Here is a 69,923-nt window from a genome sequence, read left to right on the forward strand (position 1 = left end):
TAAAGATAACCGAGAGAATAATTTGTACCTTCACCAATCCGATTCTCAACCCCTATCTTACCAGATCAAGGAACGGTGGGCGGTTTTGGGGGCGGGGGGGGGGGGACGCACACTAATTATGGCACGAGGTTGTGAACGAAATTTATGTAATCGTTCATTTATATTTTTTTAATTACAAATTTCATTACAATAAATAAGGTTTAAATTATAATTGATAATTCTACTTTGTTTCCCTTGTTTTTTTTTGGTAGGCTTTTATGACGTAGAAGAAGGATGAGTACCTCGCCAACATCTCTCTGCAGCAACTGGACGTGCCTATGGAGCAGCTGACACCTCCAGCGCCAACTTCTCTAGTTGCTGATGAACAAAGTTGGCCAAAAGAAGGGCAAGGAAGTTCACGACCTATGAGTGTGTCGGGTTCGGGAAGTCGGGTCTTCTTCTTCTTCACCCAGCTCTACTCCATCGACTGAGATTGATTCCAAACTTTACCAGGTAGAGATGGAGCTTGTGCGCGAAATGGAATTCGTGCACATGTATGTCAATGCCTTAGTTAGTCCTTGTTAGCTTCTGGCATTAGAATTCTCGAGCCCCTAGCCAAGCTTTTGCAGCCATTTCCCAAGCCATTCCAGGATCCCCCAAGAGCCATCCCATGAGCCGCTCGAGCAATCACAACACCCCCAACACAGTAGTTTATATTTTTTATTTAGTTTTTGGTAATATAATTGTACGAACAAATTTTTTTGGGTTGTAAATAATATTTTTCCAATTTTGTAATAATAATTGTTTTTCAAATTTTAGAATTAAAAAAAATTATTTATTATAACAAGAGTTTATAAAAAAAATTTAATTACAAAAAAGTTAGCATGAGGGACCCCTCGTTGCACAAAATGTTTGCCTGTACAGTTTACCTGATGACTGTGCCATTAGGTCAAGCATGTGAGTGCCTCGAAAGCAACAACTCAAGCCATTTGGATGAGATTCATACTCAAGTCTTTGGAGAATTGCAAGTGGATGCCACACCTCTTTTGTGTGACAACACATGAGCAATTTCCATGACCAAGAACCCAGTATTTCATCAGAAGGCTAAGCACATCAAGAAGAGATATCATTTTATCAGGAAAGCATTACAAGAGAATATCATCAAACTATACTGCTTCAAAACAGAAGAGTAAATTGTAGATATTTCACTAAGGCACTTCCAAAAAACAGAGTCGCTTATCAAAGGGGTTTGCTCAGGGTGACAACTAAAACCAAGTTAGAAGGAGTGTTGGAACCTAAATTGATTCTGGTTTTTGGAATTGAAGGCTCACGAAATGGTTTGAAGCAGAAGCAAGTGAAGTTGCAAGCTCGGGAAGAAGAAGTTCCTTTAAGGCATAACTAACTAATTTTCTGTTTGAAAGTTTTTAGCTTTGTAATCAAGTATCAAGTGTACAATCTAGATTAAATCACTTAAAACCTCAATGAAAGGGTAGAATTTGATCTAGAAAATGGTTAGGTGAAAAACATAATACTAGTTCGTCATCTAGCTCAATTAAAGATACGATTGTGAGTTGGTAATATACCAAAACCCTACAATCCATCTCATATATAAACGAATTATATGGTTGCTGCATTTTTGCACAGCCTTGTATCCGACGCACTCTGAATATACCTTCATTATTTTTGTTCATTCCTCACACACACCAAAATCAAATCAAACACTGAAAGCCCAATAGAAAACAACAGACATTACGATATTTGGCTGTACTTGTTATACATATATTCAAATAAATCCACATGCAACTAGACACAAATTAATGGGAAAATGCTTAAAATCCCAGAGCAAAAATTCCCGATCCATACGCTCAACCTCCAATATTTTCAACTACAATTTTGACCTAGCATGTTAGCGGCTAGCCATACATATATATACGCACCTTAATTATGAATAGACAAGCCCTTTAAGGGAAGGGATCTCTATTTTATTTGAGTGGGGATTAGTTTTAGGACCCACTCCACATTGAACTTCAACAATCCAAACTTTCTATTTTGTAAGTCTCGGTTTATAGATCATCCTTACAAAAATTCAATTCAATCTAAAATTATTTGCCTATTTAATTATCACTATAAAATTTCAATGTTTTTCTGAGAACATGTTTGTCAATTTCTTTAAACTCAATCAGATGCCTCCAATAATTCCAATTTGGCTAATATTTTGTAAAAATGATCTATGAGGTGCAACTTAAAAAAAATAGACGGTTCGGATCGTTAAAATTTGATGTGGTGTGGACCCCACAAGTAATTCCCATTTTTATATAAAAAAAAATAGAAATTCCTTCCGCCTCATATGAGTACATATATAGACTTTTATCTACCTAGTAATCAATTTTTGTAAGATGTAAAATCATATATTCTATTTTACAAGATTGTCCAAGCATGGACATGGAATTTGATCGTTGCACTTGCACATGTGGTTATTAATCTTGAAAAGGTCTAGACGTGAATCTCCCAATCGTGTAGTGTACGCAGCTTTCTTGTACTCACCCCATGTGAAGGGCTTGTAGAGGCTGGGCTTCTCCGGCGACACCATCTCCGGCAGAGGAGACATCCATGCATTGAGTGGTGGTGCCCCAAAGTACACCATCGACATCCTTGGCTTCACCACTGAGTTTGCCAGTGCCCTATGTCTCACGCTCACTAACCTCCCATTCGTTAAAGCCTGCAAATAAATAAAAAATGAAATTATATTTAATGCGTTCCAAAAAAAATGTCATATGAACTACATATTAACAAAACTCTCTTTGTCAACCATAAGAGATTGAAAAGACAAGTAATCTTCTATCACAAAATAAAATCAAGGATAGTAAAGTAATTTTGCACAACCTCAATTTACACTTTTTTTAAGCCTCACCCACAAATAATGCCAACATATCTTTTTTCTTTTTTTTTAACAATCGATATTATTTATCTACACTAAGGGGAATGAGTGGGCTTAACCTCACAATGGGCTAGTAATAATGTGGTTCAAATTTGTCTTTGGGAGAACCGAACTTAAGACCTTTCACTTACTAGTGAAGAGGAATATCACTAGACTATAGTAAGTGGCATATCTGATTTAAAAAATAAAAAATAAAAGTCTGTCTCCCTACCCTACTTTTGAGGCCTCTCTTTCCTTCCCCCTTTAAAACAAAATAAAAATGTTCACACACAAAGTGTGTAGGCATATGTTGGTTAAAATTAGAAGAAAACATGGTGGGAGTTTAACTACCTACTTTGTAGGTATGTTGAACTTTTTTTTTTAATATTTTTTTTTATTTGTGAAATTAGCATTTTACTATTTGGATCATTTTAATTCAATTAGTCTGTTCTAAGAAATGAATTTACTGTTGGCAACACCAAAATAAAGAACTTGGATCATAGAAGAGATTATGTTGTAACCGAAAGATACTATTGTCACTCAGCTTGCCACATGCAGGGAGATCACTTCCACATATTTTTCCCAAAATGTAACTTTGAAATTACTTGCCGGACAAGGAAACAGGTCGTTGAGATTTACAATTGATTGGCTTTTTCCTCTTGTTATGTAGAGTACCCCCAACTTGATTGGTTCTAGAGTGAGAAAAGAGGGAGAGAGACAGAGGGGTTTTACTTTTATTTTAATTTTGATAAACAAATATAACTTATCAAATCATATAACTAGTTCAAACTTTTCTAGTGATAAAAAATTTATAATACTTCGTAAATTTACGGTTGATCCAAAATGAATGATGATGTTACTGACCTGTAAGGCATCACCAACCATTACAAAGAATTGATTGGGGTCGGGAGCGACGGGAACCCACAAGCCATCACGTAGAAAAATCTGAAGGCCCCCCACGTTGTTGGATCTAAAGATTGTCAAGATTTGAGGGTCAGAATGCTCTCCAAATCCAATCTTATTATAATTATTATTGTTGTTGTTGTTGTTGTTAGTGAAAGGATGCTGTTTAGTTGCTGTGTCCCAGTCCTTGACCGGAGGATAGTGATTAATCCTAAGAATTGAGTCGCTCTGGACGTCTCTGATGAACCTGCTGAACACAGACTTGTCTGAAACCCATAGTCCCTCGGCCACCAGATCAAGAATCTCACATGCCAATTCTTTAACTGCTTCTATGTAATCATTCACTGCACAGCTGGATTAATTGAAAGAATATTGATCATGTTAGTTAGATAGTCAATGAATAACCACCACTAAATAGTAAATAGTTATCGTGTGAGTGAGTGACTGTTAGATCATTATAGTATAAAAGCAATATTCACCGATTGATCACTTCAGGAAATATGACAATTATTTGGCGACTGTTACTCTTTGAGCTATGAGTGACTGTCCATGCATTGTAGAATTTACTTATTCACTCGCTCATGTATATATATACTACATATAACCCAAAATTAAAGTAAGCGTTTGGTAAGAAAAATCATCTCAATGCATGTCCAAATTTAGTATAGGAAAAAAGGATGCTTATGCAACTCAACTTTTCTTTGACTCTCTCCATTTACTAGTTATTGTTTGGTACTATATATCCATTTGTACCAACACAATTCATCCTCATAAAACTTGTTAACTAATCCTGGTGGTATTAAGTTAACAATTATCTTTTATCTATTTTTAATTTGTTGACCTACACTTCTAGCTATATATATTCATGATTACGGTTGTTAATTGGCTCACTTTTTCAAACAAATAACGATCTGGCCCTAGCTGCCGCCAAAAGTGGGAGTCCCACAATTGAAAATGTAGCCCAATGCCAAGCCTGCTTATGTGTGTGTATCTCTGTGTATATATATAGAAAATTGTTATTAGTACTCTAAAATTCTTATTCTATACTTTAAACTTTCTATATTTAGAAAGAAAAATACATTTATGAGGAGTGTAGAATGAGATTTTTAGAATGCTAATAACAATTCCCTATATTATTAACACTCTAAAATTCTTATTCTATACTTTAAACTTTCTATAATTAGAAAGAAAAATATATTTGTGAGGAGTGTAGAATAAGATTTTTGGAACGCTAATAACAGTTCTCTATATATAAGGGAAGGGATCTCCATTTTTTTTTTAAAATAGGGACATTCTCTTAACTGTTAGATTTGACTTTAATGAAATCATGTGGTTGACATTATGTGGCCTGTGATTTAATCTCAGTCATATAATTTAATTAAAGTCAAATCTAATGGTCAAGATGGTGTTCTTATTTTTTTTTTGAAAAATGAGATTCCTTTCTCTTAAAAAGCCTGTGTGTGTGTGTAAAGTGTCCTTCTCTTTGTACTCAATGGAACTCGATGCCTGGTTTAATGTGGTTTCATTTTACTCATATGATCAATACCAATAAATTAAAATCAGTTCATGCAAGAATGAATATATATATATATATATATATATATAAGGTCGATCCAAGCAGTCATGTCAAACTCCAAGCAGTCATGTCAAACTTACATCAGTACATCACATGCCCGATTCGTAGATCAGCAAGCATTCGGTACTATTTGGTGACCCCACTCCCAAAAATGTATGAATGGAGAAGAGAAGTACTACTGATAGAAAATGTTACAGAAATGACAATAAAATGATGATATATTTAAGATCATGTAATTGAGGTAAAACTTTCCAACTGCCCAAGTCCGCTCCGGAAGGATTAACATTAAATTATTGACAAAAAAGCATAATGCCAATGCCATACATATTGCAAACACTGGCTGACAGTTATAAAGCTAAGCTCCTTATCTGCCTCTTTGCTACTTTTAGATGGGTTTTATTTGAAACAAGAAAACCTGGAGACCACCGACCCAATTGCTTTCCATCCTAAAATCTCATCATGTAGTATTAGCCTCAATCAATTTTCTTACGGTAATTAACCCTGGATATTCATTGTTAAATCTTAAAGCTATTAGGAGAAGATACTCAATCATTGTATACTTTATGCAGGAACCACGGCAGTTGGAATCAATGATTATATAGTTAGTCAAAACTTAATCTATCATATTTTCAATAATCTAAATGGGAATTATTGATATCATTGATTCACAATTAATGTAGCAATATAAACATTATATTTTGGGGCTTGTTTATCATAAAAGAGTTCCCTCCAACCAATTCGAAAGTTTATTAATTTTTATGACTTAGGCATGTCCGTGATGAAACAAAAACTCTCGCACTAATTCACTAAGATTCTAATATAATAACAATAAATTATTATTCTAACAACTAACAAGGTAAGCATTGTATTAAAAATGTATTAGTTAATTACTTATAAAATACATCGTTTGCTATTTTAATCCTTTCTTTTTCCAACAAGGAAACATGTCGTTTTCTAGATACTAAGGATTAACACCAAACAATCTTTTCCACCTTACATCCGTAAAGCAATCCTCTTTCTATGACAAGTTTCATGAATTCAGAGTTATATACATTTGACAACATCTTACTACAATGACATAAAACAATTCAAACCAAAGAAATAAATTCAAACACGCCATAAACTTATTACCATGAACAACGAAGCTTCTATGAAGAAACAGAAGCCATATCCCTTCTTATTCCCTTAATTATATGATTACTTCTCGGACATATATAATGTCTACGAAATATGTAGCATGCATACTCTATAATTAGAAAATCATGAACGCAATATATTACCTGAATTTCGTAGGGTCGTTGGAAATATCATTGGATCTCTCAGAAATGGACTGACAATTGGTTTGAAGAAGAAGGTACTCAAGCTCTCCAGTGTCGCCTTTGCAGCCAATGTTTTTGCAGCCATAGCCAAAAGGACAAGCCGGGCCAGCTTGTTGCTTCTCCATTGTTGGCTTGGCAAAAAAATCAGACCCTTGTGTTTCCATTGTCTCAATGACCTCTTTTGGGATACCATGGTTGACCACCTTAAAGAAACCATATTCTTCACAGGCTTCAACAATTTGTTCTGATAGCTTTGACCTATTGTAATTTGATAGATCGATTGTGGGAATTCCTATTGCCATGGTTTTCTTGCTTCTTATTGTTGAAGGAGATGATACCACCATTCTTGTTTCTCTTTGTGGGATTGAAGGAATATTAATAATCTGAGAAAAAAGGAGTAAGATCCAGGATAAGAAGGGGAATTCGACTTTGAACGTTGTACTTTGGAGGTGCGATCAAGGTTGAGCTGGTGCTCCTATATATATATAAGAAGAAAAGAAGAGAGGAAGAGAGAGAGAGAGGGAGTCAATTATTAGTCTTTTATGTTAGGAGAGGAGAGGGGGGTTTAGCTGATGGTTAATAATCGAAACCGTGTGAATTTGTACATATGGCATGGCTGATAGGTTGATAGGTTGATAGATATGCTTAGTGTGTGAGATTGAATGACATGTCTTGTTATAATTGGTTGGGGTATAGAGTTAGTTAGAATTGTTGATAGTGGTATAAGCTATACATACCATATTGGAATGTAATTATATACATTTTGAGAAATAGAAAATACAAAGAGTGAAAATTTGTTTCTCTCTATAGTAAAAAACTTGGGTAAATTACAAAAAATTACCTCAACTATTGGTGTCACGACACTTTCATACCTCATCTTTTAAATTTGACAATGTCATACCTCATCGTACGAATTTGTGTCAATGTTATACCTTCCGTTAGTTAGACGTGAATTTCTCACTTAAATGTTGATGTAGCTTGATCCGAGACCCATTTTTTATTAAAAAAATTATTAAAAACTAAAAAAAAATCATTTATATTTTTAAATATTAAAATAATAAAGAAAAGTTAAAAAAATTAAATTAAATTAAATTAAAAAAAATAAAAACCAACATCAGTTCGTCCCCTTCCCCCCCCTTCTCTCTCTTCTCCCAATCTTCATCTTTTCCCCCCTTCCTGCAACTGCAACCCAGAAAAAAGAAGAGGAAAAAAAAAAAAAAAAAAAAAGAAAAGCCAATTTGTTTTCCCCGCTTCCCACCCCCTCTTCTCCCTCCACCCACTCTCTGCACCTAAACTCCCCACCTTCGCACCCACCCTCTGTACCCAACCTCGCACCCACTACCTGCAACCCAAATAAAATAAAATAAAAAAACCCAGAAAAAAACCTAGATCCCGTTGAGGTGGAATCGAGAAACCTTCGTCAGGCCGATTTCGAAGGTTGAGAACCTGGGTGCGGAGAAAATGGGGGGGGGGGGGGGAATGGGTGTGGAGGGAAGAGGGTGAGTGCGGGGGGAACGGACAAACTGGGTTTTTTTTTTTCTTCTCTCTTTTCTTGTTTTTCTTCTTCAGGTTGGGTGGGGGGGGGGGGGGGAGGGAGGACGAACTGGGTTTCCTTTTTTTTTTTTTTTTTCCTTCTTCTTCTTCTTCTTCCTCCTTCGGGTTGGGTTGGGGTTTTTTTTTCTTTTTTTTCTTTTTTTTTCTTCTTCTTCCTCCTCATTCTTTCTGGGTTGCAAGGGGTTGGGTTTGTGGCGGGGGGAGGGGGGACGAACTGGGTTTGGTTTGGGTATTTTTTTTTTTTCCTCTTCTTCTTCTTCTTCCTCTTCTTCTTCCTCCTTCTCTTCTTTCTGGGTTGCAGGAAAATGGGGAAAAGAGAGAAGGGGGAGGGATGAATGGACCTGAGGGTTTTTTTTTTTATTTTTTTTATTTTAATATTTTTATTTTAATATTTAAAAAATATTAAATGATTTTTTTTTAGTTTTAATAATATTTTTAATAAAAAAATGGGTCCCGAATCAAGCCACATCAGTATTTAACTGAGAAATAAACGGCCAAGTTAACGGAAGGTATAACATTGGCACAAATTCTAAAGATGAGGTATGACATTGTCAATTTTAAAAAATGAGGTATGAAAGTGTCGTGACACCAATAGTTGAGGTTGTTTTTTGTACTTTACCCAAAAAACTTTTTCTCTCTCTCTCTCTACATTTGCTTTCTGCAATACATCATTGTTGACCTCTGGTTCCTTTAACAACTTCCAAGGTAATAATTTCAGGTCTAAAGGAAAGGGTAAAAAGTTTTACTCTAGTCATCAGCCTTCCCAGCAATGTCAGTATGGTGCTAATATGCTTAAGAATGTTCCTTCTGTTCCATCACACCCTGGTTCAGCTTACAACCCATTACAAATTTGTCAAATTTGTGACAAGAAAGGTCATTCAGCTCTTAACTGTTTTCATAATGGTTGTCAGATTTGTCACAGAAAAGGACACACTGCAGCTACATGTTTTGACAGAAATGCTATTAGTTATCAACAATTTCCTATGGCTGGTTCTTCTTCACAGTATCTTTCTTCTTTTGGGAATTCACCTAGCTATTACTCTACTAGACATCCTCAATTTCAGCAAGCTCCACAATTTCAGCCTTCTCAACCAGTTGCTATACCAGCCAGGGCAAACTTAGCTGTTAATGCACATCAACAAAAGTTTTGGCTGCTTGATTCATGTGCCACCAACCATATGATTACTGACATCACTAATCTTCAAGCTGCAACTCCTTATCCATCCCGTGAGACAGTCATTAGTGCTAGTGGTAAAGGTTTGAGTATTGCTCATATTGACAACACTTCATTTCCTACCCAATCACATATTTTTCACCTTAATTTAGTATTACATGTCCCTCAATTGTCTCAAGATTTGTTATCTATGTATCAATTGTGTAAAGATAACACATGTCGATGTATTGTTGATGAGTATTCCATCAGTATACAGGACAAGGTCACATGGAAAGTGTTATACCAAAGACTGAGTAACAATGCTATCTACCCAATTCCAGTTCTCAAGTCTTCGCGATTAAGAAGTCCTACTCCAACTATTTTTTTGGGTCAAAAGGTGCCCTTTGAACTATGGCATTGTTGGCTAAGGCATCCTATAAATGCTATTACTACTGCAGCACTTAGGAATTCCTCCATTTCTGTTTCCTACAATAAAGACTCCACTACTTGTATCCCTTGCTTACAAGGAAAATTTTCCAAATTACCATTCCCTAGTAGTGCTTCAAAATCAATTTCTCCTTTTGAAGTCATCCACTCTGATGTATAGGGTCCTGCTCCAGTAACATCTTTAGAAGGGTTTAGGTATTATGTGTCATTTGTTGATGAATGTACAAAATATACACGGGTTTTCCCTATTATCAATAAAGCTGCAATTTTATATGTCTTTGCTCAGTTTGTTGCTTATGTTCAAACTCAATTTAGTACTCATGTCAAAATACTCCAAAGTGATGGTGGAGGTGAATATGTGGGTTTAGCTTTTAAAGCCTTTCTTAGAGATAAGGGTATTGTTCATCAAATGTCTTGTCCATACACCCCAGAACAAAATAGGTTAGCCAAGAGGAAAAACAGGCATCTGTTGGAAACTACTATTACCCTCCTTCAAAAAGCATCTCTACCTTCTCATTTTTGCTTCCATGCTTGTGCCACTGCTTCATATCTAATCAATAGGATGCTTACTTCTGTTCTTCACATGCAATCTCCATTTGACCTCCTGTTTAAATCCCCTCCTAAATTAGATCACTTGAGAGTTTTTAGGTGTGCTTGTTATCCTTCCATGAAACCATATAGGAGCAATAAATTAGATCCCAAAACTACATCATGTATTTTTTTGGGGTATGCTTTATAGTACAAGGGGTATATCTATTTTTCTCTCCAATCAAATAAACTCATTGTGTCTCAACATGTTATATTTGATGAATATAGTTTTCTTGGTTCACAATTATCCTCTTCTCTTTCCAAAAGTGCTGCTTTATTCACCTCACATGCATTTAAACCTATGGTGCATCCCAATACCTTTACACATTCCTTGGTTATTCCTCAACCACTGCCTCAAGTGTCAACATTATTGCCCTCTGGACAGTCAACTCCTATTGTTACTTAGTCCATTTCTGCATCAACAGATAACACTTGTGGCCTTGTTTCTCCCCAAACTCCATTCAGTTCCAATGCATCTACTCAGTTACAGTGTCTCAGTAATACAGATCCTAATGTTATTTCTTTTCAAGTTGATACTCTACAATTTGTGCCAGTCTCTACACTCAATACATATTCTATGCAAACTAGATCAAAATCAAGTATTGTAAAGAAGAAAGTTTTTTTAGTCACTATTGCTGATGATCATTCTTTTACAAAGCCTAAAACTTTTTCAGCCGCTTCTAAGTTTATGCACTGGCAAGATGCAATGAAAGAAGAAATGCAAGCTTTGGTTCAACAACATACTTGGTCACTTGTTCCTCTTCCCCCAAACAAAAATCTTGCAGGCTGTAAGTGGATTTACAAGATTAAAAAGAACTTTAATGGCTCTGTAGCTAGATACAAAGCTAGATTGGTTGCCAAAGGGTTTTCTCATGAGGCTGGGTTGGATTACTATGAGACTTTTAGTCCAGTTGTGAAACCTACTACTGTGAGGTTAGTCTTATCTCTAGCTGCTACAAATGGATGGAAACTTAAGCAATTGGATGTTAAAAATGCCTTTCTTCATGGTTTTATTGAAGAAGAGGTTTCTATGTCACAACCATAAGGTTTTCAGGATCCAATACATCCAGACTATGTGTGTAAGTTAGAAAGATCTCTATATGGTCTCAAACAAGCCCCTTGGGCATGGAATGAGAGGTTCACAAAGTTTTTATTTTCTTTGGGATTCAAGTCATCATATGCAGATTCTTTTCTCTTTGCCAAGTTTGTTGGTACTGAAGTGGTTGTCCTTCTTCTTTATGTTGATGACATCATACTCACAGGAAGTTGTGACAGTTTGGTTCAATATGTGATTGCTCAACTCACTCAGGAGTTTGATATGAAGGAATTAGGTCTATTACACTTCTTCCTTGGACTGCAAATTGAGTATCAGTCACAAGGGTTGTTTGTTCATCAAACCAAGTACATTAAGGAGATTATACAAAAAGCTAATGTGCTTGATTGTAAGCCATGTCATACTCCCTGTCATCATAATCAAAAGCTTTCAAATCATAGCAGCAATCCTATTGCCAATCCAAGATATTATCAAAGTCTAGTGGGTGCTCTGCAATACTTAACATTCACTCGACCTGATATAGCCTTTTCTGTTAATCAGGTTTGTCAATATACGCATTCTCCTCTTGAACAACATTTTGCTGCAGTTAAAAGGATCTTAAGATATCTCAAAGGCTCAATACACTTGGGGTTGTGTTTTACATATGGTCATAATCTTTAAGAGCCTAGACAGATGCAGATTAGGCTGGTGATCCCAATGACAGACGATCTACTACCAGCTTTGTGTTTTTCTGGGTTCAAATCCTGTTTCTTGGAGTTCCAAAAAGCAACATACTTTCAGTCGATCTTCTACAGAGGTAGGGTATCGGGCAATGGCTACTACCACAGCTGAAGTGGTATGGATTCAACAGTTACTCAAAGATTTACATGGTCCTTATGTTGATACATCGTTGCTGCATTGTGACAACATTTCAGCCATGGCTTTTGCTATGAATCATGTTATACATTCTAAAGCTAAGCATATTGAAATTGACTGTCATTTAGTTCGAGAAAGGGTTCAAAATCGCTCTATTCAGTTACAGTTTGTAGCTTCTACTGAGCAATATGCTGATATTTTGACAAAGGGCCTATGTTCTCCACAGTTCAGTTCTTTCTGTTCCAATCTCATGCTTGGATGCTCCCCACATGGGATTGAGGGGGGATGATAGGTTGATAAATATGCTTAGTGTGTAAGATTGAATGACATGTGTCTTTTTGTAATTGGTTGGGATATAAAGTTAGTTAGAATTGTTGATATTGGTATAAGCTATAAATACCATATTTGAATGTAATTATATACATTTTGAGAAATAGAAAATACAAAGAGTGAAAATTCGTTTCTCTCTCTCCCTCTATATTTGCTTTTTGCAATACATCATTGTTGACAATAGCACCCTTGAGTCCAAAATAAGTAGATGTTTTGTTTGAACATTGTTATTAGTAATTTAAACTGGTTAAGATTTGGAGTAGGGGGTTACCTATCAGAATTTGATTTTTAATAGCTCTGAGCGGAAAGAAAGTAGGTTACAACAGTAGTTCATGAGTCAACTTTGAGAATTCTTTCTACCTGCTTTGAACGAGAAGAGAGTAAGGTTATAATAGAAGTTCAACAACCAAACTTTTACGTACAATTTGGCCCGCCTTATCTTTCAACACCTCTAAGATTTTGTTGTTTCTAGTTTTCTCTATGTTGTGAATTACTTCATTTTAAATTCTATAATATTGTATTTTCTTAAATAAAAAGATGAATAATGCTAGAGCAGTGATTGCATGTGTATATATAGTGCAATCTAAATTACCTAGTTCATTAAGGTATGGAGTGAATTATTAGTTAAATCTCAACTGCTCAAATTGGTATCTAGTACCGAATAACATTTATGTAGTACTAGAAGGAATTAGAGGAAGGGTGACTTGCTATGTCACACTATTATGATCAATTAATTGATGATCAATCTATACAAGTTATATAATATGTCACTAAACTAGTCTAAAAATATAATCTTATATAATATTATTGTAATGAATTTGTTCGGGCAAAGATTTCTCTGGAGAATGCTCCTTGGACCTCAGCACAGCTCCCCAAGGGATTGGCACTTTGGATGTGTGGTTGGGCTCTTGCTTGTTGATATGCTACAAGAATAGAACAAAGTTAGTTCTGAAATGTGCCTTTGTGAGGCCTTAGATGTAGGCCTTGAGGCTCTTGCTTGTTGATATGCTACAAGGACTTTTAGTTCATGATCTTGTATGCTCGAATGGAGGGGGTCCAGATCCTTTTAAGTCATTTGTTTGGTCCAAATTGCTCTTAATGAAAACATGTCCATTAAGCTAACCAGATCCAGATGTAAATAAGACTCTTAAAATAGAAAAACAGGTGGTAATGAATTGAATACATATAGGAGAATTCGTTAAGCAATAGATCTACAAATTTAGAAAACAAGCAAAGAGCCTTGGGCAAGATTTCACCTTGTCTAGCAAGGTTGAACCTCTTGCAGTCACTTCTCTTTGAATTTACTGGGGTTATATGCTAAAAAGGGATGGATGGTAAAAATGTTTACATGAGGGAATCATACTACACCACTAAGGGAGATAGCAGAGCTTTTATACTAGACAAGAGTTGTCTTTCTAAGGAACTATCACTAAAAGAACTGAATCTGAATTGATTTCAGCTTTTGGATGCAAATCTAGCTTGAGAGCAGAGTTTGTATGTTTGTTTATTTGATTGGTTGAGTGTCCTTATCCCTATTGTCTCTTTTTCCTTTTATAGGCAGTTTGGCCTGGCTGCTGTAACTTTTGTTCTTGCTCGAAAGCACTTGGAGGGTAGTGAGTCATCAACTTTTTACTAACAATGCCATTGGAAAGTGTTCTTTGGCTGGTAGTAGGTTAGTCTCCATCATTTTTCATTTTAATTATAGATACGTGGCTTGTATCTTGGCCGAAAAGGCTTCAATTTGCTTATGGGCTTGATGCTGGGTTTCGGGCAAATCACCTCTTCTAGTTGGCATCCTTGGGTTTTCCTTCACTAAAGCCCAATATTCAAATATTAACCCAAACAGAATTAAAGAGACTGAATGCCTTTCTAATTTCTTTTTTTTATTATTTCTTTATAAATGAGAAAAAAAAATCTAGAGTCTGGCAACTAGACCACATATCCATGTGGACCCAGACAAAAAAAAAAAAAAACCATATATATATGCATTCCATCCCTTTTGTCATACTAAAACTACCTCACTTTGGTTTCACTCTCTCTAATACCAAACCCCAATTCGGTTTTCTTACCCAAGAACCTCTCGTGAATGGGAGAGTGAGAGAGGGTGAGTGAAGGTTGACACTTATGTGTGTGCGATAAGGAATGAGGGGTTGAGGCTAGGCTGGTAGCGGTTGTTTGTCTCTCTAAGAACATCTCCAATACATAGGATAAAACTTAAAATATAAGCTTTAAAATCCTCCCAAACCATCTTCCACCATTGGGCTAAAATAAACCTTAGGGAGAAAATATATCTATGGGTTAGAATCCTTCCATGATTGAAGCCTACCTTAAATTATTCTGGACCTACCAAACTATCATATTTCAAATTTTTTTTTATTTTTTACTTATAATGTAACTACTATGGTCAAATGAGATCAAATATAATGATAAAAAATAGATTTGACAGCCCCAAGTTAAATCTAACGTCTAAAATAATTTACGAAAATTATTTAAATCAAATTTAACTTAAAACTTTATGCATACCTATGTATTTGTATGGTTTTTAATACTTATCGGAATTTAAATATTTTTAGATTAAAATGTTCATAAAAATAAATTAGGATAATCTACATAAATTTTATTTTCAAAAAAGTTATGGAAAACAAAATTAGGCTAAAATCATTATATAATAATCTTGGGCTAAAATTTTAAGTCAAAAGAGTTGAAGAAGAAAAACAATTTCTGTGTTATGATTTAAAATTTTTTAACTAAAATTATTATTTAATAATTTCGGGCTAAAATTAGGTTTTTCAAGAAACGCTTTTCAAAAGGAGTTCGGAGCTTAAATTAAGCCATGGTTGCGCGTATATGTTTCTTTGACGATTGTTGACTTATTCAAGTTTCCACTCCCTATGAAATTTTAAAAAAAATAAAATAAGAGTGAATAGACAGAATATCTATCTTAATTTTTTTAGAGCTTTTCTTCCTCTTCTTTGTGTGAAACACGATGCCTAAGATACTAGCATGAATGGATAATATATACTTGTATTCCTCCTTTTGGGGTATGAGTTCATTTTCTTACTTGCAAATAACATTTTTCAACGTAAAAATTTTATAATATGGGAACTGTTTAATCTCTTAATCTTAATTTGAAGATCATTCCTAGAAAAAATCATGCGAATCGATGATCGTTAATCATCTAAATATATCAAATAAATCAACATAGTATGTACTAAGTAACATATTCATGATGAACTGTTCATTTGTTTGATAATTTGGATGACCAAACGAGCACCAATTCGAATGATTTTTTGTAGAGATGATTTTCAAACAAAAACTAAGAGATTGAAATATTCCAATTATCAAAATTTTACGTTGAAGATAATTGATGCATCTCGTTCTTGGTAATGATTCCCTTTTAGGTTAAATTTATCAAATCTTCATTTGTTTTAAGTTATTTCACGAGCTAACAAGTATGCCATTGGCATTAATCTTATTCTCGTTCGCCTTGTGACATAGTGTACTGAACATGTGCTTACTTTCAATTGTCTACTAGTTAGTAGTAGTTATTGCTCGACGACACATAAAAAATCTTAGATATAAAGAGTTCATGTAAAGCAATAGACTATCTCTTAACATGTGAGCTCTAATATAATATCCTTTGAACAAAAGGCATTATAGAATTAACCAATTGTAAATCGATGTGAATGTAATATACATTGTCAAGGGATCAAAGTCTTTGCACGTGCATACAGGCAAAAAGGGAAAATATTTATTTAAGTCTTCATCTATCCAAAGTGGTTTGGAACTCTCTCATGTTTATTAACTAAGTTCATCTCTAGTCATGCAGGACTATGTTTATTTAGCTCTCTAAAAATTAATATTTTAAAAAATTATTTTAAGATTAAAATTTTCCATCTCCAACTAGACAGGGTTATATTTTATTTTTCTTCATATTTTATTTACTTTCTGTGGCCAAACTTAAATTGACTTGGGGTTACATGTTACCTGCTTTGTGGCCAAACTTAGCCTCATTTGATCCTTAGCCATTTGGTTGGAGACTGATTTTGTCAAAGTGACCTATAACCCTTGGCTAGAGATGGCCTAAGTGATTGCTAAATATATGCATGTGGTTCCATCGCAAAAATAATGATGATAGAGAAAAAATTGAAAACAAGTCTAAGTTGTGGTCTGACCTTAATACTACGTATTATTGCTACGAGTGTCTTAACCACGAGATTTCATTTCCATATTTATTTACAACTACTATTTTCAATTTCAACCATTCATTTCCTGTATTATTTAATGCTATATAATACTGGAGAAAACTCCTTATGTTTTTTCGGTTTTATGTTTTTATTTTCATATAATCTCCTCATGTATCATACCGCCTTCCTTCATCCTTCTTCATTCTTCATTTCTTTTATATAATTTTTTTTTTGTCTCTATCATCCAAAAAAAAAAAAAACTAAAAATTAAAAACGAAATAGTTATTAAACAAACCTTACACTTACTAACAGGACATTTTTGAAGATGTATAAGACTTGCTAGCATTTCCTTTCTAATATTCGTTTTTTTATTTTTTTGTTCAAAGATAGAGAAAGTACAAGAATATTTAAGTGATGGAGAAAGCCAAAGGGTGGGAAGGAATTAAGAAAAGAGAATTATATGAAACAAAATTTTGAAAATCAAAACAACTCCAAATAGTTTCTAAGTTTTAGTTTTTATCTTAGGGCAATTAATATGACACACCCTGACCTGGAATGTCCATTAGGACTCCGAATCAAGCTATGTTGGGCGACACATGGAAGGTGACGAAGCCATAAAATGTAGTGATGTGGAAAATGTGAATAAATTTAAACCTAAAAGTGCCTAAATACAAGAGTGCACTGTGAGTGGGAATGAACCCAATTCACACGTGATGACAGAGTATAAGTATAGTACACTAAAATAGGGTGAGAATTATACCATCAATGGTAATCATCTACACCAAGATTTGCCATTAATCCCCGTTGGTACGAAAACTCTACTGCTAGAACCTGGAGGGGCGAAAAACAAAGGTGAGTGGGCCTGAAAATAAAGTTTTAATAAAAACCTTTTGAAAACGTTATAACCCCTCCCCGTAAAACCTGTATAGTTTCTAGAAAATACTACTACGTAGGTATGAAAACCAATGCACATGAGCAGCAAAAACTGAAGTATGTCATGCCATAATATCTCAGCAATAATAAATGTAAGTCAGGTGTGAAACCAATATAAAGTAGTATGCCAGTCGGAGTCACCTAACGTGACCTATACGACTGGACCTGTAGCCCATCAATCTAGGCTAGCACACGAGTCGGAGTCACCTAGTGTGACCTGTACGACAGGCTGGGTATAAATATGTACAGTCAAGTGCTACAATCATGTGAAGGTTGTGCGATAATTCGCGGGTCACCTACGAGTCAGAACCACCTATTGTGGTCTGTACGACAGGCTGGCACCAGACTTGGATCCAAAGTGAGCGTGCAATGCGGGAGATGAACAATCACTTGAAGGCTGGCCCTAGCCCCTGGCGAGAGCACTAATACTGGGTTGTAGCCATGATGAGCTCTAAATAAATGTGTGAATACCAATGCAATACAAACCATTCAATCACAAAGTAAACTCACCTAAACTTGCCTGGGCATCCCATAGGATTGTTTGGCATTTCACAATTTCATAACAATGCAACATTTTAAATATAACAATATTTAATTATGGCATGATATGCATAACTCAGTTCCAAGCATTTGTGGAAACTATAAAGTTTATACACACACACATATACTATAAAAAGGAAAAAGACCCACTCACCCGAAGTCTGCGCTACAACTCCCTAGCACGAATATCGAGGCATCTTGAACAATCGACGCCTAGAACAAATATTCAGTCACGTCTTAGAATTCTTATCGATATAACATGTAACTTACATAAAACACATCCCCAAGGATGTTCTAGAATGATTTGAGACCCATTGACCAAAAGTCAACCGTCGGTCAAAGATCGACGGTAAGGTCCACAACCTTACGTAACTTGATCCAGAAGATCTACATCTCATATTTCCGATCCGTAACTTCCAAATATCCACATCATGCTTCTAAAATATCATACTAAAGTTTTATTACAATCCACGATTGGATCTCCGCCAATTGCAAGTTTAAGTGGGGGTTAACGTTTTATTTTATGAACTTACAAATCCATTTTGGAAAAATCCATACATCATATTCCTAATCCGTAAGTTCCTATTGTCCTCAAATATTACGTACTATAACATATCAAAGTTTGGTGATGATCCAATTCGGATCGTCGAATCATAAAATGGTCAAGTGACGTAATATTCAATACTAGGTTCAAACTATCGAACTATAACAAACGGTTATCAAATTGACATCCTAGCATCAAATTTAACTCAAAAATGCAGCATCGGCCCATTAGCCACACGTCACCGCATGTTGCAGCCGGCCACCTCGACTCGCCGGAAAATTCAACTATTTCTAAAAATTCTCAAATTTTATAGGAATGAAGATCTCAACGAGTAGAGTAAGTTTTATACCTGTGGCCAAGTCCAATTTGGCCGGGAAAAACTTCAAATCGCCACGGACCCGCCGAAACCCTAAAATTTGAGTGTTCTTGATTTGTCCTCAAATCAACTCCGACGCTCCAATCAATGATCGATCATTGTTCCTGAGCTCAAGGGAAGTTGTTTGATGGTAAGGATCGATGGAATTGCATTCAAAAACGAATCGCTGCCTAGGAGCTCACGGGATTGCCGTTGGAGCCGATGGCTTCGAACTTTATGAAATAGGGCCCATTTCCTTCGATTTTGGGGTGAAAAATGAAGGAGGAAGGTCGTGGAGTTGGTTCTAGATGGTTAAATGGCGTGATTCGCTGGAAAACCCGATGAAAAACTGCTGGAGAAGGCAAGAAAACTGGGTCGGGTTGGTGGGGAGGAACCTGGGTCAAGGATGATCCGGTGTTCCTCCACTCTCTCATTTCCCCTCCTTTCTTCTCTTTCCCATTGGTCACTCTCTTCATTCTCTTCTTTCTAATTGGGCGTCTCACCCTTCCTTTCTCTTCTTTATATTTCATCTCTACCGCCCATCTTTTCTTCCCTTGAATCTGAGCCACACACGTGGCTTTCTAGATTCTACTCCAAAAATCTGGAGCATCCTAGAAAATGTTTAAATGACTATTTTGTCCCTATTTTTACTCGCCCATAACTTCTTCGTTATAGCTCCAAATCACGTTCTGTTTGCGCTCATGCTCTCATGTCGACTAGTACTACCCGAATACACCAAGAAAAGAGATTTTATGTGACATGACAAGGTGATCAACAAAAGTCAACGTATTTGCCTCGAAAGGCATTTTCGTAAATTCATATTTTTTAAATTATAAAAACTATAATTTTTTGGGACGGGTTGTTACATAGCAAGGATGATCAGTTTTTGAGATTTAGTTGTAGAAATGATTAGGTTTTGAGATGGCATATTGATCATCTACTCAAAGATGATATAACAACCGCGCAATGATGGTATAATAACACATATATTAAACACTCACCATTTCTGCATTCAAATGTAAAAAACTTATCGTTCATGCTAATTGTCCTTCATTTTATGTACTATTTCATATACATATCTTTCATATAAAAATCAGAAATGAATTTCTAATTTTTCTCATATACTTCCCTCTTTTCTAATTGATGATCGTGCAATAGTTCTTGGAGCATTGTTGATAATAGCCTACTCTGACAATTGTTTTGTACTTTTCGTGCAACTACAAGTAATAAAATACATAGATCTTGAATACATCCAATGCATTTTCATGTGTTGTGAAATTGTTTCGCGTTTTGAAGTATGTTTTTAATTTACGAGTAATTAATAAAATACATTAACAAGTATTATACTAGTTCTTGTGAGAAGAATTCAAATGACGGTGAAAGACATTAAGGTTTTAACTCTTAAGCTTGATCAATCACCAACATTAGGTGAGACTTGGTGCCGCTCTCTCCCTCTAACCTTTCCTCTCCAGAAACGCTAGTCGCCGGTCCTTTGCTTCGGTTCGGGGCTGGCGGCAGCCTACTAAACACCTTAATAGTCCCTCATCTAGTCTTTCTTTTGCCCTTCATCGCTCAGTCCCATCGCGTCGCCTACCACCATATCCTTCTGCACCCCCCTTCCCACATCACCTCCGCTTCCCTCCCCAGTTTTCAGCCTTTGCCCGCTCACCAGGCGCCTCCTTAGTGCTACCTCGTGTTTCCCCCTCCTTTCTCCCACTTTTTGCAGACAACCCTCCGGTTTTTGTTGGAGTCTTCTTTCCAAACCCAGCTAGGCCTTTGATTTTGGCCTGGTTTCGTGATTGTGGGCAAGATTTATGGTTGTGGTGGATCGGATCCACTTCCCACCACTCGTTCTCCATGGGGATGTGCGCTCATCGGAATACCCCGACTGAGCTGCCTCTTTTGGCCACATCTATGATGTCTTTTTGAAGAAGGCGGCATATTTGTCTCAATGCGGTGTCACCCTCGCTATGTTGACTAGTTGTTTTGTGGTTCCATTCTCGGATTAGCTAATTTTCTTGTTTTGTGATGTGCTTTGTGGCCCCATTTGTGGCGATTTGTTGTGGCCCCGTTTTTGGCGATTTGTTGTGGCCTCGCTTGTTTGAGCGATGGCATTGTGTTGGCATTCGGTACCAATCTGACGCTTCTATCGTCTTTGCGTTAGATTTGTATTGTTTACTCTTCATGTTTGTGGTAATTGTTGGTGGTGCCATGTAGAGGTTAATCTATTGATTTAGTTTGTGCCAATTTCTCTCCAGACCAAGGTTGGTCACTTGAGATTTTGTACCTAATATGACACCCTTTTGTATTGTTCGGATCTCTTGTAATGTTTAGTTTTTATCAATGAAATCACTTTATCGTTGCTGTTCAAAAACTCTTTAAGTTTGATTTTATTTCTTTTGTTCATGTTTCTAGAGAAGTAAATTTTGTTGCAAATAGGTTCGCTGATTTAGGGCATAAACTTTCGCCGGATCATGTTTGGCTTTATTCTGTTCCTCACTTATGGTAAGGGATGCCTTACACATTGATAACTTTTGTATTGGTTGCCCTCTAAGGGCTTTTCAGTTTTATTTTATTTTATCAAAAAATAATACATTAACAAGTAGACTAGCGCATTTGAAAAGTTATTCATGTGAAGTCCATGTATGTACTTTATTATTTATTTGGCTAATTAAATCAGAAATGTTTATATGATTCCATCAGTACTGTTTGAAAGTGATAATTATACTTTTAACTTAACCTGGATTAGCTTCACTTATTAATAATCCCTAAGTTTAACAAAAGAGAGTACTATAAATAGTGTTAAAACCCGCAAAGTGTAGCTGAAAGAATAATAAGTTAGTTAAACAGAAAAAAATCATATAGAAATGGTTTGTCGGTGTATTAATTTCCTTGAAGGACAACCCTTTATTTGAGGTTGAAGACCGGCAGATCGAAACATGTAGGCCAAACAGGAATAAACAAAATTCCATACGAGTGAAACCCCAAAGGAAATTTCCATAACATGCTGACACAAAAAATAGTGTGTTCTGCTGTTTTCGACGCTTGCCATCTGGCACTCATGTGTGCGATATCCTAGTTCTTATCACTCGTGGCTTGTGCGATCGACTTTTGAATGATCGACATGGAATATTTCTCATTTCACGTATCATTATGGATGATTAGGGCATAAATAATTGATGTCAAAGTCCAACCCAGTCTCTTGCTGAACTATGCAAAGATTGCTTTTTATTCTATTCTTATGGATCGATTCTATGCATATTTCATATGAAAAATGTTTAGAAAATTCCCAGGCATAAAATTTAGAGAAATCTAACATGTTGTCTTGTCTCTGAGTTTGCTGCTCAAGATGATATTTTCTTTTTCTTTTTTATATTAATTTTTTACGAACACCTATTTTGTCATTAACAATATTGCCAATTAATGTCCTCATGCATGTGTCTCATTAGGTTTTTCGTATGTGATTAGATCCCTTCAGATGAAATACAGGATTAGGAAATGTTAACTAAATGCTTAATTATGTTTAATATGATGATATAGGGGTTCTGAAATTCGAGGAAAAAAAGGATAAAGGTTTTTCTTTTTTTGCTAAGAAAATATAATGGGGTCCCGTAAACTATATCCTCATTTTTTTTAACGTACGTAATAATTAGCCATGATTATGAATGGGAAAATTTAATTAATTGAAATGTGCTCACCACCTTGCTTGCTTAAGAATAATGCGAATTTTCAATTGCTTAACTAGAAAACCATGGCTGAATATCAATCTAACAATAAAAATACGTTATTTGTAAACGGCATGATATATACATTTTTTTTATAGAAGAATGCAAGTATTATTCTTATTTTAACACAATGTTTGGATTGAATGAATTTTCTTTTGTTAAAAAACGATCAAGTAGACAACATCCTCTAAGCAGGATGTAAACCACTCCACTACATGCAATGGTTGGTGGACTTTCGCTCTCATTATAACTGTCAATTAGTGAATGAGATTTGATAGCTTGGGAGTATACTGTATAAACAATCAGCAACAACACCAACAGCAATAATACATAATAAAAATGACAAAAAATGATAGATAAATAAAAGTTGGAAGATCATCCAAAAGAAAAAAACCAAAATTCTCTTCTTAAAATTTGTTTATACGTTTTTTATCTATATTTTTTTGTTTTAATGGTTCATGTCCTTTTAACAAAAATGTAATAATGGAAGAATATACTACATCAGCATTTCAGTGAGTGCACCTAGTTTTGTAACTACTCTAATTGTCAGTGTAGAACTACTAGATATGATATGCAGCAATTGAGGGATTGCACTGTGAGAATGTGAAGGTACAAAAGCCCCGCATAGGTAAAAGGAGAGACCTTGCAGACTCAGAATCCAATGAGTTTGCACAAATAAGATTGTTAAGTCCCAACCACACGATCTCATTAAAAGAGATCGACAACTCCCAGAATCATCGTCATTTTTGGCTAAAATGGGGATCCCACCCCTTAAAGATCCTGTGATTTTAAAATGTGAATATGTGGTAAGCCAAGGATTACTTCTTTTTCTAATCAGACAATCTCAAACTCAAGGGCGAGATAGCCCTATATTTGTAACTATTTCATCTATACATATGAGATTAGTCGGTTTTTTTTCTCCAAATGTAAGAGACCTATAACTTACATCCCCAACTTTATAATTTGTTAAATTTTATATGTTTTAATGTATTTTTGTTTGTTAACAATTTTGAAATTATTTTTTGTATAATCTATCTTGCTTTAATTTTATAAACATTTTGATGTAAAAAAAAAATTCAAATTCCAAGAAAAAAAAAGATTTTTAATGGATTACAGAAAAATGATGGGGTATTTATAGATGTTTGGAGAAGTTTGGTATTAGATCTGATAAGGATTAATCGATAAAATTGTACTGACCGCTAAAATTTAAACTTGAGCTCTTCCCAAAAATATAAAAATAAAAAATAAATAAAAACTTGAGCTCTTGAATCTTTTCTTTTACTATTAAAAAGGATTTGAGCTGTTGGTTTTAAAAGGACAGGATCCTCTCCTAATATAAGGGTGAAGATCCTCATGACCAAGGGTTGGATGAAAATCCAACGGCTACAAACAGGAATTCCTTTTAAAGTTATAATAATTATAACTGTTGGATTTTCATCCAACGGCTCACATCCCTTGGTCATGAGGATCCTCATCCTTAGATTAGGAGAGGATCCTGATCCGTTTTAAAAGTAACCCAAGAAGCGCGGCTCACTGGATCAGAACCTAAGGGGCGAGACAGTCAATGGATGGTAAAAGTCATGAGATATATATATGCCCATTTTTATTCTATCGTGTGCCGTGCCACACTAGATTAGCTCGTATCAATGGAATTGAAGCGCAAGCCCTGCTTTCCCTCTTTTTCACACGACTTTGCTATCACAACGGGCCTTATTTTCCACCCAAATCTTATCCCCCCAGGGCGGGTACAAGACCCATATATCCACCTTTAATCCCAAAAACTTGTTCCACCTTGAAAAAGAAATGGACCTAAATTGTAGGAACTTTTTTTGCCCTTGGGTTAGAGACAGTCTCAACGTTCTCCCCACTCTTTTGGTTTCATTTTTTGAATGCAAACAAAACGTCAAGTCCAATGGCAATTTGATAATTACGCAGCACTCTTATATTTTACGATTACGCTTGGATTGTCAACCAAGTAAAAAGAGAGTATGCCACCCATAATCTAACTACGATGCTACACTTGGCCAAAGCCAAAGCATTACTCGAAGGATTTGAAAAGTATGAGATTCAACAACTTCCTGGGAGTGAGAAGAGTTATGTCGACGCACTTGCAAACATTGGATCTCTTGTTAACTACTCGCTCCGACAAACAATTCCCTTCAAGTATCTCGCCACTTCGAGCATCCATGAACTGAATGTGGAGTTAGTTGCTACTATTGATACACAAGAAAATTGGATGCACGAAATCATCAACTATATCCAAGTTGGCAAGATTCCCAACAATGCCACTTGGCTAGAAAATTGGTCCAAAAGGCTTCAAGATACATCATTGTGTGTGGAAAGCTCTACGGTCGATCTTATTCAGGACCCCACATTTTTTGTGTCACCCTAAAGCAAAGCCTATAAATTCTAAGTCGCATTCCTTCCGAAGTATGCATTAATCATTTTGGAGGATGATTTCTTGCGCAAAAGGCATTGACAGTAGGATGCCTTAGATTGCGCACAAACTTTTGACAAATGTCAAAGATACGCACCAATGAACCATCAACACGAGGAAAAGCTCAACACCCTAATTGAGGCATGACCCTTCATGCAATGGTTATAGACCTTGTTGGGCTGCTCAAAAATGCCAAAAGCAACTAGAAGTATCTAATAGAAGCAACATATTATTTCTCCAAGTGGATCGAAGCTAAGTTCTTATCCTGGATAGTCGGAGCAGTGATCAAGTCCTTCATTTTGAAAAACATCATATGCTAGTTGGCATTCTCACACCATTTTGACGAATAGTGGTTTGTACTTCACAAGCTCCAAAGTTATAGATTGGTACAAGAAACTTGGAATTCGACATCTCACTTCTACTCCATGATATCCCAAGGCAACGGATAAGCAGAAGCATCAAACAAGATTATTCTTCAATGTTTAAGAAGAAACTTAAGCAAAGGAAGGGTAAATGGCCAAAATAATTTCCTGTGGTACTTGGGTAAATTGTACTACGGTCGAAAAGAAACCAGAAAAACTTCATTTTCATGGTTTAGGAACTCAAGCCATTATCGGTCAAGGTCACCACAGTGACCAACTTGTATACCGAAGAGCGAACTGGGTTGGAGAACACTACGATGCTCAAGTCTAAATTAGACTTCACGGATAAGTAAAAAGGGTGCCAATGCTATTAATCAGGTTGGATAGACCTGAAGTCATTGCTAGAAATGTGATTTAGGCATAAAGTTAGTGTGCGTAGTATCGCATTCATCCAAACAACTAACTTTTCCACATTCGTACCAAATCACGTGTTTAATTGAATTCGATCACATGTATACAAGAAACATGATTTAATTAACTCATATTTGAGGACAATATTAATAAGATTTTCCATAACAAAAACAAACACCAAACATGAATCCAAGAACATAGAAAAATGTTCACAAAGTAAATGGTTACTAAGAGGATTCAGCCAACAAGGCCATCCATGTCAAAATTCTGATCTTTCAACGATGTTTGGTGGAGCAAAATTAGTCTCATAGATTGACTACTAGAATGGTACTCCTCAACGACATTAGTAGGGGCACAAACAGGTGCATAACCAATGATCTATTCCATTAAGATGGAAGTACATTCTGCAAGGTTGAGGTTCAGTAATACTCTTCCTTATTCTTGAAGTTTTAGGTCTTAGGTGCCAAGGATCACGCTTTGGGCATGATGCCACACCATGGCAGGCCCTGATTCTACCATATGCTGTAAAAACAAACTCAAAATTGGATTGTGAGAAAGACAGACCCCAAATTAGGTTAGGTAGGCTCCAGTCGAAGTTGGAAGGGTTTGTTCAGTAGGTCTCTGCTGAAGCAGAGTACCATTCGGTGACCTCTACCGAAGCAGAGCATGCCCTTTGGTGCAGCCCTGTCGAAGCAGGACACCATCATGTGGTAAGCTTTGACCAAACTGGGTTGAGCCATTCGGTAAACTCCAGCTGAACTAAGTCTATACTTTTTGGTAAACTCCAGCCAAACCTAGGTCTATACATTTCTCTCACATTTGTGGTAGTAATAGGATAAAATTCAGTAAACTTTCACTTTCTACACTGTTACTTCAGGAGCGAGTTAGAAACAAGGAATGACGAGACAAGTATTCCCCAGTCAAAATTCGTTCAGATTTATAAACTTCAGAATTGTACTCATTCATGGACGTAATCATAGTATGCTTCAGGCAATATCTTTCATGATTAAACAGTTCATAGAAGCAAGCCAAAAGGCCATGGAATCCTCTTCCGGGAGGCACTTTCGTGGGTAATGCTTCGAGCATAAGTCTTCGAATGAAGATCATAGCGAAGGCATATTTAGCTCTTCCATGCCATTGTTGGCTACAATGGTTTCTCAGCTTCTGGATAATTAAGTGGAGATTCACGTCTTGTACCCCACATAAAGTGGTTTATGATAGAAACATCCAAATAAGGGAAATCGAACTTGTGGTGGTTTGACAATCCATTGAATTGGAGGGAACAAGATTGTGATTGGTGTTATGGGAATGAATCATCCATAAGCATCAAAGTTAGAACATTCGAGTTCTAAGACATGGTTTTCATGAAAAATGTGTGTATTTGTTTTATGAAAACTTTGGGTTTCAAAGGCACTAAATTTGAAACTACAGGTTCAATTTAGTTTATGAATGTTTAGTTCATAAAAGAAAGGTTCCTGCAACAAACATATAATGCAATATGTTGATTGAAGTGTAATGGATTTGAGTTTCTTTGGGAACTCAAATGTGAGAGCTTCGGGACTACGAAAGGATGTCAATGGTTGAAAGTAAACAAATAAATTATTGAATCGATAATGTCCAAAACTGATATTCAAGTAAATAATTTTTGATTAATTACTGCAAGTCACTTTTAATTAATTCAATAGATCGGGATCAAACGGGGTCGATCGTGGAAGAAAAAATAATAATAACATTCGGGTTTAAATTATTTAAAATGCCAAAAATTAGCATTGGATTCGAAAAACCATAGCCTAATAGCATTTGGGCTTGGGTGTCGTGAGTAGGGCAAAGCGCTAGAGGCTTTTAGGCCTCGGGTTTGGCTGCTAAGCAGCCCACATGTGGTTGCAGGCCACAGGCTGAGGGATTGGGTAGCCCAACCGCAAGCTGCTGGTGTTTTTGGGCCAAATGATGCAAGGGAGCAAGCCTAATCAAAGATGGCTTGTGGGTCAGCACACGTGAGGCCCAACCGAAGTTGAGGCCGAGTCTTTGGGCCGTAGGACAAGCCCAACCTGCAGGGCTGGTTATGGTACATGCGGGTCGGGGCGATAGCAAGCCCAACAAACCGAAGGCTTATGGGCTCGGGTTGGACCAGGGCTTCAGGGCTATAGGTTATGCAACCTAGGTCAAAGTGGTTGGTTTCCAATAGGGCATTAAGCCCAAAGGGCTATGTGCCTTGTCCAAGTGTCAATACGACACCGTTTCCCCACGCGGCTGGGCTTTAGGCCAACGCGATGGTTCGACATGGTGTCACAATGGTGCAGTGGTGTCGCAAAAAAAAAAAATCCTTGTTTTTTTTTTTTTTTTTCAAATTTTCTAGGTTTTGAAAAACCCAAATTGCTTCTAATTTATTTATATGCTTTGACTCACAAATTCCATATAGCAAAAATTGCATAATGCATGAAATGTGTGTGTGTGTGTGTGTATTGACAAATATATGAAACATATACTATATATATCGGAAAGTAAATATAAATGTAGGGGATTTGTGCATCATGGGGAATGTTTTCATGCTTCATGGTCTTTTCAAATTTCTTCCTTTATTTTAAAGTGAACCTAATTGGTAGAAAACGATAAAAGCCTTTGAATTTGTAGAAGATCCTTCTCGGAAAGCCGGAATCGCATCTTCAATGCGTTGTATCACGTTCAACAAAGAAAAATTAAATTGAATCAATAACATGTAGATCAATTCAATAAAATAATAAATTAATCATAAAAAGAATGATTAAAACGTAATACTTCCTTGATTGAAGATCAAACTCTCTTTAGTGTAGCGTTAAGAGCGTGCTAATAATATGTTGTAGGCATAATTTACTAAACAATTATGGAGGCTAGAAAGAGAGAGAGGGTGCGGCATAGAGAGAAGATAGAGATGTATAATTGTGAAGTGTGTTCTATTTCACCCCATTGTGCCTTTTTTATAGTAGTAGGGAATGTTAATTCCTTACCTTTTTAGGATTATAACTCTAATAGGTTATTAACTACTGAAGGGAATATTCAAAGATATTCCTAGATACACTAAAATTTATACAATCAAATTTCTAATCTAATAGAACTGCAACACTACGAAGGACGTAAAGGACAAATGGCTACAAAATATCCACTTTAATTTGTGGTTCAAAATTCAGTGAAGTACAAACAAACCTTACCCACGACCGATGAAACGAATCAAAATAGCGATATCTTAATCTGAAACCAAAAAGACAAATAAGAGTAAGATTTGTTGTGGTGTGTTTCTGATTGCTAGATGCAAACCCTCATTGCCACGGGCTCTTGCTTTCTTTGCAAGTTCCCTAACAACAATGCCAATTGGAAGCATCTTTTACCGAGTGCTCGTAGGCCTTCCTGCAACCTTAGAAATCAAAGCACAACAAGAAACAGCAGCCTCAGAACCACTTGGCCTTCCATCTCGTTCGCACTTTTCGCTTCGGGTTTCTTCCTCGGTCCGTTGATTGATGGACTCCATTCAAGGGTTGATCTTGTGGTTTATGAAAACGGTTCAACCAATATCGGTCCTCTGCACACAAACGTCTGGGTAAACTCCATAGTTTCTCGTTAAAGTTTTGTTTTTCTCTTTCAAAAATTAGATATAATGGTTTACAAAAAAGCATTAGAGATAATGCAGATTTATACAGTTCTTGATTCAATTGAATGTAATGTTGTTAGGTTCCCGTCTTGCTCGGTCTGTTCTACTGCACTGTTGGGATGTTTCAACTAGTCTTGGATGAAAGGACCTCTTCAAAGGTTCAGCAAGTGAACCAAGAGAAAGCGTTTGCTTCTTTGTTGTAAGTATACGATTACTTTGTGCACGTGTCAAATTGTGATTTGCAGGTAAGGAGTATTCTTGCAAATATGTAGTTGTTGCCTATAACAAAGGGCATTGCCGTTCAACGCAGATCACTTGTGCTGTTTATAGAGTTGAGCGCTGAACTGTACAAAGCAGGAATCGCAGACAACACTGAAGCCTACATATTATTTGCAGGAGCTGAGTTTCTATGGTTTTTCCTTGACAGAACATGGTTCGGCTTCCTCCTCGCAAGTGTCATCGGCCTTGGCTGCCCGGTGGCCGAGATTCCGTTAATGCAGTAAGGCTTCCTTCTTTCTTCTCTCCATCTCTAGGTATTATTCAGAAAACTGAAATGTTTGACGCTCCCATTCAGGTTCTTCCACCTCTGGTATTATCCACAAGCAAATGTTGAGATCTTCGGCCAGGTGGGTATTTGAAAACCAATCAATATTTATTAACCCTATATTTTTTTCCCCCTGATATATTTCAGCCGTTGTTTGCAGGGACTAGTGAGTTGGACACTCACTTGCTATTTTGTTTACACGCTGTTTTTGATCAATTTCTCACGTTGGCTGAAATCAGTGATCGTTGATGCTGCCGATACGGAGGACAAGTCCTCTTAATCGTACTCACTGTCACCAGTCTCAGCCCAGTTTGATAACTAACTCGGAAAAATGTCGGAGAATGTATTTGAAATAACTAGATTTACATTTCGCATAGGGTTGAAAATACGACGTGCAAATAATCATTTGAAATCCATTTGTTTTCGTCCGTTCGATCTCATCTGGATCTTTGACATACATAGATTGTCTTGGTGTATTTAGTGAATGTTTTCTTTCATTTTTCTACTTTGTTCTTCAATTTTCTACTGAACAGCAAAAGTTAATAGAATTTCTCCTCGGAAGTGTTTACGGCTTACAAGAACAAAGTTGGAATTCATCAAGCATCAATGGTTAATTACACCAACTTCATTGTACAAGCAACGATAACAAATCACTTGTTCAACTACATACACAAATTGGAAGTTGATGGAGAAAGCAGCTAACCGTTTGGAATTAGAGTCGTCGTATGCAATATACATCGTAAGGCATGTATACGGAAGCACAAAGCTATCCAGTGAACACAACATTGCCGATATCTGGGAACTTCTCCTTAATTGCTGCTTTGATTCCTGATCCGATGGACTCGGGCCCCACATAATTAACATGGCAATCCCCACCTTCAACCGATAACACTTCCACACTCCCGCCAAAGTTCTTTATGGCTGGTCTCAATATGTCCAGATGACGATTCACTGCCTGCATTTGCAACTTTAACACAGCATCAAACACTATAGGCCTTCTTGGCAGTTCTAAACCTCTTTCAGATAATCAAAAACGCTTTTGACACCATTTGGCCGAAAACATTAAAAGTGGATCTGGATTTATAAAAACGCTTACTAGTATTAGCTTTTTTTCTTTCACGGAAATTACTCAAATAAAGTATAATTTCTTACTCAAATAAAGTATAATCTCTTAACATTTTCTCTTATTCGAGATGGCAAAGTTAAAATAGAAACATCTAACTGATGATTTTTATCCTGGACCTGCACATCTAGTAGCAAGTGTCCAATTGGCCCCTTATGTTATTTTCGGCAATAAAAGCAGAGGCATAATAGGTTAGTATGGCCTTAATGCAGGCAAGTGAACACTTTTGTTTAGTGATTTTGAACCTTCATGCATAATCTGGAATTTCGAAGGGGAAGCCTTTCTAACATTCACCATGTCACTGGTGCAGTTTTTCGGACATCTTCCCGAACATGAGTTGTGTTTTGAGGGATCATGATAAGTGGGGGGGTTAGCCAATAGGTAGTATGTCTTGATAAGGTGGGATTGCAGGACTAGAGTTTTTTATTTATGATGAGGTGGGATTATACCGACCTGACGACGATTTTCAGTGAGTGAGTAATGGACAAGGCCATAACAACCCCAATCATCGAGAACACCAATACCACAACTTGTAAATTGCTTCCCTTCATCTCCATAGCTAGCTCTAATCTCAGACTCACAGTCCCTCGCTCTCAATGCCTTTAAAGTCCGCCACTTCACTAAACAATTCTAGAAAAGCACTTGCATTTTGACTAAAAGTTTCAACGTGGTCTCTATTATAAGTCCTTCCTAAGGAAGCACTTTCAATTTTCAAACATACGGCCTAACAAATTAAGAGTACGCAATCCATTTAATCTGAGTACGAAACACTGACCTCAACGGTGATCTCTTTATTTTCTTCATCAAAGACTTGTTGAATGTCCTTGAGCGCATCTCCAAACTTCTCCTTGAGCACTCTTTCGATTCCCATCTTCATGGTGGTCGTTGAGCTCGGACAGCTACCACATGCCCCTGTTCATTCTTTAATTTTATCAGTTCATGCAAATTTAATGTATTTTCAATTACCTATGTTTTTCCCAATTGTTATATTTTCCCAAAACAAATCATAGGAAAAAACAGGCTTGAATCAAACCCACCTTGCAGCTTGAGTGAAACAACGCCGTCTTCGACGGAGACAACATCGACGTTACCGCCATCGGCGATGAGATAGGGGCGGACGTCCTCTAGAACCAAGTCGACGTTGGGAACCGTGAGTTGGTACTGCTTGGCGGAGTAGAATCCCGGAGAAGAAGACTTGGCGGCAGCGCTTGGGTTTGAAGCTCTAATAGCGGTTTTGAGAAAGATCGGCCTTTGAGAGGTGAGACGGTGCAGTTTCAGACATGTAAATTGTGGGTATCGGTGGGATTTACCTGGGATTTTGGAAGAAGGCGTTGGGGTTTTGGGAAACCCGGTGGCCGCAAGAGACGCCATGATTGAACAGAGCAAGGCCGTGCATGTCTGTTTCTACGTTTCTGGTAGATCGGGATGGGTTCAATTTATGATTTCGACAAGTTTTTGGGAAGTTTGAGTGAGTTTTACAAAAATATGGTCTGTTTTAATTAAGTAAAAGTATCTAGTTAATTGATTAGTAACGACACAAACAGAGGTGATTGCTAGCGATAGTTTTAGCAGTCCTCTGGTTGTCGCCATTGCTTAGCGAGCCATTTAGTTGAGGTGAGCCTCTCGTAATCATATTTAACTTAGTTTTTACAGATAACAAACACAGAATTACATTAACATTTAATTTAGTTCTAGTAAAACCTAATGATGATAAACAAATGCACCCTTAATTAATAACCCTCCCCCCCCCCCCGGGCAAAGAGGGAGGGGAGGGGCATTTAGTTGAGACGAGTCTCTCGTAACCCTATTTAGTCTCTGCAGATAACAAACACAACGTTGACATGTAGTTCAGTCTAGTAAAACCTAGTGATGACAAAAAAATGCACCACATTAATACATTACGATTTAATTAGGTTAAAGGCAACTGCTACTTGAATACTTCCCTGTTAAAAAGCGGGCATTGATTTTGATTTCCCCGTTATTCAACAAAGAATGCATATTACGCATAAGTGCATATGAAACTGCTCACTTTACATACATGCTACAAACATACTGCAATTGAAACTCGGAGTCATACCTGCAATGAGAAAAACTTAGGAGACTCCACTCATCTGCGACTTTTAACCATAATCGCGTATGAAACTTCCGGAGCTATGAAACTCGAGTCAGATTGATAAATGCGAAAACCTTGGGAGATTCTGCTACATCAGTAACTAAACAACTCAAACCCAACCAATACCAATTAGAAAGTATTTACACGAGATAAAATTTAACTTCGAATTACTTTCCTGTCAAAATTCCAAGTTACAAGACTCATTTCTCATGTTCAAACAAAATTCACAGCTACGTTACAAAGGAGAATAGCATCTCATGAGATAGCTTCCTGCCATGTCGATATCCCCCCGATTCACAAACATATTTCATCACCTATAATACGATGCCATAATGTAGAGCATGAACGCGGTTGATGAAGTGATTATCAATTCCTACACGAACAGAGATATTATTTTCACAATGGCAACGACTAAGTATTACACAATCTGTCAGGCAGAACATGGACCACTGAGTTAATTACTTTACTCGCCAACATTTCACATCGTTTGTCTACAGAAGTGCTTAATTGCTGAAATAATGCTCAAAACTATATAGACGTAACAAACTAGCTTTTACATATAAATACTCAAATACTAATCAATAGACTATAAAAAAGAGATCTTTAGGAAGGTCGTTGATCAATATAAAAAGTATGGATAATCCCGTGCTTCATCGTAATTTCCCCAAAAAAAGGGCCACCCTTGCCCATTGAGTGCTCTACCTCAGGCCATCGACATCATATTTACCCTGTGACCTTGTCAACTCTAGTTCCGTGTGCTTGTGAAACGTGTTTTAACAAAATAAGTATAACTTTACCCCAATTTAATTTAAAATCTCACTCCGAAAGGATGTTTAAAGCTTCGAAAAATCTGATAACTTACTAGAAGTCAACAATTTGACTTCGGATTTTGGGGGAATTGATGAAAAAAAACACATACGAATTTCTCTCTGAGTCCTGACCAAAATTGCAATGGCTAGAATTACATTCTTTTAGTGTAGAACAAAGTTTCAAATAAAAGCAAAGATATTACCAGCCAATACCTGGTTATTGTAAAGAGCAGCAGGAATGTAGCTACCCATATACTCGATCAAATTCAGTACACAAGTGTATCCCTGCAAGAAGTGAACCGAGACTTTCGTGGAATGAACATAAAGGAGTGGAACTAAATTATAAGATAACCAGATATAGAAATCAGAATTAAAATAGACAATCAGAACAGAACTGAAATCCCCCCACTTATACCCCCTCCCTGTCAAACACTAGTGCACCAAGAATTCAAGCAACATAATATACCACAGAAGCAATCGCAATACAGCCAAACACTAGTGCAAGTGAACGGAGCAGTCGTTTTCCCATTCGCAGTCCCCTCCCTGCATCCTCACCATCTTCCTGCATCAATAGAATAATTAGGTCGAAAAAGCAGCTTATCATAAGTTTCTACATACAGTTTCAAAAAGTAAAAATGAGGACATGCAATCTATTGAGCAACATGACTCACTGTATATGTTGGAGATACAGGCGGTTCAAAGGATTTCAACTTCTCAAAAATCCGATAAACAAAAGCAAAAGTTAAAAATTGCAAGGGTTTATATTCAGCATTCCGCTTGATAAGAAGCCAAGCTACCTGCAAATAGATGGGGAAAAGGTAAGGGTAAGAAAAACTCACATAGAATAAAGCAAAATAACGAAAAGAACCCATGAGGGTTAAGTTATGAAATATATAAGTTGGGCTAGCTAATTGCCAAGCATCCTTCAAGAGTTGTTCCATAGTCAACATCATGCACCAAAGAATATTTTCCAAAACGATAAAGAATATAGAATCATATATAATCGATCATTCCCTAGAACTTACAAATACAGCAGATATTGCCAGGTTGATGCGCATATCTTGTACTGTAGACTTGGTGAACCTGTAAGCAAATAGAAGTCAAAAGATTAGAGCATAAAGTGCCACCACCTAGACTACACATATCCTCTGAAAATACCCAACATATCAAACGTGGAGGAAAGAAACGAGAGCTGGTTTCAGGTTTTAATTGATAAACCGCATGCACTATCACGTTTCCAAATAATTCCAAATCAGAATGAAAAAAAAAAAAATATTTATGAATATTTGTATCATTTTCCATATTGAGGGCTCATAAGAAGTTCATGTTTTTAAGCATGCAATTTATTAAATGAAGCAAAGAGTAAAATCTGCAATGCTAAAGTACCAGCCTCTAGCGAAGTAGGCATGGGTAAGCAATAATTTTTCCACAACTATTAAGGTAATCCAACCTACTCATATTCTTCATATAAAAATATCACATGCTTTAAAAAGTATCAAAATCAGCAGCCACTAATATACATCTTCTCAGCAGCACTATTTTCCTATGCTACTTATCAGTAGTAGTCACATGATGCGTAGACAAACCTAGGCCCCCATGGTACAATTGGTTGCTTATCAGCATATTTGATGTCCTTTGAAACCTGCAAGTCAAAAAAAGAAAAAAAAAAAAGAAAAAAAAGAGGAATAGTACAATGAGGTAAAAAGAAAGGATGATAATCAGCTTTTTTGACAGGTTACGGCAGATAACTAATCAATCTGAAATTCCAATTATCACAAAGACAAAATCTAGAAGTATGTAAAAACAACTTTAAGGGCCATTTACACAAAGCACCCAAATTGGAACATATTCAAATGTGCTAATTTACACAACAGGTGATACCTGAAAGAAGCAAAAAATATGAGTTCTTATAGCAGTTTTCAATGAAAAATTCGTAGACTAGATTCTTGACTGTTGTACTATGACATGACAAATATTCATTCCTAACTTTGATCTTACGAGTAACAACTAACAATGATGATATCAATCAATTCTATCTAAACCCAAATCAGATTAAGAGGTATACAGTACATGCTTCCGCAAATTATAAAGATGCCCATGTTTCTTTCCATTCCACTACTTTAATTATCTCTAAAACAATATTTGTGCTTGGTATTTGGCATCTCTTCAAGATTCAGGTTCCTCGTTATTCCTATATGCAGCTCCCTTAAAAAGTGTTATCCCTGGAAGCATAACACATCCAGAGTAAATCCTCCATAGATTCTCCAAGTTGTTAGACAAGTTGTTACAAGTTGGTAGTTATTCCTCCATAGTACTGTATAAAGCTTATACACCACAACGCTATAGAATACGACAACAATTAGAATAATTCATGCATAAAAAAAACCACATGACATCATTTTTCAACTTCCACTTTCTTTCTCTTTTGACGAATAAAGTCCACCCAGCAGACTCTTATAAGAACAATATATAAAAGTATCACTTGCATGTACCTTGAAGGAACCAAAGGTTACACCTTTCTTCCTATTAGTTAGCTGTGCCATCATGACTTTGTCATATGCTTTCTCCAGCTACATAAATGATTACGTAGTTATAAGAATATTGTTCACAAGCTCGTTTCAACCAAATATTTAAAAGAGCACAAAGAGAGTTTTGAAGCGTACTCTAGCAGCAGTTGCTTCATCACCGCTCCTCACGGCCTCCTTGTGTTTTTTTGTATACGCTGCCTTGATCATGTCAAATCCCTCAATTGGGCTCACACCGAGAACCTGTGAGATAAACGAGAATTAGTAAATTACAAATAAACAGAGAAGTAGAAACAAGTACCCAACTATTCAGTCAGCCACTTGCTGCAACATTAATTTCAAAGGTCCATAATTTACAAGCTGAAATTACCTCATATGGATTCAAATCACCGTCCGGATTAGAACTTCCCGCCGCAGACGCAGCCGCACAAATTACCCTTGTATTCTGTGGAATTGTTCTAGAAACATGATAAGTTTAACACCCTGTTGCTATATCTATACATTTTCAAGCATAAATAATTATAACAATATTTGCAAAACAAAACAAAAAAATACAAAGACCCAGCATTCGTATCACGAACACGAAACTTTCCACAGAACAAAACCCTATTCTCAATTTTCTCGCCAACCAAACAGAGTGAGTGAATTACCTGACGAAAGAGGGTAGCAGCCTCAACTCCGGGACATTAGGGCGGAAATTCCTTTGGGAAAATTGCAATTTGGGGTAGAGAAAAGCATGGGAAATCGCCAGAGCCATTTGCCCTGTGGAAACTGAGTTTTGGTTTGAATTTTCAGGTTCGGGGTTTTTCGAGCAGAACAAGCAGAGGGGGAAGCAAAGGGATTAGTACAATACAGGCCAGCTGATAACTACGCAAATACATAAGGAATACACGTAGTAATACTTGGGCCTAAAGAAACTAGTACATCCACTAATATAATAAGTGGGCTTTCCACTTATTTGCTAGATTGTAATCACGGCCATCAGAAATTCTCTACGCGGATACCCGCTGTTGTTGTGCGAATGGGTTGTGAATGACTCGTATTAATAATATATTAACCACGTATTTTTACTATCTTAATATATATTGATAATATAAGAATATTACATTAATATAGTGGAATATGTTGTCGATGTGCACGCATGCCCAAACCATGTGTTCTAATTGGCTTTTTTTTTTTTCTGTATATAGACTTCATTTTTAGCTTTTATTACAAGGGGTTTTAACGAAAAATTCACAGTACTGTTCATTTTAACGAAAAATCATATTTTTACACTAAAATGTCAAACCTGGTACTATTCATTTTACCCCTTATTTTGTCCTTATTGTTAAAACTTAAAGTTTTCAAGCCCTTTTCATTAGTTTTCCTTTTATTATATTGACTTAGCCCTAGTTTGGTAATGAGGTGATTTTGAAAAAAGTGGCTATCAAAAAAAAGTTGGGAGCTTTTTTATGTTTGGTAAATATTCAGCTTCAGCTTTTTTTCACAATTTTTGGTGAAAAAAAAGCCAAAAACACAAAGCTGCAAAACCCAACTTTGAAAAACAAGTTTTTTTTCACATCTGTTTTACATAAAAGTTTATCAAACATTATAATACTGCTTTTTTTTTTTCAAAAGCACTTTTACAAAAAAGTTTACCAAATACTCTGCTACTTTATTTCACAGCTGCTTATTTTCACAGCACAGCAGAAACAATTTTTTTTCAAAGCACAACAATATCAAACCAACCCTTAATGTTATGCCACATATTTATTTTTTAGACCACATACGCATTTTTGACAGCTTTTAAACATAATTAATACAAAAAAGATAATGTTGAGTGAATTTTGAGTTTCAAAAAATAAAGTTGTGAATTTAGAGTTTTAGAGAGTAATCTTCACAGTCCCAGTCCTCAGTCGAAAACAAACACACAATAGGCATGTGAATGCCCGGAACCAAGTAGTAACAACAAAGGTCATGTGGTGTAAACACCTATTCAAAGAGATCTAGACCTTGGTAGGGTGAAAACATATAGTTGTCTTCGATTGGAGGGAAGCACAAATAAAGCAGCAAACTAGTGTTGAGATAAGATCCACCAAATGTAGAGTGGATGGCTGTGACGGGTGTGAGTGGTTGGTGTTAAGGACTGTAGTAATAAAGATTCAGTTTGTAATAAACCCTAGAAATAGGTAATGTGTGCTGTGCATGGCTGTAATAATTAGTTGAGAGTATTATGACAGGTAGCAAGTTAGTTAGAAGAATATAGTTATGTGTGAGTAATAAAAGGATGTATATAAGTAACACAATTGTAATCTATTTCTGTAAGAAATGAAAATCAGTTTCACAACATGGTATCCAGAGCCTTCTGTCTAACGACTTCATCCTGATTCCCGCTCCCTCTCCTTTTTTTTCGCTGAGATTTCTTCCTCCCTAAGCTTTCCTCTTTCTCTTTGAGCTTCTTCGCTAAGCTTTCTTCATCTTTCTTCCATTGCGACCTCGGCTTCTCCCTCTTCTGAAACGGCAACACCGGTCAATCCTCCAATTTCTGATCCTAGCTCAGGAACAAGCTCTACGCCTTCAATTACAATTCAGAATATCGGATCTATGGTGCCGATCAAGCTAACCACCACCAACTATCTCACTTGGAGTGCGCTCTTTGCTCCGATCTTCCGTCGCTACAACCTCACCGGAATTCTTGATGGATCTGTGCCTCCTCCATCACAGTTCCTCTCCGATGCTGCTGGACATTCGGTTCTCAATCCGGCATATGTTTCTTGGTTTGAAAACGATCAGAACATCCTCATCTGGATCAATTCCACCCTATCTGAATCGATCATTCCCTACACTGTTGGAGTTACGAACTCCAGAGAACTTTGGGCTAAGTTGGAGTCAAGACTCGCTGCAGCTTCTCAATCGCACATCCATGAGCTTCGATCACGTCTTCGTTGCCTCTCGAAAGGCGATTCCACCGCTGCTCAGTATCTTCAACAAATTGAAGCGATCGCAGATGCGCTTGCTAGTGCCGGAGCTCTGGTTGAAGATTCTGAGCTCATTTCTGTTACACTCCATGGATTACCACCAGATTATGACTCATTCGTTGATGCGATCCAGTTTCGGCTTGGCTCCACTACAATTGATGAATTGCACGGTCTTCTTCTCAGTAAGGAGATACAGTTAGCAAATCGGAAGAAAACTTCTCCTCCTGTGCAAATTCAGGCCTATAATTCCACTGCCGGAATTCTTCCTACTCCAACCTCTCAAGCCTTTGTTGCTCAAGGTCGTGGCGGTGATCCCCATTTCTCTCAAGGCCGACACTTCTCATCTTCAAAATATGGTCAAGGTCGAGGTAACTTCAGATCAAATAACTTTCGTCCAAATTATTCTCGTAATAACTCTCAGCGTTACACTCGTGGTGGTCGAAGCAATTTTACCTCGTCTGGCCGAAAGAATCCTTGTCAAATCTGTCGACAATTTGAGCATGATGCTCTCGCCTGCCCTCAGCGCATGAATCCACACTACTCCAGTGCTTCCCCTCCTTCTGCTATGGCTGCACATGCTCAGTCCTCTCAACCTAACTGGCTTATTGATTCTGGCGCCAGTACTCATATGACAAATTCCTACACCAATCTCCAGAACCCTGCGCCCTACTCCGGTCCTGAGCAGGTCTACATTGGAGACGGCAAAGGTTTGCCTATTCTCCATTCTGGTTCCTCTACATTACGTACTCCTAATCATCACTTTCAGCTTCGAAATGTGTTGCATATACCTGATTTGAAACAACATCTACTTTCTGCAAATCAGTTTCTTGTTGACAATTGGTGTTCTATGCATCTTTATCCTTTTCACTTCATTGTGAAGGATATTTCTTCGGGGAGGATGCTCTTTAAAGGTCCTGTAAAAGATGGCTTTTATTCATTGCAATCCCAACCTTCCAGTTCAGCACTCAACTCTCACAATGTGTTTGCTGCATCAACTCATGCTTCTCGGACTCTATGGCACCATAGGCTTGGCCATCCTTCACTAAAGACACTAAATAAGTTGGCTGCCAAATCTTGTATTTCTGTATCTAGTGGTTCAACTAATTCCTTTTGTAATGGTTGTGCTTTAAGTAAGAACTCTAGATTACCATTTACCTCTGTACCGTGCCACACAAGTAAGCCATTAGAACTCCTTCATACAGATGTTTGGGGGCCAGTGTCTACTACTTCTTTTACTCAACACAGATATTATGTCATCTTCGTCGATGATTTTACTAAATACTGTTGGCTCTATCATTTGCAATGCAAATCAGATGTGTTTTCTACCTTTGTCAAGTTCAAAACTCTTGTTGAGACCTTGCTGCACACTAAAATTGTTGCTCTCAGATCAGACTCTGGTGGGGAGTATCTTAGCACTGCATTCTCCAATTTTCTAGTCACACATGGTATTCATCATCAGCTTAGCTGCCCTCACACTCCCCAACAAAATGGTTGTGCTGAGCGTAAGCACATACACATCGTTGAAACTGCTCGGACATTATTAACTGTCTCCCAGGTCCCTCATGGTTATTGGGATCATGCCTTTTCCACTGCTGTGTATCTCATAAACAGGTTGCCAACTGCCTCTAGACCATCTCCGTTGGAACGTTTGTTTCGAAAAGCACCAACTTATACTACGCTCAAGGTTTTTGGGTGCAGTTGCTTCCCATGGTTGCAACCTTATTCTTCTTCTAAGATGGATCCCAAAAGCAAGCAGTGTGTGTTTCTTGGCTACAGTCTCAATCATCGAGGTTACAAATGTCTCGATCCTACCACCAACAAGTTGTATATTTTCCAGAAGTGTTATCTTTGATGAGGATAGCTTCCCTTTTCACAACCTTGCTGCCTCTCCGTGTTCCCCTCTATCCACAACTTCCCTATCTTCCAGCACCATACCTACTCACCTTACCTTCACTCAACCCATCATCAATCCTTCCCTTCCACAAACATGGCCATCTTCACCTCCTTCTAACCCATCTCCACCATTTCCTGTCTCTTCTCCATCGTCCTTATCTTCTCATCCATCATGTGTAGTCCCAACTAATACTCATCCCATGCAGACCCGGGCCAAATCCGGTATTCACAAACCAAGAGCATTTTCTGCCACTAAACACCCTCTCCCTTCACATCTTTCTCTTGACTTTGTCCCTACCACCTATCTTCAGGCTTCCAAATATCCTCATTGGATTCAAGCCATGCAGGACGAGTTTACTGCTTTACAACAAACTGGCACTTGGTCCCTCATTCCTCCAACCGGCCACCAAAACATCGTGGGGTGTAAGTGGGTTTTAAGAATCAAACGAAAACCTGATGGTACCATTGATAGATACAAGGCTCGACTAGTCGCTAAAGGATTTCATCAACAGGAAGGACTGGACTATACTGAGACTTTTAGTCTCGTAGCCAAGCCTGTGACTATTCGCATCCTACTCACCATTGCTGCTTAGTTCAACTGGCCTCTCAATCAACTTGATGTCAGCAATGCATTCCTCCATGGCACCTTATCCGAATCTGTGTATATGCAACAACCTCCTGGTTTTTAGGACATTACTCATCCCAATCACGTGTGTCACCTGCACAAGTCCTTATACGGCCTTAAACAGGCCCCTCGCGCCTGGTATGAGAAACTCCATGCTGCTTTACGAACCCTTGGTTTTGCTGGCTCTCAATCCGACCATTCCCTGTTTGTCAAAAAGGATCCACTGGTCTTTGTGTTAGTCTACGTCGATGATATTATCGTCACTGGGCCATCCACCTCAGCCTGCCAACATGTTATATCTCAGCTCAGCTCCCTATTTCCCATCAAAGATCTTGGTACCCTTCACTACTTTCTGGGTATTGAGGTTCATCGATCCTCTACAGGCATCTTCATTACGCAAACAAAATATATTCTTGATCTTCTCAAGAAAGCTAACATGCATGGCTCCAAACCCTGTGTCACTCCTCTCAGCACTGTAAAGCTGGACCATTCCTCTCCCCTTCTTGCCAATCCTGCAGAATATCGATCCATCGTAGGTGCTCTCCAATATCTCACATGGACTCGACCTGACCTCTCATTTGCTGTCAACCTTGTCTGTCAGTTCATGCACAGTCCTCGCCAATCTCATCTTCTTGCTGTCAAACGGATTCTGCGATATCTAAAGGGTACCATTGAGCTTGGTCTCTGGTTCACCAAATCCCCTTCTGCACCGTGTCTGACATCTTTCTCTGATGCGGACTGGGCTGGTTGTACGATTGATCGCCGATCAACGGGTGGCTACTGTATATTCTTAGGCTCATCCATCATTAGTTGGAGTGCTAAGAAGCAACCCACTGTTGCTCGATCCTCAACAGAGGCCGAATATCGATCTCTCGCCAATACTGCCGCCGAGATTACTTGGATTTGTCAACTCCTTACTGATATCGGGTTTGCTCTTCCTTCCACTCCGCAGCTTTGGTGTGACAATCAATCAGCCATCTCGCTTGCTAAGAATCCTTTGTTCCATGCACGCACAAAACATGTTGAACTCGACTATCATTACATTCACGAAAAGGTGTTATCGCGCGCTATTACAGTTCACTTTGTTCACACTCACGATCAACTAGCTGACATTTGCACCAAATCTCTCTCCAAGGACAGGTTTCTGGCTTTACGATCCAAACTGTCTCTCCGAACTCCTCGCTTCAGTTTGCGGGGGGATGTTAAGGACTGTAGTAATAAAGATTCAGTTTGTAATAAACCCTAGAAATAGGTAATGTGTGCTGTGCATGGCTGTAATAATTAGTTGAGAGTATTATGACAGGTGGCAAGTTAGTTAGAAGAATATAGTTATGTGTGAGTAGGAAATGATGTATATAAGTAACACAATTGTAATCTATTTCTGTAAGAAATGAAAATCAGTTTCACAACAGTTGGAGGGTTGATTCGAAGTTTTGGAAGAGTTTGAGCACAAGGCCCCAAATCAGAGGTATAATACCTTGAAACATGTATGCATTATGCATAATGCGTAGTAATTGCAAGTTGGGTAGTGCTATTCATACATTTATTTTTACTGTCATACATATTTTCTAATTTTTAGCCGTCAGATCGAATAAGCTGAAGAAGATCAATGACTAAAAGTTAATAAAGTTTTGTAAAAGGTAAAAATGAATCTATGAATAACACTTTTCTTGTGATTTAGAATTCAATCATGTAATTATTATTTTTTAGGGCAACTTTTTTTTTTTTTTTTTTTTTTTTTTTTTAAACAAACGATATTATCTTTATTGAGGAAAACGGCCGAACGGGATAGGGTAAGCCTAACAATGAGATAGTAATAATGTGGTTTAAATTCGTCTTTGAGAAGAATTGAACCTAAAATCTCTCACTTACAAGTAAAGATAAATACTACTAGACCGTAGTACTAAGTGATATATTTTTTTTCAGAGAAACTCAATAGATTTAAAAAAAAAAAATTGGAGCCTAAATGACGTGGAATAACTAGCAGACCACAATATAGAGATAATCACATTTGTAAGCCAAAGAAAAATGGGTGTTGAGAAACCTGAAGTTGGGTGCCCTAGTCTTCTAAGTTGTTTTAGTTAGATTCTTAAAGGAGAAATTTTTGAGATACCATAATTTAGTCTTCTAAGTTGTTTTAGTTAGATTCTTAAAGGAGAAATTTTTGAGATTTCACTCACACGAAAAGAAGTAACGTTTAATCTTAATGAATATGATAATAACCACTTGTCATACATGCATGTAACGGTTGAAACTTAAATAAATTTATGAAATTTCGCTCACGCATCAACGGTAAATCTATCCGAAATGCACATAAAACTTATCACGCAACATACATGCACATTGCGATTGAAACTGGAATCGGATTCCCAAATCAGAAAAGTTCGTAGACTCTATTTGGCATTTTCCTTTGAGGTAAAAAGAATCCCGATGAGAGAAATGAACCTGGAATTTGTGCACCGTCTCCTCTCGTAATCAGTGACAGTGCCAGGCTTATTAAAAAATAGCTGCGGTAAATAGTGGTAACAGTGTTTAGATGTCATAGTGACAGGTTTGACCATCTAAGATTGGCAAAGAAAGTATAGCCTATAGTACCCAAAGTACCCAGAAGAGGCCTACTTTAGGGTTTTTGCCATCCAACAAAAATGGCGGGCACGGAGACGGAGGTCAAAGAAGAAGAGCAGCTCCAATTGTTCAGCGTGGGCACAGAAGTAGAAGTGAAGAGCGACGAGGAAGGGTTCAAAGGCGCCTGGTTCAGAGCCACCATTGTCACAAGCCCCACAAATTCCTCCTCAAAGAAGAGGAAGAGGGCCTTGGTCGAGTACAAGAACTTGGTCACGGAAGATGGGTCTAAGCAGCTCAAGGAGTACGTCGATTCGGTGAACCTGAGGCCGACGCCGCCGCAGCTCGCCGACCGGAATTTCTATGTGGGAGATGTTGTGGATGCGGATTACAGAGATGGGTGGTGGACTGGGGTCGTAGGGGAGGCTCTTGACAGCAATTCCAAGTACCGCGTTGTCTTCACGAACCCCCCGGATTTGATCGAATTTCAGAAAGAACGTCTCAGATTGCATCAGGATTGGGTTAATGGCGAATGGGTTCGGACCAACAAGCAGGTAATTGCTAATTCTTTCTTTCCTTTTAAAGATAATCTGCCGTTTCTTTCTTTTCGTTTCCATAATTTTGGTGCATTAGTATGGTTTTTTTTTTCTGTTTCTCTTGGATGCTAACGTTGTTGTACTCATGCATGTAAAAGTCTGAAGATATTCGTAAATGAGATCGGTAGTCTTGCTTTGTTTTGGAATTTGATCAATTCATTCGACGCTTATGTGTTCGACACTTATGGGTCTATGCAATGAAATTATCTGAAGGGAAGTAACTGCTACGCTCTTCCCCCTTTCTTGTTTCTAGTGGGTTCTTTTGATAGGTTTCTGAACTCAGTTAATGACAAAATGCAGTTGTTTGTGGGTTTCATAGGCTTCGTGTGTTCGTGAATTTATCACTTGCAGCTAAGAATTAAAATGTGTTATCGATTAATTTTCTGGAAAATTTAGTTGATGCTTGGTTCCCTGCAATTGTTGTAAAAGAAAATGAGGATAATACCTCTCTGGTGAACTATGATAGTTCAGATGCTAGGGTTCAGAAAGATGCTGTAGATTTTCAGCATGTTTGCCCTCCCACTTATGTGATTTTTCTAGGTGGGCTGGTGTTGTTTCCATCCAATGTTCTGGCTGAGAGGATGTGCAACGTCATTTTAAGCATAGGATTAAGGTTAGGGAACTAGCTTCTCCGAGATAAGATGACAATAGGTTGGAGCATTGAACTTATAATCCCTTTTCTATTTAATGTTTCTGTGTGGAAAAGAGAAGAGAAGAGAGGGGGGGTTTATTGATATCTCAATTAAGGAAAGGTTCAATATTGTTTTGTAGTACTTTGGGAGAAATCACTCTGCATACAATGGAAAAAAGAGCCTTACTACATTTTTATATATGCAATGATGCCTCCTGTAGAATACGACCTAATGTACAGTAATCACTTGTGTTTTGGTTAATGGTCATGAAGTATGCCAAAGCAAAATACTTAGTTCTTGATTTAGTTGAAGTTTAGCCAGTGTCTTTCAGGGATTAGATTTATTTGTTGGTAAATAATCAATTTAATTTCGTTCCAGGATGTATTGGCTGCTTCAGATACTCCACAAGAATTAGAGCATGAGTTGCCTGCTCAAAAAGATCCTAACAATCTTCAAGTGGCTACTCAACTAGAATATTCGAGTGTTGGAGAGGAGAATCCTGAATCAACCAATACAGGGAAGAATTTAACAGAGCAGCCAAGTTATCCACTAAGCATCAAGGGCAAAAAGATGTTAGCTCGTAATGGTAGTGCTACAGACTCGCGTCCAGTTAAAAAGTTAAAGGACGACAAAGCTGCTGAGCCCACAGTATCCGCTACAGCACATCAATTGAGCAAAATGCCCGACAATAAAGAAATGCCTCAGGAATTACCTCAACTGAGCACAGGAGTTAAGGGAACAAGACGCACAAGGAAACCTGTTGTACGCCATCAGTTTTTTAAAACAGAGAGCGTGCTTGGGAAAAATAATGTCGTGAGTTGAATGTCTTTTCTTAACCTTTATTTGATTGTATCATTCATGTGATGCAACTTGCCATTCATGACATGATGTTTGTGGATTCCATGAAATCGGTGACACACACAGAGGATGCGCACATGCACACACATTTTTCTTGGGCCTAAATGATTGATTACTGTGACTAGTAGCAATGCTATGTCTTAAAACATGAAATAGAAAGGAACAAAAAAGGATCCTGAGTAAACTACATGTGACGGAATGTTGTCTTTCTTCCCCTTCCTTGATGGGCAATGATGAAAGTCACCATTTCGGTTTTGTTTTCCCAGGAACCAGTGTTTATGAATTAAGATCAACATATTCTTTATGTGTAGAAGACTAAGCAAGAGAATGACGGTGAAGTGAATAGCCAGTGGATTCATCCCGTAGCAAGTAAAGGAAGGCGCACAAAATCTCATGCTGGAAGTCGATTGACCCCAGACGCAGGTAAAAGAGGGAAAAAAGGGTATATATGTTCATCAGTAGACCATGCACACTGGTTAGGCTTCTTATTTGAAAGACATCCTGGTCCTTCATAATTTTCAGGGTATATCTGTGCACTGCCTAGCCAAAAGAGAGAAAAGGGGATATATGTTCATCAGTAGACCCTGCACTGATTTAGTTTCCTATTTGAGAGTAATTTGGTTATGGATTATTTGCAGGTAAGGAAGAGTCTGCAAGTGTTCCTTTGGCTGGACAAAATGTTCAGAAGGAGGGTAATATTAAAGAAGCTGAAGGGCCTCAAACTATTATGTCAACAACTAAGGGCAAGGAGGGTTCACTGGCTGAAATACCGGCTCAGCTACCTGATCAAGAGTTGCAAGTGAAAGATCAGAGGAAGAGTGCAAATGATCCTGCAAAAGAAAAAAGCATGGTAGGCAATACACAAAAAATTGACACAGTTAGTCAAAAGAAGGTTTAGGAGTAGTGAGTAGTTTTTAATTTGATGAGTCAAATCACAAATCACTAAAGAGAAAAGGATATAAGTCAAGTGAAAAAAAAAAAACTAGTTTCATAGGAATGAAGTTTCTATTTAATTATTTATCTAATATTTCATTCAATTATGACAAGTGAGGAACGTAAGACATTAGGGACTTTAGCTATCAACAATGGCAACTTTGGATATTCTCTAAAATAAGCTATTAACACCCAGGTTATGTCAGCTGAACTTGGCAGTGATTCAATTTTGGCTAACCTGCTCCGTAGCCTGGTTACTTTTCCAGACATGGTATAATCATGGACATGGAGTGAGAGGTCCTCAGTGAAAAGTTATCTTTTGTGTACTTTTTGTTTTTCCGCACAATGGTATTGCCTATGGGTGTTTGTCTGTATTTGAGCAGGAATTTAAGCAGCAACCAGCTGGAGGAAGCAGTCATAAAAGGAAGAGAGGCAGGCCTCGAAAGTTGGTGGTCATAAGATCACGAGCTTCAGAAGGAGGTAAAAATTCCTTATAACTAAATTCTTTGTCTGATATTCTGGATTTGGTCAAAGTCCATTTTGAGCCCTTGCTTTTCAATGTATTTCAGTTGGGTCCCCTTGGTTTTAATTTGAACAATGTCAACCATTTAATTATCATATTTGTGTCAATTTGGTCCATCTAGTTAAAATTTGAATGTTAATCCTACATTTTGCAATTAGGGAAAGAATGATTTGGGTGAAAATGCGATCCCATGTGAACCTGATATTGTATTGGAATCATGCAGATGCTTGTCTAACATCCTATTAAGTTGTTGGAAGAGGATGGATGGACAATTGCAGGGCAATTTTGGACAGTTATTTGTATTTATTTATTTTCACAAATGATAGAAATACCAAGTTGCGATATAATGACTACTCAAATATGAGTTGAACCAGTGGTATCCTCCTTATACTGCCATGCTACAAGTGGGGAAATACATAAGGATAACATTGTTCAAGTTGAAATGAGATGGAACATATGTGGAGCTATTAGTAAACCTATAGGCCAGCTTATCCCTAAAGAAAAAAGTTGTTACCTTGACCGATGAATTCTCGGGTAACTAACCATGGTTTTGAACTGCAGTGAAGGGGCAGAATATTTCAGGAAATGTCGCCGGCAAAAATGTTGCGAATGATCAGATGCCTGAGGAAGCTGCTTTGTGTGTGCTGAGAGGGACGGATCCTACAGGTTTGAGATTGTGCAACTTGATTTCATTTTCAGCCTATCAGTGAGGAATTTCTCAACTTTTTCGTTGAAGAAAACAACAAAGTTTAAATGAAAAACAACATATAAGAAGCACAATCACTCTTCAGTATAAAGGATAAACTGAGTATGTTGTATAAGTTTTGGGTAAGGAACTTGAAAAGCATTAAGGAATGACATGAAGCAAACCAGAACTTGAAAAGCATTTCTGGAAATTCGAGACTTAGAAAAGAATTAGCTATTTTCACATTTGCACACAATTTAATGTCAACAAGGTAGTGTAGCTAAACATTTTTCTATTTGCTGTATAACAACTTTGTCAGTGAGAATTAGAGCCAAAATATTTCTTATTATTCTATTGACCTTGGTTTTCCCCCCCTTGAACTGCAACGCTTTCTGGAATTTGTTTAGATGCACAAGATGCCTCTAAAAGAAAAACGGCTGAACTTCCTGGAAGGTGCATGATAAATGAAGCTTCATTGATAGCATCCGAGAATGCAGATGATGATGACAGACCTCTATCCATGTGGTTTGGAGGGATGCAGCATTCTGCGAGCGTGGGTGAATCAAGTAAGTTGCTTCATATATTAATTTATTCTTCTGTTGTAGCAATTAGTTTGACTATATATGTTTTTCTTTTCTAGGACCATCCCTTGATATGAATGTCGACCAGCATAGTGATAGAAAAGGACGAGTCGAGTTAGCAACGGAATCTCCTGCAGTTGCTGCAGTCAGTGGCAATGGGACAGAGGAGAAGCAAGAGTTTCCATTTGTTAAGAGCTCCCCTGTGTGGAAGACTATTGAAACATTGGAAGTGTTCAAAAAGTTTCCCCAAAATCCTCATTTCCGGCCTTTGATTGAATGCAAAGAGGAGTACCGCGAGGGTTCAGCAATTGGAAACATGATAACCTTTTCCAGTCTGGCGGATAAAATATCCAGGCTGCGGTTCGACGATCATCGAAATGTTTTGGGTAGCATTTTGGAGAGTCTTCTTGACTTGGAGAAGTATGGGTTTAATGTTACAGTTCTACGTGGGCGGGTGAATGATCTGCTGTCTGTTAAAGACAGGCACGGACGGTTTCAGGTTGAGTCAAAAGACGCTGAACACAAGATCATGGAGCATTCTCATGAGAAGACCAAACTTGTCGAAGACGCTGAGCATATTGCGAAGAAAATAATCGAGTTGCAGGATAAACATGCATCAATGAAGTCGGAAATGGAGGCCAAAGACCATGAGATTGCTAGATTGAAAATGCATATGGATTCCATGAATGAAGGCATTCAGAGCTCTCGGAGTGATTTTGAGAAGCTAGCTTTGGCTCCCGTGACTTAGGCCGCGCACAACGGAAGTGGTTAAAGTTTGCTTCTCAGATTAGGGATGTAAAGCTTAGGTATCAGTTGGGACGATTTGTTGTACTTGGCACTAGTTTTCAAATTTTAGTACCTAGTCTGGAATGTTGAGTAGCATCGTGGAATGTATCGAGAAGTATGAAACTTGTAGATCAAATCCATCCATATTCCATAGCTTGAATATTTGAATTTTGGGTAAAGTACAAAAAGCTACCTTAACTATTGGTGTCATGACACTTTCATATCTCATCTTTTAAAATTGACAATGTCATACCTCATCTTTAGATTTTGTGTCAATGTTATACCTTCTGTTCGTGTGGTCGTTTATTTCTCAGTTAAATGCTAACGTGGCTTGATCGAGACCTATTTTCTATTAAAAAATTATTAAAAACTAAAAAAAAATCATTTAATAATTTTTAAATATTAAAATAATAAAAAAAATTATAAAAAAAAAAAATCATATCCCCTTTCCCCCACCCCACCTGGGTATCTCTCTTCTCCCCCATCTTCATCTTCTTCCCCTTGCAGCGCCCTTCCTGCAACCCAGAAAAAAAAAAAAAAAAAAAACCAATTTATCTTCTCCACCCCCCCCCCCACTAGCGATTTTCCCCGACCCCCCTTCCTTTCTTCCCCCTTCCCATCTTCCCTAAACCCGCACCCACCCTCGCACTCACTACCTGCAACCCAAAAAAAAAAACCCAGTTCGTTCGTCCCTCTTCCCCCCTTACCCAACCTGCATAAGAAGAAGAAGAAGAGAGAGAAGGGAAAACCCACCCACCCCCCCCCCCCCCCCGCGCGCGCACCCACCCTCTACACCCATTCCCCCCATTTTCTTCGCACCCAGGTTCTCAACCTTCGGAATCGGCCTAGCGAAGGTTTCCCGATTCCATCTCAATGGGATCTGGGTTTTTTATTTTTTTTTGGGTTGCAAGTAGTGGGTGCGAAATTGGGTGCAGAGGGTGGGTGTGAAGGTGGGGAGGTTGGGTGCGGAGAGTGGTTGCGGGGAGAAGAGGGGGTTGGGAGGGGATGGGGAACGGGAAGACAAATTGGTTTTTTTTTTTTTCCTTCTTTTTTTTTTTCTGGGTTGCAGTTGTAGGAAGGGGGAAGAAGATGAAGATGGGGGAGAAGAGAGAAAAGGGGGGGGGAAGGGGAAGGATTGAGTGTTGGTTTTTTTTTACTTTTTTTTATTATTTTAATATTTAAAAAAATATTAAATGATTTTTTTTAGTTTTTAATAAATTTTTAATAGAAAATGGGCTCCGGATCAAGCCACATAGCATTTAACTGAGAAATTCACACCAAGTTAACGAAGAGTATAACATTAGCACAAATTCGTAAGATGAGGTATGACATTGTCAATTTTAAAAGATGAGGTATGAAAGTGTTGTGACACCAATAGTTGAGGTAGTTTTTTGTACTTTACCCAAAAAACTCGAAGCAACCAACACTGCTATATTCAAGCTATGTAGGATGAATCCAGCTATATTCTTTTGAACATTTAACTTTCCATTATTTTTTTTTTCTTAATAGAGCGTTAGTAAGTTAGATTTAGACACTGACGGAATGCGAACTTACGCCGTCATGTAAGGGTACAACATATTTCCACAACTGTAGTAAATGGTCAATTGCAATTTCCATCGTTTGAAGGGGATAGTAAATCATAAATATTTTATTTAAATCATAAATGTTTTATTCATTCTTTAATTTTTTGTACGCATAACCCTCTAAGAATTTACCAAGAAAAATTTCCAGCATTCATGAAAATTAGAACGTAAATAACTTGCATCTCTGGGTAAAAGTAGCACGTGTCACTGTCAATGAAAAATTAAACCATGCACCTAACTTACACCATATCATTGAATCGGATGCTAAGGTGGTCATCCAGATGCTCAAGAAGGAGGTGTCTCATGATTTCAGCTTTGAATGCATTCTCGGTGACATTGAGATTCTAGAGCGAAGGTTGACATCGGTGATGTTCGCGTTTGTGCCTAGGGAGAGTAATTGTGCTGCTCATTCGGTGGCGAAGTATGTGTTTAAGGAGAGACGTACTTTTTTTATGAGATTGTATTGGCCCGGATTTTCTATTTAATATTCTAGCACAAAATGTAAACCTTTCTATTCGACTTTAATCTATTTCTATATTTGAAGGAAAAAAAAAAAAAAAAAACTTTCATCATATCATGAAATTAAGGTCCACAACTTTTCCCTAGCCGGTACGATGATGCATGTGCGGTCCACGTCGTCCCTTATCATGCTTTAAGGAAAAAACCCAATTGGACCCATTGACACCAACTCCACTTACATATTGTGTATGGTCGCAAACTACAATACGTGGAGACTGCAATAGCAATGCGTCTACCAACCTATGCATTCGTTGATGGATTTTTTTTTCTTTATTTATATTTGTTTTTTGGTCGAACTTCATCAGTGGATGTATTAACAAAATAGAATGCCATCAGCCTACCAATCTACGCATTCGTTGATGGATTTTTTCCTACAATGAGATATACTCTTTTATCTTTATTTTTCCGCATCATGTGACGTATAAACATAAAGTGTAAGGAATAAAGAGAAGGGGTAAAAGTAAATCCTTTACAAAGCATTACTTTGGGATGAAGACTTTGAAGGTGGTGGTCAAACCTATCCATTGTGTGGCCAATCCTATGGCCGGCCTAGCCTTGTTGGATTTAAGTTCTACACAACTTAAGCCACAACCCTAATGAGCCTAGAAACTAGAAATTTCTTTGAAAAGCCAACTCGACATGCGATGTGTGATTAATTTGTATTCAATTTTGTGTTTGCTGCCCCGTTTTAGGAATGAAATATGTCATTTCTCTCCAAAAAATCGTGCATTTTTTCTCACAGCGGTGAACATCACTAATAAGTCACTATATTTTGTTGGAGGACTTTTAAGTCGAGGTGGACTTGAGCTTTGAAAAACGTCCTCTTGTCTCCTTTGGTATGGATTCGTAATAAGTCCCGGGATATCTCGAAAGAGTTAGTTTGTCTTAAGAAATACCCCAGTAACATCAACGGTTCGAAGATAGCATGAATGATCAAGATAATGACTTGCTCAAGTGAAGCGTGGTGTAGAAGCTAGAAGACTATCAGTTTACATGAGAAAGGGTTTGCATGGTTGCATGACATTCTTAGCTGCAGGATTTGGGCTTTCCTGGGTGATAGTAAGGCTTCTAATGGTTGAGATGTTTGATGGAAGGCTATGGGAGTTACTAAGATTGCATGGATGATGATGCTTGAGGCTTGGAATATTCTTTTGGGCTAAATGGAACTCTTTGGGCTTCTTCCTTGATGGTTAACTCTCACTACGTTATCTCTATCTCTCTCTGTTCTTCCAGTCCCCCTCTGTAATGGCTTCCCCCTCTTTATGTAAGTGAAGGATTCTTCTCTAGGCTTCAAATGAATCTCCCTTTGTGGCTTGGTCTTCCCCTCATTTCTCCCTAGGGCCTCCTATTATTCCCCTTTTGGTGTAAGGTAGTTGCACCATTTAGACTTGCAGATTGCTTCTTCCTGAGACGCAGCTTTCCCAGGGTGGCCTTCCACAAGCGCTACTTCTGCATCTCATGGCTTTTGCATGTTGGTTGTTTGTGCAGGCTGGGAAGGGAAAGTCAGCATTAAATGCCTGACTTGTTAAGGTTAACATGCATTTAATGCAAGAATCTAGTTTAGTCATAACTAAGGGAGTTGGCTTACTAGGAAAAATAAGTAAACTAGGCTAGTTCTTTCTCAATGATGCTTGCGTGAAACACAAAAGGTATGGGCTTGGATCTTTGGGCTCCCAAGCAGCCCAAAGTCTTTCATGACCCCGATTCCACGTAGACCTGATAACCTTCCGTAACCATCCACATCATAATGCACTTGACAAGCCCCGAATATGTGACTTGGGCTTAGCATGAATTGTGGCAAAGGAAGCATGGCATGAATATCCGGCTTAATCATCGTGGCATGACATGTTTGTAAATATATTCCTCATCGATCCTATGCCTTGGCATGTATTTGAGCTTGAATGTAGGCTTTGCATGACAATTGGGCCTTGAGACTTGGTTGGGTTGGTGTGACATTTTTGGGTCCTAACATATTTTTTAAGGAAAACTAATGAAAAGGGCTTGAAAACTTTGATTTAACGATAAGGACAAAATAAAGGGTAAAGTGAATAGTATCATGATTGACTTTTTAGTGTTAAAATGTGGTTTTTCATTAAAATGAACAGTATCCCAGACTTTTCGTTAAAACTCCCTATTTTTTTGTAAATATGTATAATTTAATCTATTGTGCATTTTTGCTCATCATCTTCAAGTGGTGGTATTTCTCACCATCATACTTATTATTATTTGATGAGTTTAAAATTTGAAATTTATGTCTTTTACACTACATAAATATTGAGATCTAAACTCATCCAAAGATGATAAATAAGATGATGAACATCAACATCACTTGAGAATCTTGAACAAAAACATTTCCTTTGATCTATTTACTTCACAATTCTCGTAATTCAGTTCCATCCAAAGACAATTAATAGGATGGTAATCCACCTAAGAAGGCTGGTGAGTAACAAATATAACCAAACATGCCACGTGATTCTTGGGGTAGGTCTTTGATTATTTCCTAAATTATTGGAGGTCCCCGTTTGTACGTTCGTTTATATGCATTAATGCACGGAGTTGATGTTACGATTTTTAAGACGTTCGAAAACCGAGCAGGAGCAGACTTTATGAGGATTATCTGTCAAAGATTCATGGCCATAAAAACGAGTGAGTGCACAATATTGGGTAAAATAATGTATTGTACACTTATGTGCTCATCGCAAATTAATTTACACTTGTTTTTAATTTCGAACTTTCGACTTTGTAAAATTCTTTTCCAGTTTCATCTGCTTGTTTTCACTTTTCAGTTACAGTATGTTTACTAATGCATAGAGAATCAAATTAATTCACACGTGTCTCCCTCGTATTATAAGAAGTTAGGTTCTCATTCTTATTTTTCTACTCCATTGATTAAAACTTTATTTCGTTTTAATTTTTAATCAAGGTTCTTAGATTTTAATAAACGTCATTAATTATTTCAATAATAAAATATTTACATATCAAGATAATTAAATTTATTTATTTTCAATTAAATTGTATTTCTAAATATATTCATTGAGTGTTAGAATATTACATTTGGTATATTTATATTTATAGCTAAACTTTGTATAATATATTTCTATTTTTAGTTTGTACCCATTTTTAATTTGCAATTTTTTTTTAAATTGTACTAATTTTCTTTTCAGTTTTAATTTTTACCCATATATTAATTTCTTTTTGTGCCCGTATTTTTTAAACTTTTATTTGTACTCATAACTTTTTTAACCTTTTATTTGTACCCGTACTTTATTTATAATGTATCCATTCATTTTATGTAGGATGTATCCATTTTTTAATATAAAATCTATTTATTTATTTTTTAAATCTAAAATGTACACATTGTTTTTTTATATACATATAAAATGTACCTCCTGTTTTTTATATAAAATGTACCCATTTAATTTACATAAAACGTGCCCATTTTTTTTGTATAAAATGTACCAATTTTTTGTATGTGAGATGTACCCACATTTTTATTTCTATGTACCAATTTGTTATATGTAAAATGTACCCATATATAAATTGTCACATCCCGCCCCGAACGAGACCACTTCCCGAGCCCGCTCCACCATAGCACGATATTGTCCGCTTTGGGCCCCCGGCACACCCTCACGGTTTTGTTTCTGGGAACTCACACGAGAACTTCCCAGTTGGTCACCCATCCTGTGAGTGCTCTCGTGCGCTACTCGCTTAACTTCGGAGTTCCAATGGAACCCGAAGCCAGTGAGCTCCCAAAAGGCCTCGTGCTAGGTAGGGATGGGAATATACATTTAAGGATCACTCCCCTGGGCGATGTGGGATGTCACAATCCACCCCCCTTAGGGGCCCGACGTCCTCGTCGGCACACACGCGACCAGGGTTAGGCTCTGATATCAAATTGTCACATCCCGGCCCGGGCGAGACCACCTCCCAGGCCCGCTCCACCATAGCACGATATTGTCTGCTTTGGGCCCCCGGCACACCCTCACGGTTTTGTTTCTGGGAACTCACACGAGAACTTCCCAGTTGGTCACCCATCCTGGGAGTGCTCTCGTGCGCTACTCGCTTAACTTCGGAGTTCCAATGGAACCCGAAGCCAGTGAGCTCCCAAAATGCCTCGTGCTAGGTATGGATGAGAATATACATTTAAGGATCACTCCCCTGGGCGATGTGGGATGTCACATAAATGTACTAATATTTTATAAAAATAAAAAACAATTCTAGATGCACTCATAAGCATTTTTTTTTTTTAATTTTTATTAGGGAAACCCATAAGCAAATCTCAATAATTAAATTGGTAGTGTAAATGTAAGCAAAATAATAGTTTTGTTGTGGCCTATATTTAACTGACAAGGAGATAAGGGCCGACAACACTAAGAAAATATAGAGAGAGATGTGTTTGTAGGGTTGTGTAGGTGATGTATTATTCCCCTACGCAATGCCTTTATTTATAGTAATAAGGGAGAGAACAAATCCTTCTCCTCCAAGGAATACAAGTCCTAATAGGGTAGAATAACTAGAATCAAATCTAATCTAGGATTTACACAATCACACTTAAATAAGAAGTTTATAACACTCCCCCCTTGAGTGTGTAAATTCTCAAGTAGCTTCGGCATCATGTAATAGTTGAGGAAGTCGACTCGTCGGCATTGATTCTGGAAACACGCTATTCAAATAAGGTAGGAACTTGCATAAGGAAGTAAGTTTCTGTTGACCCTAAAAACTACCAAGCCTACGTGGTGTGCAGGCCGAGTAACTAATAAGCTAACTACGTCATTCAGTTGATGCGGGGCGTAGAACTACCAAGCCTACGTGGCGCGTAGGCCAAGTAACTAATAAGCTAACTACGTCCTTCAGTTGTTGCCGGGCATGCCAACTTGTTGGCCGAGGAGTAAAATTTGTTGATGTTGTGTTGAGCGCGCTACTGACTCCTTGATCTTGTAACTGCGGCCAAGGCAGGAATAAATCTCGGCCTTTGGGTTCTCAAGCCTGAAGACAAGGCTGCTAGTTCTGCAAAGTTCAATATCAAATTTGGCTTTCGATGTGTTGATTGTAGTAACTTGTAACACCTCACTTCGCCGCGATGGCTAATGAGATGACCTCTGCCAATAAAGATTCGAAAATCCTTCTCGACCGAGACTTGGATAGATAATCAGTCGGCCTCGAAGCAGTGCTGTTTATCCAAACTGAAAGTGCTCATCGGTCGGCTAATTCTACCGCAACAGTGCTGTTTATCCAAATTGAAGATGTTCGCCGGTTGCCTTTACAGTGCTGTTTATCCAAACTGAAGGTGTGTCAGCGAAAAAAGAAAATAAAAAAATCTCAAGATGTTTGAGAGGTTTGCGCAGGGCAATTTGTGTGTTGAATTGGAGATCATTCTTCCGTTGCCATTGCATCTTTATTTATAGGACTGATGTACTTGCTTGGCACGACTTGATCATTGGGTAGAGTCCTATTTCAAATTCCTATGCATCTGATGTGACTTGATCTTTAAAGGATTGCATTTGATCTTTGGTGACGTGGCTTCACCACTTGTTTTCCTCCATCCATCTTCACAGCACCAACCCGAGAAACATGCATTTAAAACCTAGCCTTCCAAAAAACCTATGTTCCTAGGCTTTATCTAAATGAATATTAAATTCACTTCTAATTATCACCCTCTCATAATTTCATCCCATCCATGCATCATGACTTTTCAAACCTCATCATCAAAAGTCTAGCCTATCTAGGCTTCTTACCTCATCATAACTCCATCACCATCAAATCCTAGGCTTATCATATCACCACCAAAAGCCAAGCCTATCTAGGCTTCTGCATGATCTAACCATTCCTGCACTCATCCAATTGATGCCGTGCATATCCCAATATTTCATGAGTTCAAATTAATCAAGATTTAGACAAATATTAGGTTTAAATAATTTAACATATTACTACGAGATAATATCATGATTAAAATCACAACATTATTTCCCAATAATAATTGAAAATCATTTCAACCACCTTGTCATTTAACGACACTTGATTACTCAGGCCGATAAAGTAAAATCGGGTCTAAACATTGCCCCCCAGTTTCCTTAAGCTTCGGCCCATAAGTTGAATGGTTAAGGAAATTAGTGCAGTCGAAGAAATATATGGTCGAGAAATCCACTCCACAACCTGACATGTCTTGAAAAAGATCTCGACGAGCTGGCTGAGAAAAACCAAATGGGGTCAAAGCCTCGAAGATTCTCGCCCACCGCTTCTCATGGTACTCAATATAAAACGAACCTGTGCCGAGCAACAGCTCGCGAAGCTCGGCATGCGTTATATAGGTTGAGAAGAATTGAAGGGTCGGCCTGCCTTTATACATACATACATACATACATACATACATACATACATATATATATATATATGGGTCATGATAGTACCATATTTGAGTCGAATTAAATCTTTCTGCTTCACCAAACCAGTGCCCACCTTTCAACTATTATAAAATAAAGGGAAAGTGGAACCATGTCAAGGAAAATGGAATCGTGACGTCCATACATCATACCGTCAGGGAAAGTGGAATCATGACATCTACTTTTTAAAATTTTATTGGCTTTTTCGACCTACTCTCGACTTCGGCCTAATGATTTGTCTCAGCCAAATCCTTATGCATAATCATATGCATCGGCCTGAACCCGGCTGCACACTGCACCAAGTTTTTTTTTTCTTTGGCCAAAAGCTTCCATCTTCCATTCCTTCAGCAATGACATTTTTTGTACGAGGTACGAAATACGGATTGATCGTTGCTGACATACCTCAATCCGGAAAGTCCACTTGGACTTTGAATCGAGCTGTGCTGGTCGACACCTGGAACATGATGAAGCCATAAAATGTGATAGTGTATAATGTGAATAAATTTGAACCTAAAAGTGTCTAAATACCAGAGTATGCTATGAGTGGGAGCGAACCCATTTCACACGCAATGTCAGAGTATAAGTAAAGTACAGTAGTATGGGTAAGAATCATACCCTTAAAAGTAGCCACCAATACTAAGATTAGCCATAGATCCTCGTCGATACGAACTCAACAGTTATAACCTGGAGGGGTACAAAACAGAAAGTGTGAATAAGCAATAAAACCAAGCTTCCCAAAACTATTACCTTTCTAACAGTAATAACCCCTCACTGTAAATCCCTTATCGTTTTCTATAGGACAGTACTGCACATACACACACATATATACATAAATATATATATATATATATATATATATATATATATATATTTACATCCACCCATGCTCAAGAATGGCCAAAACCACGGGTATGCCATGTCCATCAACTTTACAATGCATTAACAAGTAGGCCAAATGAACTTAATCAATATAAAATGATATATCAGCCGGAATCACCTAACGTGACTTGTACGATTGTACTCATATCTCATCAATCAATGCTAGCCTATAAGTAGGGAGTCACCTCTAGTGACCTGTACAACTTATCTCATATCTTATCAATCAATGCTAGCATATAAGTCGGGAGTCAACTCTAGTGACCTGTACGACTTCTCCATAACTCATCCACATGCTAGCCAATAGCTCATCAACATGCTAGCCAATAGCTCGATAACATGCTAGCCAATAGCTCATCAACATGTTAGCCAATAACTCAATAACATGCTAGCCAATAGTTCAATAACATGCTAGCCAAAGCTTAATAATATGCTAGCCAATAGCTCAATAATATGCTAGCCAATAGCTCGATAACATGCTAGCTAATAGCTCGATAACATGCTAGCCAATAACTCAATAATATACTAGCCAATAGCTCGATAACATGCTAGCCAATAGCTCATCAACATACTAGCCAATAAGTATCTCATCAATATGCTAGCCAATCAATATCTCATCAATGAAGTCCTGCACATGAGTCGGAACCACCTACAGTGGTCTGCACAACAGGCTAGGTGTAACTAAATACGCTCAAGTGCTACGATCACGTGAAGGCTGTGTGAAGTATTGCAAGTCACCTACGAGTCAGAACCATCTAAAGTGGTCTGTACGACAGACTGGCACCTAACTTGGAATCCAAGGTGCGCGTAAAGTGCGGGTGGTGAACGATCACGTGAAGGCTAGGCCCTGGCCTCGGGTAGAGCATTAACACCGGGGTGCAGGACAATGAATTCTACTCATATCCATTTATCACTAATTACCATTCAATCATACCAACATTATATACTCACTTGAACTTACCTTGGCCTCCTCATTGGTGTGTAACACTGTGCAAGGTTGTACTAAATCACATACTAAAATGTAAATAATTATGGCAAGGCATTTATAAAACATAAAACCACAACTTCTCATTTCCTCACACATTGATTTATAACCAACATTTATTCACCCAAAACATAAGGTTAAATCTCATGTTTTTCGCCAGATTCCTTCGCATTGCTCATTTTCCCAAACAAAGCTTTTGTCTCCATTATTTAATCTCACTTATTGTATGGCTACATCTAACATCTGGTTAGACTGCCTACGTACCCTAAACAGGGATCAAGTTATTCGTAGTTCACATTAGTTCTTCAAGCATTTGCATTAATTATATGAAGGTAATATACGCAAATCAATTTAAAAGTGTCGATGGAACTATCAATAATATGTATGATAAAAAGGAAAAGACACTCACTTGGAGTCCACGCTATGATTCTCTAGCGCACGCATCGAGGCATCCCGAATGATTTGTGCCTGTGACCAATTATCGAATCACATCTCAGAACTCTTATCAATAAAATACATAATTCACATAAAACACATCCTCAAAGACATTCTAAAATAGTTCACGACCCATTGGTCACAAGTCAACCGTCGATCAAAGATCGACAGTAGGGTCTGCAACCTTGTATAACTCGACCCGGAAGATACGCATATCAAATTTTCAATTCGTAACTCCCAAAGATCCACAATATGCTTCTGGAATAACATATTAAAATTTCATTACGATTCAACGGTCGGAACTCCGCCAATTGCCCAAAACCAAGTGCCGCTTAACATCTATTTTGCTAACTTACAAATCCAATTCGGGAATATCCGTACGTCGGATTCCCAATCCATAAATTCCTATGATCTTTAAATATTACATATTATAGTGTATCCAAGTTTGGTGACGATCCAACGGTCGGATCATCGATTCACATTTTTATCAAGTAACGTATCGTAACGAAATTAGGTTCCAACGATCAACCTACGTCATTCAAATATCAAAACTGAATTCAAGACATTCGACATAGCCTAAAAATAGCATTGGTGGCCCACTGGCCAAGCGCAGCCGTGGGTGGCTGTCGGCCGCCCCGACTAGCCGGAAAATCCAACTATTTCCAAAAAATCTCAAACTTCATAGAAATGAAGATCTCAGTGAGTGGAGCAACTTTCATACCTTCCACGAAGTCCAAAAGTGGACGGAAGAGAGTCAATTTTTCCCACAAAGCCGGCGGTGACTAAAATTTCCCGGCGTCGATTCGTCGTCTACGGTGGACCAATGGGGTCAAGGTTGGTTGGGATTTTCTCCTGGGATGATGGGCTACAAGGTCCAAGTGGTGGCATTGGTCATCGATTTTCCGTTTTGCTAGAAAATCAAAAAGGGTGGCGGGGGCACCATGAGAACCATCAAATTTTGTGGCCTCAAACCGGCATATACAGAGGTTAATCAAAGTGGTTCTTGGGTGGATTTTATAGAGAGAAATGAGAGCTTCAAGATGGTGGTGGTGGCGTCGAAAAACTCCATTGGAGTTGGCCGAAATCGGCCTTGGAAGATGGATGGTCGTGGAGGTGTACAGACGGAAAACCCACAGGAAAAGCTGGGAGCTCCCCCCCCCCCCCCCCACTTCTTTTTTTTTTTCTTTTTTTTCTCTTTCTGATTTCTGATTGGGCTGCTGCCCTTTTCTTCTTTTTCATCTAATTGGTCATTCTTAATCTTTTAACTAACTCTCAATAACCAACTTCAAACGTCCATAACTATACCGTTATAATCCAGACTCACAAACGGCTTTTGCCTATGCGTTTGCATCAACGAGTACTACGAGGATATGCTAAAAGAATAAGTCATACATCTCTCTAGATGATGGTCAACATTAGTCAAAATCTTTGCTTCTAGGGCATTTTTGTAAATTCCCGTATTTTTGTAAATTCATGAGACGAATTGCAGCAGAAATTGAAGAATTGGAGAAGCAGGGATCTGTTTGGGAGACGAGAAAATGTGAGAAAATACAAGAAAGTATGAGAAAGGGGAAGCGTAGGATCGATGCGCCGTTAGACACCAACGAGGGATACCATGATAGAAAGTGAAAAAACTGAATCTTTCATTTTAATGAATCAGAATCATACATTGAAAGAGTATTTATACATACATCAAATGAGTGCTGACTCAGCACTTTAACTTAGCAACAACTAGCAAAAGCTGGTCACAAAACTAACTCTAACAATACTAACTAGCTATCAGTAGTAATCTGATGTAGGTGATGTTCATGATTAGTTTGTGAACCTGCAATGCTTCTATCAGATATATTTATTCACCTATATCCTTCCCACCTATTATTTCAACTAACTAATTATTGATGACCCCCATTGCCTTATCTTTCTCTCATAAATATATTTTGAAGCTGCACTGCTCGTGCAGGTGTCTCTCACGCTTCCATACTCCTCCCTCTCCCAGTTCTCTGTTAGTGATTCATCTCTCTCTCTCTCTCTCTCTCTCTCTCTCTCTCTCTCTCTCTCTCTTTCTCTCTCTCTCTCTCACGCGCGCACACAAAAGCATGCAAGTTTAGCCAGTCTTGTGCATGGCTAGCTATTTTTAGGCGTGCATTTTGCTTCATAACGATATATATATATATATATGTATATATATATATGTATTTATAAATAGTTATGTTAAGTAATCTGTATTTAAAATGGTGGTTTTGGGTGGTCTTATGAAATATAAGCTTTGTGTCGTCAACTCTCAGATTTTTTTCGTCTGCCAAACTTTGTTTTGTATGTGGCGTCATGTTTGGTTGGGACTATTAATTCCTCGTGTTGCTTTACTTTACCCCTCTCCCTGCCCGTCTGCATGTGGTTTTTAATTTTCATTTTAATGAATTCATTGTATTTAAAAAAAAAAGTCTTTTTATTTTATTTTTATAAATGATAGCATTAATAGTTAAATTGTTAATTGTTAATGGAAATTGTTATTGGTACTCCAACTTCCTTATTCTACACTTCAAACTTTCTATATTTAGAAAGAAAAATACACTTATGAGAAGTGTAGAGTGAGATTTTTGGAGTGTCAATAACACTTCCCTTGTTAATTGTTAAAAGGAAGGGGGATCGGTGAAGTTAGCTCTAAACTTAGGTTAAGGGCTTTGGTACTGTGCTTTGAAAAAAAATTGTTTCTGCTGTACTGTGAGAATAAGCAGCTGTGAAATGAAGCACCAAAGTGTTTGGTAACTTTTTTGTAAAAGTGCTTTTGAAAAAAAAAAAAAAAAAGCAATATTATAGTGTTTGATAAACTTTTATGTAAAACAGATGTGGAAAAAAGTTGGTTTTTCAAAGCTGGATTTTGTAGCTTTGTGTTTTTGGCTTTTTTTTCACCCAAAAATGTGAAAAAAAAACTCAAGCTAAATGTTTACCAAATATAAAAAAGCTCCCAATTTTTTTTATAGCCACTTTTTTCAGAATCACCTCAGTACCAAACTAATGCTAAGTTGCTCAATAGTCTTTCCTCAAATTCTTTCTTTGTATTTATTTACTTTTATTTTGGTTTTAATTTTTTGGTTGGTGAAGTTATAGCTAGCCATAATCTTTTGTTTCCCTGTACATTCGCCTCACTCTGCTAAAAAAACCGTAATCAAAGTCGTGCAACTTAGTTAGTTGTACTTTTGTTTTACCAAAAAATAAAGATTGATTTTAGTTTACTATTCTGAAGTTTTTTTTAATTTTTAATATTTGGTACATAAAATTTTTTTCGTCTTAAATTTTGTTTGGACTTCTTGAAGTTTTTTGTTCTTTGATTAGAATGATATTACTACTCTAAGCTACGATTATGGGGAAGAGAAGTGTTTGAACTCAGAGACCTTGGCTTATTTTCACACATAAGTTCACATCACGTATGGTACTTTGTGTCTGGACTTTTCGGCTGACTGTTAACTCATACGTCCAGGGTTCTTGAAAACCAAAAAGGAATGAAGATTTTCTCAGTTGCAGTGGAGGAAGGAAGAGAAGGCGAGGATGGCAAGCCTTCACTCGGTCCAGTGTACCGTAATTTACTCGCCCAAAATGATTTTCCTCCGCCTGATCGCCAAATTAATTCATCTTGGGACCTCTTTAGGTGCTTTCAATTCTCTACCAATAGTATGTCAGATTTACTTGAACGTGTGTAATTTGATTAGACTCTTACTGCATTAGTTACCTTCTAATAGTTCATTTCTTTGACAATCTTGATGCGCAGTCTATCTGTCCAGAAGTATCCTGGAAATCGAATGCTTGGCTGGCGTAAAATGGTTGATGGGAAGGTGAAGTAGATTATAAAGTTTTTAAGTAATGCACTGATAATTTACCATCACATCCAGTAAAAAATGGAAACTGAGTTTTGACTGTATTACTGTGTATGCTCTTTAGCCAGGGCCTTACACTTGGAAAACATACAAGGAGGTTTATGACGAAGTTCTGGATGTTGGTTCTGCATTGCGATTATCCGGTGTTGAACCTGTAAGTTCACATAATATAATTCAAGGGGATTGCAATTTGAGTAGTCAATGGTTGTTGATTTTGGAAACTGAAACTAGTCTCGTTTTTGGATTTGACGACGGAATAGGGTTCCCGGGTTGGGATTTATGGTGCAAATTGTCCTCAGTGGATTATGGCAATGGAGGTTGGTGTTTGGTTTCGTCTTCAATCTCTTTTTTCATTTGTTAATTTCTTATATATGTGTGTATATATATTTATGTTTTATTCATTATGATTGATTTGTATGATCAACCATGTGATGATCAACTTGTTTAAATTTTCTGTAGGCTTGTAATGCTCACAGTTTGATTTGCGTGCCTCTCTACGATACCCTTGGTAATTAATATTCGTAAATAATCACAGTGATTCTTTTTACTTGATGTTTGGAGGGGTTCATTAATGTCAAGAGATTTAGTTGAACTTCTCTCAAGTGATCAGGAATGTGTTGATGCAGGTCCAGGAGCTGTAAACTTTATTATAGATCACGCAGAGCTTGAGGTTGTTTTTGTCCAAGATAAGAAAGTGAAAGAAGTGAGAAACAAATATCTCGATCTGCATTTTTATCAAATCTTATATTCCACATATTCATTTTCACAAGCACTAGATGGTTCTGATTTGATACAATTTCTTTACCTTGCAGCTACTGAAACCTGATTCTACATCTTCTAAACGAATAAAAGGTGAGAATGACTGGATTAGTTCATGTTCCCTACATCTGCTCAAAGACCTTGTGCTGAGTTTGTTTGTGTTTACAGTTATGGTCTGCTTCAGTTCAATGACGGATGAAGAGAAGAACAAATCAGTGCAGATTGGGATAAAACCGTACTCATGGAATGAGTTCACGGAGATGGTTGGTTTCTCTATGTTAACCAGCATAACTATTTTTATTTCTTTTTCTTTTGTGTGTTTCATAGCAAGGAAAAGAACCCTTGCACTATTTTGAAATAGACCAATACTAGCAATGTTTTCTTTTTAATTGCTACTCCTTTCGCTTTTTCACCCAGTTACGAATAGAGTTTTTTGTTTTCAGGGTAAACAAAATCCGTCGGAGATTGTTCCACCAACGACAGATAATATCGCTGGCATTATGTACACAAGCGGCACCAGCGGAGATCCTAAAGGAGTCGTGATAACACATGAAAATGTTGCATATGGAGTGAGAGGGATTGATCTCTTTATGGAACAATTTGAAGACAAGGTAAGTATGTGTTACCATTTCCTGTGTTTTTCAAGGGGTACCTAATTACCTTGTTAGTTCATAATAATTTCTCTTATACTGACTTGTGCATTAATTTATGATGTTGAGTAGATGACAGGGGATGATGTCTATCTATCTTTCCTTCCCTTGGCTCATATCCTTGACCGTGTGATTGAGGAGTATTTTTTCCGCAATGGTGCTGCTGTTGGCTACTATCATGGGGTATGCTACCTGAGTTTTTTGTATCTTGTTGGGAGATTATAAAACAAATCCTTTATATATCATTTTAACGAAAAATCCAACCATAAACTTCCCAACTCTCTTAATTATGTTTGCATTGATTCTCTATTTGAAGGATCTTAATGCACTGAGGGATGACATGGTGGAGTTAAAGCCAACGCTTCTTGCTGGGGTACCTCGAGTTTTCGAAAAAATACATGAAGGCAGGAAAAAGTTTTGCTTTTCTATCCGTCTGCAGAATTAAACTACACATTTTTGTGGATTTCAGATATGCGTAATGATTCAAACTCACCTGTATTTCAGGTATAAAGAAAGCAGTGCTAGAGCTTAATCCAAGAAGAAGGAAGATTTTTGACATTCTCTACAAATAGTAAGTAGGCCTTCAACTTTATTAATTGTACATCACTTATGTTTGAAGCTAACATCTTTCTTTTGTTATACAGCAAACTTGCTTGGATGAATAGGGGGTATAAAAACAAATACGCATCGCCCATAGCGGATCTGTTGGCCTTCAGAAAGGTTGTATTTTTATTTTTCATCTGATTAATAACTTTTATTTCAAAGGGAAATATCCGCACACAACAATAGTCTTACCTGATGTTGTTAACGTTTTTAGGTCAAAGCTAGGTTGGGTGGTCAACTTCGACTTGTAATATCTGGAGGTGCACCCTTGAGCTCTGAGATCGAAGAATTCTTGCGAGTTACCTGCTGCGCATTCGTAGTCACAGGCTATGGTAAAGAACTCTGTTTTTAGCATTAAACAGTATTTATGAAAATTAAGCATACATAAATCTACTACCCTTTAGATTAAGTTGTAAATCCCTTTCTAAGAAGAAATTTAGCTAAGTTAATCTCCTTGGTAATATTAGCTAGAATAAGTCCCAGTTAGTGTATAGGATAATGTAGTGAATATATCTTGTTTGGACACATCTAGCTAGATAGAAATACGGGGACTTTAACTCAAGTAATTAAGAGCGTTGTGGATAATTCTTTCAGGGTTGACAGAAACTATTGGACCGACAACTCTCGGCTTTCCTGACGAAATGTGCATGGTTGGTGCTGTTGGCACTGTATCTGTATACAATGAGATGCGCCTTGAGGAGGTTCCGGAAATGGGATATAATCCACTTGGGGATCATCCGTGTGGTGAGATATGTGTGAGAGGGAAGACTGTTTTTGCTGGCTACTACAAAAATCCTGAATTAACAAGAGAGGCCATCAAAGATGGCTGGTTCCACACAGGTTAATTAATTTAATGATCATAATTAATCCTTTTCCAGTAATATAATTTGATTGAAAAAATAAATGTATTGATGGGGCATACAATATTTCTCAGGTGACATAGGGGAAATACTTCCAAACGGAGTCATCAAGGTTATCGATAGGAAGAAGAATCTTATCAAACTCTCACAAGGAGAGTATGTTGCACTCGAGTACTTGGAAAATGTTTATGGCATTGCTTCTATTATTGAAGATGTAAGCATCTAATTCTTTACATGTATATTTCATGAGCTTATATATGCTAATGTGCTGTTCGATGAGGCTGTTTTCTTCTTCCTTTTTTTGAAGATTTGGGTCTACGGAAACAGCTTCAAGTCGATGATTGTTGCAGTGGTGGTACCGGAAGAAGAGACCGCCAAGAAGTGGGCTTATTTGAACGGTCACATGGGTTCCTTTTCGGATCTTTGTTCTCTTGATCAGCTAAAAGATCACATTATGGCTGAGCTTAAGTTGATAGCTGAGAGGAACAAGGTAATTATAAGAATCTTAATTAATTAAAAACTAAACCAATATTTTCGAGATGGGGTGTCTGATTAGTGTCTTTTGATTTGTTCTCAAACAGCTGAGTGGCTTTCAATATATCAAAGGAATCATCATAGAACCTCGGCCCTTCGACGTGGAAAGAGACTTGGTGACTGCAACATTGAAGAAGAAACGAAATCACTTGCTCAAGTATTACCAGGTATATATACTGCATTTATGTTCCCTATTTCGCACTTGCGAAATTACAGTTAATTGCTAATTACCAAGTGCAAAGCAACTGACAACGAAGCATTTTACGTGCAGGTTCAAATTGATCAACTCTACAATACCCTGGATGGACGAAAATTTAGTAATTAACGTCGTGGACTTGTTGAAATCAGTAGGGAGGCATGTGTGTGGCGGTTCTCCGAGTGTCATGACCACCAGTATAATATAGGAGCTCCATATACATATACATATACATATATATATATATGTAGATGTGTGTGTGTATGTGTGTGGGTACGTGTGTTTATGTATGATGTATGCATACCGAACTGCTGATGGCATTTTAGTGAGTTTTAATCCTGTTGTGTTAGAGTGAATTAATTTTTTTAATAATGCGTTGATCATGTACTTGGATGCTACTTGTTACGTAATTTCGTGTTCTTCGAGCCTTCGTTGTTACGCTATAATATTGTCAGAATGTTACTGCAGTTATGCAAAACTCATCTCAACTTTACAACTCTACAACTGCTTCCTCTACCTGACTCCAGTTTCAGTACTAAGTCCTAATTTGGTACTGAGATGATTTTGAAAAAAGTGGCTATAAAAAAAACTACAGCTTTTATATGTTTGTTAAACATTCAGCTTCAGCTTTTTTCACAGTTTTGGGTGAAAAAAAAGCCAAAAACACAAAGCTGCAAAACTCATCTTTGAAAAACCAGTTTTTTTTCACATTTATTTTACATAAAAGTTTATCAAACACTATAATACTGTTTTTTTTTTTTTTAAAAAAAAAAGCACTTTTACAAAAATGTTTACCAAACACTCTGCTACTTTATTGTACAGCTGTTTATTCTTACAGCACAATAGAAGTACTTTTTTTTTTCAAAGTATAGCAATATCAAACCAACCCTAAATGCATTGTTTTGTTTTTGGAGCACCTCCAATGGGAGTTGGGCCTTCCACCACAACTAAAAGTTATAAAGGACACCTTTAGACTTCAAGGGGATTTTTGGATCCCTAAATGATACAGCCTAGTTGTTTGTTTTGACTTGAGCTAACTTCATGTTATCGTAAATTACTTTTCTAAACATTTCCACAAAAAATTTAATTTCGTCACCAAATTATTTTTATTTTTATTTTTTAAAAATGAGTGCAA

General features: G+C 37.5%; 6 protein-coding genes across 13 annotated transcripts in view; 3 read left to right on the top strand and 3 right to left on the bottom strand.

The window, feature by feature from the left end:
• Positions 1 to 2,348: 2,348 nt before the first annotated feature.
• LOC103953106 (gibberellin 2-beta-dioxygenase 2-like) lies at positions 2,349 to 7,149 on the bottom strand. Its single transcript, XM_048566266.1, has 3 exons — positions 6,656 to 7,149; positions 3,761 to 4,151; positions 2,349 to 2,698 (listed from the first exon to the last, which is right to left on the bottom strand). The coding sequence occupies exons 1-3, from the start codon at positions 7,036 to 7,038 to the stop codon at positions 2,393 to 2,395; spliced, it is 1,080 nt and encodes a 359-aa protein (XP_048422223.1). The 5' UTR covers positions 7,039 to 7,149; the 3' UTR covers positions 2,349 to 2,392.
• A 22,196-nt stretch (positions 7,150 to 29,345) lies between these two features.
• On the top strand, positions 29,346 to 30,775 carry LOC103953107. Of its 2 annotated transcripts, none has more exons than XM_048566508.1 (5): positions 29,346 to 29,740; positions 29,872 to 29,990; positions 30,219 to 30,290; positions 30,366 to 30,417; positions 30,496 to 30,775. In XM_048566508.1, the coding sequence occupies exons 1-5, from the start codon at positions 29,453 to 29,455 to the stop codon at positions 30,613 to 30,615; spliced, it is 651 nt and encodes a 216-aa protein (XP_048422465.1). In that variant the 5' UTR covers positions 29,346 to 29,452; the 3' UTR covers positions 30,616 to 30,775. The 2 variants fall into 2 exon arrangements, with proteins under 2 accessions (XP_048422465.1, XP_009363105.2); XM_009364830.3 differs by having other exon boundaries at positions 29,351 to 29,740; positions 30,102 to 30,290.
• A 132-nt stretch (positions 30,776 to 30,907) lies between these two features.
• Positions 30,908 to 32,972, bottom strand: LOC103953108 (nifU-like protein 1, chloroplastic). 2 transcript variants are annotated; one of them, XM_048566509.1, is made up of 3 exons: positions 32,496 to 32,972; positions 32,234 to 32,370; positions 30,908 to 31,302 (listed from the first exon to the last, which is right to left on the bottom strand). In XM_048566509.1, exons 1-3 carry the CDS (start codon positions 32,827 to 32,829, stop codon positions 31,102 to 31,104), a joined length of 672 nt encoding a protein of 223 aa, XP_048422466.1. In that variant the 5' UTR covers positions 32,830 to 32,972; the 3' UTR covers positions 30,908 to 31,101. The 2 variants fall into 2 exon arrangements, with proteins under 2 accessions (XP_048422466.1, XP_009363106.2); XM_009364831.2 differs by having other exon boundaries at positions 30,908 to 31,290; positions 32,496 to 32,948.
• A 738-nt stretch (positions 32,973 to 33,710) lies between these two features.
• Positions 33,711 to 37,754, bottom strand: LOC103953109. 2 transcript variants are annotated; one of them, XM_048566288.1, is made up of 11 exons: positions 37,556 to 37,754; positions 37,276 to 37,363; positions 37,044 to 37,148; positions 36,873 to 36,950; positions 35,967 to 36,022; positions 35,406 to 35,463; positions 35,052 to 35,177; positions 34,847 to 34,942; positions 34,594 to 34,665; positions 34,434 to 34,507; positions 33,711 to 33,944 (listed from the first exon to the last, which is right to left on the bottom strand). In XM_048566288.1, coding segments are annotated over exons 1-11 (861 nt in total). In that variant the 5' UTR covers positions 37,663 to 37,754; the 3' UTR covers positions 33,711 to 33,943. The 2 variants fall into 2 exon arrangements, with proteins under 2 accessions (XP_048422245.1, XP_009363108.2); XM_009364833.2 differs by lacking the exon at positions 34,434 to 34,507 and having other exon boundaries at positions 37,556 to 37,751.
• A 7,084-nt stretch (positions 37,755 to 44,838) lies between these two features.
• Positions 44,839 to 50,734, top strand: LOC103953110 (DUF724 domain-containing protein 3). Of its 5 annotated transcripts, none has more exons than XM_009364835.3 (10): positions 44,839 to 45,496; positions 46,549 to 46,983; positions 47,343 to 47,451; positions 47,551 to 47,589; positions 47,667 to 47,878; positions 48,158 to 48,232; positions 48,345 to 48,441; positions 49,046 to 49,150; positions 49,577 to 49,735; positions 49,810 to 50,734. In XM_009364835.3, exons 1-10 carry the CDS (start codon positions 45,026 to 45,028, stop codon positions 50,496 to 50,498), a joined length of 2,391 nt encoding a protein of 796 aa, XP_009363110.2. In that variant the 5' UTR covers positions 44,839 to 45,025; the 3' UTR covers positions 50,499 to 50,734. The 5 variants fall into 5 exon arrangements, with proteins under 5 accessions (XP_009363110.2, XP_009363109.2, XP_048422350.1 ...); XM_009364834.3 differs by having other exon boundaries at positions 44,844 to 45,496; positions 47,340 to 47,451; XM_048566393.1 differs by lacking the exon at positions 47,551 to 47,589 and having other exon boundaries at positions 44,844 to 45,496.
• Positions 50,735 to 63,175: 12,441 nt separating this feature from the next.
• Positions 63,176 to 69,923, top strand: part of LOC103953111 (long chain acyl-CoA synthetase 1) — an 8,132-nt gene continuing 1,384 nt past the window's right edge. The window contains exons 1-20 of the mRNA XM_048566396.1: positions 63,176 to 63,316; positions 64,793 to 64,960; positions 65,081 to 65,144; positions 65,251 to 65,340; positions 65,447 to 65,503; positions 65,646 to 65,694; positions 65,813 to 65,889; positions 65,999 to 66,038; positions 66,114 to 66,208; positions 66,389 to 66,556; positions 66,668 to 66,778; positions 66,912 to 66,999; positions 67,100 to 67,166; positions 67,240 to 67,315; positions 67,413 to 67,530; positions 67,793 to 68,038; positions 68,133 to 68,272; positions 68,366 to 68,548; positions 68,640 to 68,759; positions 68,864 to 68,961. Coding sequence (XP_048422353.1) covers positions 63,213 to 63,316; positions 64,793 to 64,960; positions 65,081 to 65,144; positions 65,251 to 65,340; positions 65,447 to 65,503; positions 65,646 to 65,694; positions 65,813 to 65,889; positions 65,999 to 66,038; positions 66,114 to 66,208; positions 66,389 to 66,556; positions 66,668 to 66,778; positions 66,912 to 66,999; positions 67,100 to 67,166; positions 67,240 to 67,315; positions 67,413 to 67,530; positions 67,793 to 68,038; positions 68,133 to 68,272; positions 68,366 to 68,548; positions 68,640 to 68,759; positions 68,864 to 68,917 — 2,115 coding nt within the window. The 5' untranslated portion in view covers positions 63,176 to 63,212 and the 3' untranslated portion in view covers positions 68,918 to 68,961. The remainder of the gene's footprint in view (positions 63,317 to 64,792; positions 64,961 to 65,080; positions 65,145 to 65,250; positions 65,341 to 65,446; positions 65,504 to 65,645; positions 65,695 to 65,812; positions 65,890 to 65,998; positions 66,039 to 66,113; positions 66,209 to 66,388; positions 66,557 to 66,667; positions 66,779 to 66,911; positions 67,000 to 67,099; positions 67,167 to 67,239; positions 67,316 to 67,412; positions 67,531 to 67,792; positions 68,039 to 68,132; positions 68,273 to 68,365; positions 68,549 to 68,639; positions 68,760 to 68,863; positions 68,962 to 69,923) is intronic.

Source organism: the organism of the source record quoted next, unplaced genomic scaffold (assembly GCF_019419815.1).
Source record: "Pyrus x bretschneideri cultivar Hongxiangsu unplaced genomic scaffold, Pyrus_bretschneideri_v1 Contig41, whole genome shotgun sequence".
In the NCBI taxonomy this organism is placed as follows: domain Eukaryota; kingdom Viridiplantae; phylum Streptophyta; class Magnoliopsida; order Rosales; family Rosaceae; genus Pyrus; species Pyrus x bretschneideri.

Bases quoted from the DNA above. Each gene is read 5' to 3' on its own strand.
- LOC103953106 (XM_048566266.1), bottom strand. From the start codon at position 7,038: ATGGTGGTATCATCTCCTTCAACAATAAGAAGCAAGAAAACCATGGCA. The intron at 4,152-6,655 runs GTAATATATTGC...CAATTAATCCAG, and splicing joins AACGACCCTACGAAATTCAG to CTGTGCAGTGAATGATTACA. The intron at 2,699-3,760 runs GTCAGTAACATC...ATTTATTTGCAG, and splicing joins TGGTTGGTGATGCCTTACAG to GCTTTAACGAATGGGAGGTT.
- LOC103953107 (XM_009364830.3), top strand. From the start codon at position 29,453: ATGCAAACCCTCATTGCCACGGGCTCTTGCTTTCTTTGCAAGTTCCCT. The intron at 29,741-29,871 runs GTAAACTCCATA...TAATGTTGTTAG, and splicing joins CTCTGCACACAAACGTCTGG to GTTCCCGTCTTGCTCGGTCT. The intron at 30,291-30,365 runs GTAAGGCTTCCT...GCTCCCATTCAG, and splicing joins GCCGAGATTCCGTTAATGCA to GTTCTTCCACCTCTGGTATT.
- LOC103953108 (XM_048566509.1), bottom strand. From the start codon at position 32,829: ATGGCGTCTCTTGCGGCCACCGGGTTTCCCAAAACCCCAACGCCTTCT. The intron at 32,371-32,495 runs GTGGGTTTGATT...AAGAATGAACAG, and splicing joins TGTTTCACTCAAGCTGCAAG to GGGCATGTGGTAGCTGTCCG. The intron at 31,303-32,233 runs GTCAGTGTTTCG...GCTGTGTTAAAG, and splicing joins ATAAAGAGATCACCGTTGAG to TTGCAAATGCAGGCAGTGAA.
- LOC103953109 (XM_048566288.1), bottom strand. From the start codon at position 37,662: ATGGCTCTGGCGATTTCCCATGCTTTTCTCTACCCCAAATTGCAATTT. The intron at 36,023-36,872 runs GTACATGCAAGT...TTTGACTTGCAG, and splicing joins TAACCTTTGGTTCCTTCAAG to GTTTCAAAGGACATCAAATA. The intron at 34,508-34,593 runs GTATTGGCTGGT...AATTTTGGTCAG, and splicing joins CTGCTCTTTACAATAACCAG to GACTCAGAGAGAAATTCGTA.
- LOC103953110 (XM_009364834.3), top strand. From the start codon at position 45,026: ATGGCGGGCACGGAGACGGAGGTCAAAGAAGAAGAGCAGCTCCAATTG. The intron at 48,233-48,344 runs GTATAATCATGG...GTATTTGAGCAG, and splicing joins TGGTTACTTTTCCAGACATG to GAATTTAAGCAGCAACCAGC. The intron at 49,736-49,809 runs GTAAGTTGCTTC...TTTCTTTTCTAG, and splicing joins TGCGAGCGTGGGTGAATCAA to GACCATCCCTTGATATGAAT.